Source organism: Populus trichocarpa, chromosome 13 (genome assembly GCF_000002775.5).
Source record: "Populus trichocarpa isolate Nisqually-1 chromosome 13, P.trichocarpa_v4.1, whole genome shotgun sequence".
In the NCBI taxonomy this organism is placed as follows: domain Eukaryota; kingdom Viridiplantae; phylum Streptophyta; class Magnoliopsida; order Malpighiales; family Salicaceae; genus Populus; species Populus trichocarpa.
In genome coordinates, this window is record NC_037297.2 from 6,012,845 (window position 1) to 6,077,261 (window position 64,417).

Sequence of the window (64,417 nt, forward strand, 5' to 3'; positions counted from 1 at the left end):
TTAGGATTTGCTTTTATTTACATTTTAGTGCATGCTCAAGGTGTTCTATAGGTGAATTACACATCGATTTTGAATTGTTGTTTGGAAAAAAGATAAAAAAAAAAAAAAACAAGGACTAAAATTAAGAAAACAAAACTAGGCATTTCAATTTTTACTATTCAAGAGGCGTAGCAAACTTCAGCTTGATCTCTTGACTGTTAATTATTTTTTTTATATTTTTTGTACTTATTTTTTTGAGAGTTTTATGCACAGTTATTAAATCCGGACCGGCCCGGCGGATCGATCCAGTGGCTGGACCGGTCCAAATTTGTTAAAAGACCGGCCGGTGTAACAACCCGGCATAACCCAGTCAACCCATGACTCAGACGAGACCCAGTGTTTTTTTTTTTCAAATGTGGTTTTTCTCCTATATCCCTTTTTTTTCATATTTTTTTAGTTGGTTATTAACATTTTTTAAAGTTCACTATATAAATATTAGAAAAATATTTTATTTTTTCAATGTCGGATTTGAAACCCTTTAATATGTATACTCTATTTTCCCAAGAAAAAAATTATTTTTTCAATATGGAATTTGAAACCTTTTAGTATATATATTCTATGTTCCCAAGAGAAAATTTTTTTTTTCAATGTGAGATTTAAAACCCTTTCGTATATGTACTCTATGTTCACAAGAAAAAAGTTATGTTTTTTCAATGAGGGATAAAAAACTTTTTGGTTTAAATACTTCAACTTAAAAGGATAACATATTATCTTTTCAATGTGGGATTTGAAGCCCTTTAATATATATACTCTATGTTCTCAAGAAAAAAATTATGTTTTTTCAATGTGGAATTTGAAACCTTTTAGTATATATACTCTATGTTTCCAAGAATTTTTTTTTTTTTAATATAGGATTTGAAGCCATTTTATATATGTACTCTATGTTCACAAGAAAAAAGTTATGTTTTTTCAATGTGAGATAAAAAAACTTTTTGATTTAAATACTTAAAGGGATAACATAATATCTTTTCAATATGAGATTTGAAGCTCTTTAATATATATACTCTATGTTCACAAGAAAAAAGTTATGTGTTTTTCATTGTGGGATAAAAAAACTTTTTGGTTTAAATACTTCAACTTAAAAGGATAACATAATATCTTTTCAATATAGAATAAAAAATATTTTAAAATATTCTTTTAAACTTCATTATTTACAACATGTATAGTCTATATTCACATGATTTTTTTCTTAATTTTTTCATATGAAATATTACAATTTTAAATATTTTTTTAATTTTTTCGGGTTGACCCATGAAACCCAGGACCAAGGCCCTTGGCCGGGTCAACTCCTGGACCGGGTTTGATAACTATGATTTTATGTTTAGATCCTAAACCTTATTTTGTTTGTGTTTTGATTTCTTGTGTTAAAGAATGAGAAAGACAGTCACTAGAAAAATAAGATAAAAGAACATTTGGTCGGTCACATTTCAGCTAGAAAAAAAAAAACATATTTTGATATCAATGACTTCATCTTAAAAAGTTTCATGGACTTTTTTTTAGATGTTTTTTATTTAAAGTATTTATACCTTTATATTTTTGAAAATTACAAAAAACATAGTTAACTTTATAAATTCATAATGGTTTACATGACACAAAAAAATAATAAAAAATGTTGAATTATTTGCTATAATATTCAATTTAATAACTAAAAAAAGTCTCTATTGCTTTAAAATAATGAAATTGCCTCTAAAAAACCTCTTTCATCTCTTTTCCAAGCATGATATACTCTAGCCACCAATTTAAATTTTGTCAGATCATTTGTATCATGGCCTTCAGATACGTATCCCGGGCCAATGAACTTTGTTAACCCTAAACTAAGCAGAAATTGCAATTTATTCAGATCTCCTTGCAAACCTAGCAGTTGAACCAGCATCACCGGTAGCTCTTAGCGTCCAAAAAAGCAAAGAGCTAGGTCAGTGAAGCCTCATTGTGAACAAAAAGCAGGTCGAGCCTTGGTGCATCACTAGCTGACACAATATCCATCAGAAACAAAGTCTTTTTTTACTCAAACTTTCATCAAAGGTAGCACCGTCAGCAGCATTATATTTAGTCACCATTGATGTTGCTAATTATATATGATGTCTCTCTTTTCCACCTCCCTTCACACATGACACATGGCTAATCTTCTCCTACAGTGAAAGAGACACTACAACATTTAACAGTATTACCGATGGATTTTTTTCGTCTGCATGAGATTATCATTTCGTTGGTGAAAATTTTACCGACTAATTCACCAATGGAACACGTCCGTCAGACTAACATTCATCGGTAATTTCATCATCTGTCGATATTTTTATCAGTAAAAAAAACAAAAAAAAACATATGGTTTTACAGACGAAAAATGCACGCAAAAAAAATCCCACTTCATTCCATCGGTATTTCCCTCCGGAAAATTGTCATATAACCAAAAAAAATACCATATTCAATTTCGTCGGTGATTATTTAAAACTTTTTTTTAAAAAAATCTATTTAACAAAACTAGAAAATAATTAAATTAATATAAATCAACACTCCATAATACTCAGAATTGAGTTGCTTGGAAAAAAAAAGAAAATCAACTCAAAAATTTTGCAACAAATAAATAACACAATAAAAATAAAACAACAACAACATTGATCTCATATGAAAAAAAAATCCTACAACAACATTCATACAATTATTAAGAACAGAAAAATTTAAAAATATAATAAAAAACAAATATAATAAAAAAACAAAAAAAAAAAACAAATCTTACCTTAATGTAGTTGCGAGTGAAGCTGAGAAGAGAAAAAATAACAAATTCATAAAGTAGGTTAATTAAAAAAATCTAAGAAGAGAAAAGAAAAAAAAAAGACATACCTGAGAATGGAGGAGAGGAAGAGTTGAGGAGAGAAGAGAAGAGAAAGAAAGAAAGGGATGTTGATGTTTTTTACAAAGAGAGAAGAAAAAGAAAAAGGAGAAGAAAACGACGAAGAAGAACAGGCTTGTCTATTGTGAAATGAGGGATTCTATTTATTGGGGCATTTTACCAATGAATAATTAAATATTAATATTTCTACCCATTTCGTCTATAATATTTAATTTAAATTTTCAATTTAATCAAAAAATTTCAGAAACCGTCAAATATCACCGACGACTTTTCAATCCGTCGGTGATTCCGTCTGTAATTTTTAATTTAAATTTTCAATTTACTCGAAAATTTTTAGAAACCCGTCAAATAAAACTGACGACTTTTCAATCCATTGGTGATTTCATCTGGAAAATACAGTAATTAATAGTGCAACATGAGGGTAAATTTGTATTTTCATTTAAATTTTAAAATTTTATTGACTCAGGATGTTTTCTATAATTTTTATTTAAAATAAAGTAAACTATATAATGTTTAGGGTAATTTTTTCTTTATGAAATAAAAGTTATTAAAATAAATATGCATGACCCGAATCGTGAGTTTAATAGGTTAACTTGGATTCACTCGTGTTTTTTTACTTGAATGTTTTTATTTCTAATTTTTCTTTTTATGAGCCACGCGTGTTGGTAGGTCCATGCATCTTGCCTAATTGTTAGTTTTTTTTAATGTTATCTTTACTCAATGAGTCAATGCATTTCATCTCCTTTCATGTTTTTTTTTTTAAAAAAATCATCATTTGTTATTTAAATGCCTTTTTTTTATTTAATTTAAAAAAATCAGTCATTTTTTTTTGTTTTTTCAGTCTCACACACCTATCATGTTTGTTCCTTTTAAAAAAATTGTTTATTTGATACCAAAATAGTCTCACTTGCCTGGTTGTTGTGTATTTAAATAAAAAATAATTTAAGAAATAAAATTTATTAAATCCAATGGGTTGTAGACGTAGATCGCAAGTTTAACAGATTGACCTTGATTTACTCAGGCTTTTTAAAAAAAATTAATTAATTATCTTTTTAATTAAATATTGAATTTCTTTGTGGTTGGAGATCATTATTTGTTTTAATTTTTTTTTATAAGGTTGCCATGGTCGCATAACTCAGGTCGCTAGCTTAGCTAATTAACCTGAATTGACTTAACTCAATCTAATATACTGTCTTAATATTTGAAAATCAAATTCCAAAATGTCACCTTTTTAGTATTGAAAAAAAAGGTCGTCTAATATGCGTCAAATTTTAAGTTTATAATTAATTTTTTTCTCTTAAAAAACACATTATCAATGCCTTGATATTTTCTTGCATTAAAAAAAAATAATACGGCCTTGATATAGGGTGGGCCAATGGACTAATAAAGAAAACTAAGTCTTGAGGTGAAAACATTGTACATGTGTGCATTATTTACTCTTTCACAATTCATTTTGGACTCAAGCAATGAATTTTCTTTTATTTTGACCCTCAAATATTGTTTTCTTGGATTAAGCCCTTCTATTGTAAAATTCAAAACAATTGCTTCTCATTTGTTAACCAAGAGAAAAATTGAAAGAAAGAGGACCAAAATGGAAAAAGTGCAAAAATTAGATGGTAGTTTTAAAATTTTATTGAAAAGTCCAATTTAGTCCTCCAATTTACCAAATGATCACTTTTTGATCCCTTGAGTTGTCTAACATATAATTTGGTATAAAATTTTAATTTCTTTATTTTTCATACCCTAATTTGAGAAAGGAGAGAGACTCGCCAGATAGTCGATTTTGGTGTCACCAAGTTCTAAAAAAATGTGTTGGACATCGACGTTTTAGGCAAAAAAAAAAAAAAATTACCCCAATTCTTCAATGATTGTCTAGTCATCGAATTCTAAGACTACAGTCGATGCGTCATCTATATCCTTTTTATATTTTAAAAAATAAAAGGCCTAACTCATGGGCATGCTTTGTTTTCTTCTTCTTTGTTTTCCTATTTTTTAACCCACATCTTACACTCTAACCTCTTTGTTTATTTTTTTTTCTTTTATGTTATTTAATGTATTTTAAGCCTCTGAAATAAAAAATATATTTTTTTTATTCAATGATATATTTTTTTTAGTTTAACTTAATATAAAAAAATCTTTTTTTTTGTTATTTAGCTTAGAAGAATTATACTGGTTTCATAACCCAACATGCAGGTTTTGTTAATTAATCTAAGTTGATTCAATTCAATTTAATATATTATTATATTAATATTAAAAAAAATTATTATTACAAGTGTCACCATTTCAAATTGTTTTTTAAAATATCATAATATACAATGAATTTTAAATTTATTGTTAAAATATCTTTTCTAAAAAACACGATAGTAATTATTAAATATTTTTTAACTAAAAAAATTATCCGACCCCACGGCCGGAGGTCTAGTTCGTACTAATTTCAGTTGATCACAATCCAAATTAAAGTAAGGTAATTGAAATTGAAGGGCCACGTAGAAAGCTTTTAGGGAAAGAAAGGATAGCAATCCGAATAAAAAATAATTACGGCCTTGTATAAAAAGCTAATCTGACATGGGCCCACAAAATACCCCCAACAGTTTTAAAAAACAAAATTATAACGAAAAAACAAATTTATGCGGGGAAAATAATTATAAATTAAGAAGTATTTTCCTATAGATTGTAATAACAATTTTATTTTTTATTTTTTCTTACTGGGAGATATTATTTTGATTGTTTGTGTTTTTTTTTTACTCTTAACAATTAAAATACATAATTATTTTTTTATTTGTTATTTGTTTTGTTCAGACAAAAGTTGTCAAACCCTGGTTTTGATATATATGCTAGACCCGAGGTTTTTGTTTTTGGATTTGACAGGCGTGCAGGTGTTATAAATATTTTTTTATTAATATAATTATTAATAAATTTTTTTAAAAAATATTATTGAAAAACAACTATAGATTTAATTTGAAAGGTAAAATTAATATTAATATTAATATTATTATTATTATTAAAAAAAACATAAATTTAATTTGAAAGGATTAAAAACTATATTATTTTTATTATTATTAAAGAAATCAGACCGAAGTAACTTCAAACCATCTGTATTCTCATAAAACAATTAATGACTACAAAACCCAACAGTTTGATCCATCACACATGAAAACGTGTGTACTAGAAACAGAGTCAATTCAATTAGGCCTATTATGACTATCAAATTCAAAAAGTTTAAAATATTTTTTATATTTTTAATAATTTTTTTATATTTTACAGAAATAATTTATATTGACGCGCTACAAAACACGAAACACAACCAAGCAGATAAATCCTCTACTGCCTGCAGGCAATGTAACCAGTGACGAATTTACAAGTGCTACCTTATGTCAGAATTTAGTAGAATGTTTTCATAATTTTGCTACTCCTTTCGGTCTTGGAAGTGATAAATTACAAAAATTAGCCTCCCATCTACAGTTGGCTGCTAATCTTCTTTAGAATAGCAAAATTGCCTCAAGTTGAAAGCATTTCTGTAATGCACTTTAAGAAACATAACTATTAAACCATCATGAAAAACTAGAAAAAGAGCAGAATTATACAGGAGTTGTGGTGGGATTATCCATTACAGAAGTAACCTGGAATATGTTTTGGCAACACCAATTAAAGGATTGAAGGGGAGGAAGATAGTGTCTTGTCACACGAACACAGGTCTTCACATGGATTTTCTCTGAGAAAACAATTAATATGCAGATTAGTCTTCTCCGTTCTTTCTTTGGGTGCTTTTGAATGCGTAAATGGAATACAATTCTTGAAAGTTTTTCTTTGTTAGGGAGAGGAAGCAATGATAGCAAATGTTACCCAACTACATGTCAAAGGCTCCCTTAATACCCTCGAGGGACTCTCCCATTGATTTCCTGAAAATAAAAATAAAAAAACGAAGAAGAAAATTAAATAATCGAACTTCTAAATAACAAGTAGGACATTAATTTGATTTTGAGGCTAATATGGATTTTTAAAATATAGGAAATGTAACAGACAAATATGTCTCAAGTTCAATATGAGAGCAAATACAATTTCGAATCAAGAACCAGACAATAACTTGAGGATATGACCTGCAGTCCGTGAGTAAGCAACTAGTTCATAACAAAGTCAAGAAAAGAATCCCAGGAGAAGTAGAAGAAAGAAGATTCAGAAAAGCATACAAATTACGTGCTAGTCATAAGAAACAGGACATTTTAGTATCACAAAAGTGAAGTGACAACTCCACCGTATTACTGAAAAATGTGATCATAGAATCGAAATGAACTTTCAAGACTTTCAGTAGCATAACTTCATTGTTGAAGTTTCTTAGAATCACAATTGCGTGAAAATTTAGTTACTCATCCACATAATGCACCACAAGTTATCAAACAAACAACATGATAAGTCAGCGAGAGGATATTTCAAATAGAGAAGAACAACAATAGAGCAACTATGATTGTGACCTCAAGTTTGTAAGGTAGAGAAACAAAGATGCCTAACTCCACTCTATATGTTGGGTTTGTCTTAAATTGTGGGTTTAAGTGAGAAAAGAAATACCCATGTGCTTACTCCATATAAAAAAAAATTCATCATATTTTAGGGTAAGACTTATTTGTGAGTGATTTTATCATTGTACACTTTAGTTGCTAGAGAAAAGAGAGAGAAAAGTGAGTTTTGAGATACTTTGAGATTTTGGGTGGGAGCATTTTTTATGACATTATGTAATCTTCTACTTTCTTATAGTGAATTTCTTTTATCATCTCGTTCATGGAGCAGGCCTAAGTTACCGAACGACATAAATTTCTTGTGTGATTGATTGTGTTTGTCTTTTATATTTCTCTGCTTAGATTTGAGATTTTAGGGTTGTTTCCACTACACTATAATCAGGGAGCACACTCTTGGTTTCACTTTCACTAAAGGTAAGCATTTCAATTGTTAAACTCACTCTTGTTATTTCCGGAAACAATGAGCAAAACCCTTTTTCACAGAATCAGCTGATTAAGTGTCTAGTAAACTCTTGGCACTCTCTCCCAAGTTTCTATCCTCTCTTTCTAAACAAATGTATGACGGCAGTGTCTCCAAACTCAATGATGGATCTGAAGGAGGTCCATGAATCAGGAAATTATCTAACAGGAATTGAGAGAAGGCAAATCCTCAAGGAACCAGCCAATAACATGATGCCATGACAAACAAAAATGAGGGAAAAGATAGATTACACAAATCAAGGAAGCACGAACAGAGAAAAAAACCGTCAAAATTGAATGAAATTAAAGCACCACCATTGTTCATGATATTTGATGTCGTGAAATTCATTTTGTGAACCAGCACTCTAAAAACAAAAGAGATACAATTTGACCAAACACAAGCAAGAAATTTGAGCACCATATGAAATATTTCAGGTCTCGAAACCCAAATCAGTATATTCAATAACAAAGCCCCACCGTACTGCCTCGTCCTGAAAGTCGATCTACTATTTTTGACAAAACATGTGATACATTTTTTTATGAAGTGTCATCATAAGTAATACATTTTTGTCAATCTATTATTTTTAACAAAATTTGTGATACATTAGCTAAACTATGTTTTTCAATGTTGTGGATTACGCAAGTTGAAAACTTTGATAGGTTTTTGTTTGGCATGTACTTATAATTTAGGATCAGAGTAACTCAAACATAGCACCGAAAGCCAACACAATTAAAGGTCACGAGACAGGTTGTACAATGAGCCAAGAAAAACTTTTAAATAGATGAGAATAATAACCTAATATCTTGCAGTCAAAGGATCTTCTTCAGTATCCTACTTGTATATTTCATTTCAAACAGCTACAAACAAGGACAACAGTCTCTAGTTTGACAAAGTACCTCATAACAACTAAACAAGTATTTGAGCATAAAAGTTTGAACTAGCCAATTTTGCCACAATACTAGCATAAAATTCCTTAAGAGGACAAACAAATAAGAAAATCACCCCACAGTGACTACCATGGCAAAAAAAAAAAAAAAAGCAGATCAGAAATTGAACACGAGATTAAAGTTCCATTGTATATTCCTCTCCAGCCAAAAAATGAAATATGCAGATCATCTGCTTTTCATGCTATGCCTCAATTCCACATACAGCTCGTAAACATGACAACCAACTGTCTTTTGTCCTACCTAGTATCTCAGGAGCACTGGCTTCATGACTATCAATATGGGGAAAGTCATCAAGAACACCTACACTCAGTACCTTCTTTTCAAAAAAAAAATAAATTAAATTATCTTCTTCAACTGGCCTTATCTCCAGAGCAGCAAGTTTCTCCTCAGTTCCCCAAAACCACTTACACAAAGGTGTTATACATCATAGTACTTAACAGAAGACCAAGGTCCAAGAACACATTTCTCACCAAAATTCACTCCATCCTGCTTAGGAAGTGGTCATCACGCTAACTTTAAATTCAACTATAGTACAACAAAGCATATCCCGCCCAATTTTCAATACTATTGACAAAGTCATATGTTAAAGGCAACACTTGCATACACATAACTCTAACCAACTTAAACAGAAACATGTCTCATGATGTTGGTTAATTTTTTAGGAAAAGGGAGAACATGGGCAGAGGTAGAGGAACTTTCATTTAAACCCAAATAGATGAATGGCTAGAAAATTCACTAGATAAAAATGTGGGAATAACATCCACTAAGTACATCAAAAACAACCAGATACCTCCAGATGTTTACATATTGATAATATAATCAACCCAATTAAAGGCCAGACACTTATTCACACCAGAAATCTTGTTGTTATATTACACATAAATCTAATCATAAACACCCAACGCACTCCAAAGAATCTTCATTGAAGATATAATTCAAAAAAACAAATTGCTTCACCACAGCCACTCTTGATCTCCCCAATGAAGTTCATGACATTATAGCATATAACATAGAGATTCAACATCTCTAGACGATAACAAGAAGTAAAATTCCCAGAATGTCAGCATGATTCAGATAAGAAATATCAAAGATCTCAAACCAGCTGCATCACAACTAAAACCATAAAAAGTTTTTAAACTTACTTATACATACAGTACTTGTACTCTTGACTTCTTGTGAAATCTTTCTCTCCTTCTTCAAGCTAAACAGAAAGCAATAAAAAAAAAACTTATAAACCAATCAAACAAAAATCAAACCCAACTAAAGAATCCCACATTCAGACTTAACTCACCGGATCACTCTCATATATAAGCTCATAACAAATTGGAGAAAGACACTTCAAAGCGCAATTCTCCTTTGCTGTCATCGAAGTTTTGCATTGTTGACCCCACAGCCCACTGTTTCCATCAACAAATCACAACCCATCAAAGAAAAGACACCGAGATATGTGTTTGTATCACTAATATCCTAAAAGATTCACAACATGTTGTTTCATATAAATTTTCTCAAGAAACAAACTGGAAGCAAGAGAAAGAAAAGATACGTGCATATAAATAGTTTTTTAATTCACCTCTCTATATCAGCATAGCACTCATTCTTAATTTGCCTGACCTCAACATCCTGTAATCTCAATAAAATAAAATAAAAACAAGAAGAAGAAGATCAAAATAAGAAATAAATAGAGAAATAACTACATCAAAGAAGGCAATGAAAAGAGAGAGAGAGAGAGAGAAAGAAAAATTGGGTTTACAGTAATCGGGCGAGGAGACTTGGAGAGAACTGAAGAAGGGTTGATAAATAGTAATACCAATAGAAAGAAAAAGGTAAGAAAGGAATTTAGTCGAGACTTATCATCAAAGTAATAATAAGCCATATCTATCTCTACTCTGAATCTATCAGTGAATGAATGATTATTGAACTCGCTGTGACAGAGAACACAGGAAGAAGTAGAAGATAGAACTAACTAACTACAATACTTTCTTTCGGGTCATTTATCTAAGTATATGAAATACCATAGTTTAGTTTTGATTCAACCGCAATTACGAACATGCTATTAAAAAATATGGTTTTATTAATAACTATTAAAGATAATAACAGTTATAAAGAACCGCTATTCTTATTATTTATGATTGTTTAGAACCGCTGAGCAATTGCTCATATTAAATTTCAACATAGAACCATAATCAAAATCAAAAGTTAAATAAGATTATAAATTATTAAATTTCAAACTCATAATTCTAATTCCATTTTTATTTGTTAATTATAATTCTTAATTAATGTGTGTGTTTTAAACATTGTTTTTATTTTTATATTTTTTAAGTTGTTAATAAATGATTTGAAATTTTAAACAACTTGTTCATATGATTATTTGTTTTTTGACGATATTAAATCATGCTTATATAAATTGAACATGAAAATGCATAATATGTAAGATAATTTTAAAATTAACATGACAATTAGCAAAAATAATATTACAAAACTAGTAATAATAAAAATAACTCTTAACTAGAAAAATAACACAACATAATAATACATTTAAGTCCTATCTATGTCTTCTGCGATGACGAGTGGATGGACAGCTTCATCAATAGCATGACTACCACCTTCGAGACAACATCATATAGGCTCAATGTCTCTTCTAACAAGTCAAGTGTGGTACGACATGTCTCGAGCCAAGAAGATGCATAATAACGAGCAAGTCCATCATCATCATTGAGATCACAAAGATCAGCCATAACACGTCAACAATCATATAGCAATTGTCCAACCTAATATGAAGCAAATATAAATTATTGATCCATAAATAAAATACAATGATTTTGTCAAATCCTATAAAAAATAACAAATACTTACAATATTTTGAATCTGACGTGCATGTGGCTTATACTCCATCTCCTCGCGTGGAGAAACTTGTGTTGGGTTAGGTCTAATGATTTGACTTGTTATACTTAGGTACCAGCCCATGTATTTCTTCTTAGAAATTACAGGATGCACCTCTCTAAAAATAAAATTTCTCTGTGCATCCCACATCAATATATGCTAGAGATGGTGGATCATCCAATTATAATCAACATACATACCCGAACAACTAATGAAATGCAACTGATCACTCGTATCTATATCAGACGAGATGTGTTGTTTAAAGCCAAACTGTAGCATCACACGGTTCGGTAATGCAACTCAACAAGCACAAAAAATATGAGGGGGGAAACTGATGTTCATAAATTCATGGCCGATATGCATATAACAAGAGCATGTGTCATATCATCTACTGAATAAGGATTCCACACGACTTATTGAAACATTAACTATGCAATTTTTTTATCATTATTTACCAATATTAACCCATGAAAAATTATCTCCCAACATTTATATATATCAAAAAATTTCAACATCAACCTATGCAATAATTTCCTAACATTTACCAATATTCAAAAAATCAAACATCAACGCAAATAATTAATTCTCATCATTTACCACCATTAACACACACAATTACTTTAACCGATATACCAATATCTAAAAAATCAAACATCAATGCAAGTAATTAATTCCCATCATTTACTAACATCAACACACACAATTATTTCACTCTCTTAATTTACCAACATACCTGATTTAACTGTTGTTTATCTAACTCGCTATAATAAAATGACAAAACATAGGTTGGATTATGTTCAAAATATCCCACACTATCTGTTAATAAATAAGCAATGAAATTTATTAAAAAAGGTTTTCAGGAAAAATATTTTTAATCTAAACAACGTAATTTATATGTTCAATAACATATTACCTGTATCCTAATGGAAGTTGTAGATCAACCTCAAAAACCTGGATAAACATAACAGGTATGGACGTCACCCCAAGTGTAAATACCCCCACGATCATAGCTTTATGTACAAGAAACATACAACAATTAGTAACCAACTCAAATATAAAAAAACATAATATAAAAATAACAAACTTATTACATTTATTTTACCTGTAAAAGTAATAAACATCATCCAACTTGCTTTAATTTCTCCAATGTAGCTTGACATAGATGCTTATACAAACATGCAAGGATGTCTGAACCCTAACTATATAGTGGAATGGACTGGAAATCCTCCAGTAGTGGTAGGTAGAACAAGGGCACATACATCCAACTAAGATCCATGAAAAGTATATTGTCAAACATGTAAAGTATGTACGTTCTAGCATACTTGTACAATATAACATCAAATTCAAATCGAATTATAGACAAACGAATATAATAATTGAACTATTAGTAGCATTAACATACTATTATAGGATCTCATCATCATAATTATTGGGTAACTCAGAAAAGACAAATGAATATGATAATTGAACTATTAGATGCATTAACATGGATCTCATCATCATAAGTATTGGGTAACTCAAAAAAGTTTTTCCAAAGCCAAGAGTATTTATATGTAAACCCTAAAACTAATGGGTCAAGCATGCAACCAATTTAAATAATGCCCAAACTAATTAAAATAAGGTTTAAAATAATAAAAATAAAATAAAATAAAATAATATTCTAAGATTATTTTTCACCGTTTGCCACATATGATAGTAAAAATTACCTAAGAGAAATAATTGTTAAAGAATCCTTACTGAACAAATTTGATGCATTGTAAAATAAGAATTAATTTCAAACCAACTAATTCTTCTTATTTGATATAGAATCCTTATAAGATAAGTAAGCCAAAGGATTCGACATAAGTTTCCAATAGCATTAAGGACTCCTTATAGTGATAAAATCCATAACTCTTAAAGAAACAATATTTTTTCTGTTCTTGCATTTTGCTGACAGATTCTAAGCCCAACTTTAAATACATCGTTCTCTTTTGCCTTGATGAATTAGTGAATTTGTCATATATTGTTGGAAAGGTACAGATATGTACTTTCCAACCTAATCATAATCGTGTCCAAAATCCACCTTTGTCTTAAGATATGACTCAAAAGGTAGACAAAGGTACTTTGTCGACAAGTTCTAGGCTCAACTTCAAAGACATCATTATCTCTTGTCTAGATGAATTAGTGAACCTGCCATATATTTTTGGAAAGGTACAAATATCCAGTTTCTCACCCAATCATAATCTCATCCAAAATCCACCTGTATCTTAAGATATCACTCAAAAGGTAGACAAAGATCTAGATTGACAAATTTGAACCTTTTTAACTCAAACTTCTTGACTTAGCTCATTGAACTCCTCTTGAATCCATTTCATTTTAGGCCTTAAAATAAACCCAATGGACACTCCAAATGGATCCTTTGATGTCTTAGCTAGGATCGCATCATCACATCTCTCCTCAAAAGGATTCAACCTTTAATCATCACTTGCATCAAACAAAGAAAGATTAGAAACTTTGAATATAACACTCAAATTATACTCACCTTGTAGATTCATTTTATAAGCATTGACTCCTTCAAGGAATTTAAATGAACCATTTTCTCTAAACATCAACTTTGATTTCCTATGTCTAGGAAACCTCTATTTGCGCATATGCACTGATTCAACCTTTAATCATCACTTGCATCAAACAAAGAAAGATTAGAAAATTTGAATATAACACTAAAATTATACTCACCTTCTAGATTCATTTTATAGGCATTGACTCCTTCAAGGAATTTAAATGAACCATCTTCTCTAAACATCAACTTTGATTTCCTATGTCTAGGAAACCTCTATTTGCGCATATGCACCCAAACACAATCTTTTGGTTCAAAGACACCCTTTTTCATTTTTTGTTTGCTTGGAATGATACTTCCAAGTATTTTTCTCAATTTGTTATTGTGCCTTCTTAAGCAATCCTTCATCACCTGTGCTTTTCTATTGCCATCATGTTTAACCCTTTCATCAGCAAGTAAAAAAATCAAACCTAGTATAGTTAAACCATAAACTATTTTAAATGGTGAATAATGTTTTCAATTTAATAGATTAGCACATAATAATTTTTTTGTAACATATTAAACAAAAATCATAAATGCTCAATATGCTCACCTAGATTTGTAATATAAATATCATCAAAGTAATCAACAACAAAGCTACCTATGAATGCACATAATATATAACTTATCAATCTCATTAAATTACTATGTGCAAAAGTAAGACTAAACAACATGACTAACCATTCAAACAATCCATATTTAGTTTTAAAGTTATTTTTTCCTTCATCCTCTTCTTTCATTTTAATTTGACAATAATCAATTTTCAAATCAATCTTACTAAACATACAAGATCCATACAACTCACTAAGAATATCATCAATTTTAGGGATAAGATGTCTATACTTTACCATACTATTATTGATTGCACCCTTTTATCAATGGCAAACCACTATGGATCTCATCAGAAAATACATAGCAAAATCTGGACAACAACTTTGACTCTTTACCATAAAGCCTTACCAAACACTGATCGACCTAAAATATTAACTCAAGATATATATAAAGATCTCTAAAAACTTCTGGTAAAATTTTAGCTTTATCTAATGGTCAGATAAAAAATTATGCTTGTTAGTGTAAGGCTACATAGTAGGACAAATTAAGCTCAAATCTGAATTTGATTGTTCTATATCATTCTTAAATCTTATAACAAAGATATAGCAATACTAGGAATAAAATAAACAAGATTGTTAGTGTTAAAATATGTCTCTTTATATACAAGTAAAATCATAGGCATGTCAGAAAAATAAGCACTCTTGATCTCGTTCTCTTCTATATAGAAACTCAAGTGTTTACCTATATTTTCTACACTCTCTTCTTTACTCATCCTTATTTTTTCTCTCCACTCTCGGCTTCAATCGAATTTTTTCTCCCTTAGCCAAATATGACTATTTTCTCTTTTTTAAAAAAAAACTCACTTCATTTTCACTCTTTAAACTCATGACCTCATGGTTTATTTGTCTCCTCAGCTTTGCTTTTCTTTTTTAGCTTTAATTGGTCTTGTTTAAGCCATTAAAGCTTTTTTTTTGTCAACTTTTGCCTCCAAAAACACCGTATAAAAATAGTATCTAATAATAATTTTAGATAAGTAAGTCTTACTAACCACTTTCATATATATTTTTGTATGGTAACCACGACCTCACATTGTTGTATTAGCATTTCAGCTTCACTTTTGTTTTTTAATTTTAATTGGTCTTCATAAACCTATATAGGTGACAATGATGCAAATATATATGTCTTTCCATCCTTCTCAAAAGAATACCTATTTTTAAATCCATCATACTTGGCTTTCCTATCAAATTGCCAAGGTCTCCCTAAAAATAAATGATTAACATGCATAGGAACCACATCACACAAAACCTCATCCTTATACTTTCCAATCAAAAAAGAAATCAAAACCTATTTAGTCATCATAACTTCAACACATTCATTCAATCATCGAAACTTATAAGGTCTATCATGTTTAACAGTGTTTAGATTCAATTTCTTAACAAGTATAATACTAGAAATATTAGCACAATTTTCACTATCAATAATCATACTACATATCTTGTTACTAATATGATATCTAATATGAAAAATGTTCTCTCTTTGTTGCTCATTTGCCAATTTCATAGTAAATTTCTGATCACCAACCTTTGAAAACTTTTTTTTATTTATCTTTAGAATTATCGCTCATACTCTAATCATTCATTATAGCCCTAATGGTAGGCATTTCAACTTTTTTTTCCTTATGACTAGGAACTTCATGTCTACTAATCATCTTATCAAACTTGCTCATTAATTCTTCCATCATAGCTTCCATTTTATCCTGTCTTTCCTCCGTAGTTCTCGTATTTTTTTGTTCAACACTTTTTAAAGACATTTTTTATACCCGAAAAAAAGGTTAGTAGCAAATAAAAAATAATATTTTTCCTCACATAAACCTCACATGTTTACTCTCACAATAAAATTCATTTCTCTAGTGTTTCACATAATTTATGAAATTTTTCACTCTAATATACTCGCTACGCCTTTTACCACTCTATTCTCATATTTTAGTTCTTAAAAACAAGTTAACAACTATTCAAACAATTAACCAAACTATGCAATGATTTATGTTATATTTAAAGACTCAACAATCAAGAATTATTCAAACTTTCAAAATGAAACTTAAAGACAAACTTACGAGTAGCAATGTAAATTTGTGTGAATATAATGATGAAAATGAAGACACGAAATAAAAGGCAATAATTATTATTATGAAACAACAAAAACTATAAAATTCAAGAAAATAAAGAAAATGATGCAAGAAATCAAGAAACTAAAGAACTTGATGTAAGATAATTTCTATTCTACCCAAATTTGCAAGAAATCAATCAAGATCACCAAGAATTTACAAGACAAGTTTTGGCTAAACCCCGGTTCATGCACGATCCAAGATTTTTAAATTGCTTCTCCAAGAATTCTTTCAAGATTTGTGATTTTAATTATTACTTTTAATAGGTACCGAATTTCTCATGTCCAAAGATGAACACAATTTATTGCTTGTATGCAATTTTTTTTTCTTTTGGCAACTTCAAGACTTTTTCTTTTTTTTAGGCCCTGTTTGTTTGCTGGAAAGTAGTTTTTTTTTGAAAAGTGAATTCCAGAAAAGTGAATTATTTTCTGATGTTTGGTAGTATAATGAAAAATAAGTTGGAAAACACTTTCCAGTGTTTGGCTATGTCATGGAAAATAAGCTCGAAAATAACTCATTAATGTTTTATTTTTTTCAAGTTTATTAAAATAATGAGGAACAAATCTTACAAATTAAAAGGTTGAATGAGAATGAAATTGAAAAAAAATATAATTTCATAAATAATCTCAAATAAAATAAATAATAATCAAAATAATAGAGATCAAATATAAAAAATAAAAAAGTTGAAAGATGAAGAAATTAAAATAATAATAATTAACAATTCATAAATTATTTCAAATAAAAAAAGTAACAATCAAAAGAATGAGGACCAAATTTGATAGATAAAAAATTTTAATTAAAAAATGATAAGGGAAAAGCAAATAACAATTATAAAAATAAGGACCAAAATTAATATAAAAATTAAATTCTAAGGGATGAAATAGAAAAGCAAATATTCAATATATATATAGCAATCAAAAGTTTGAGGACCAAATCTAATTTTTTCACAACTTCCGGAAAGTGTTTTCCGCCCAAAATAAAAAGAAAACACTTTCCTGGAAACCAAGCCAAATTTTCCTTTGACTGGAAAGTGTTTTTCTTTAACCAACTTTTCTAATGGCAAACAAACACAAGAAAGTTTAGAAAGTGGTTTCCTGGAAACCAGTTTCCGAGAAACAAACACAGCCTTACTATCAAAAATTGATTATATTCTTCCTTTTTTTTTCTAATCGAGATTAAAGATGAACATAATTTGTTGTTTGTATGCAATTTTTTTTCTTTCGGCAACTTTAAGACTTATTCTTTTCTTTTCCTATCAAAAACCGATTCTCTTATTTTTTTTCTTTTTTTTTAATAGCCAAAACCCTAGAGAGAAAAAAACCAAGAAAAGCAAGAAACAAACCCTAGATATAGCAAGATCTAAACCAAACCTTAAATTTACTTATAACAATGAAAATTAAAGAGATATAACTTGAAATTAGTCATGCTCTGATACTAAATTGATACGGAATTATCCTTTAGAATGCTAATTTAAGGTTTGAAGAAAAGTTTGCAACTTGACCCAACAATAATCTTGCCTTAAAGAATCAAAGTTACATGTAATTGATCACCCCCACCCTATGCCTATAACAAGACGCAAACAAGAAATATAAATTACAACAAAGTTGATCAATCCTTCGAAGAGTTTGCAAGTTCAATCAAGAACTTAGTATGGAAATCACTCAACCACATAAAGAGAAATAAACACACAACATGCAGCAACTTATAGATAAAATTCATCAACTAAACAAAAATTCTCACATAAAAGTATTTATATGTAAACCCTAAAACTAATGGGTCAGACATGCACCCAATTTAAATAATGCTCAAGCTAATTAAAATAAGGTTTAAAATAGTAAAAATAAATAAAATAATAGTCTAAGATTATTTTTTACCATTTGCCACATATCATAGTGAAAAATACCCAAGAAAAATAATTATTGAAGAATCTTTACTGAACAAAAGCTTGATACCTTGCAAAATAAGAATTAATTTCTGACCAATTAATTCTTCTTGTTTGATATGGAATCCTTGTAAAATAAGTAATCGAAAGGCTACCACATAAGTTTCCAATATCATTAAAGACTCCTTGTAGTTAATGAAATCCATAATTCTTAAGAAAACAATTAATGTCTTTTATGTTTTTGCATTTTGCTGGCAAATTCTAGGCCCAACTTCAAACATGTTGTTTTCTCTTGTCCAGATGAACTAGCAAACCTACTATATAATGTTGGAAAGGTACCCTGTCTAGTTTTCAACCCAAATAGGATCGCATCCAAAATCCAGTTGTAGCTTTAAATATGACCTGAAAAGTATACAAAAGTCCATAATGGAAAATTAGACCTTTTTAACCCAAGCTTCTTGACTTAACCCATTAAACTCCTCTTGGATCCACTTCATTTTAGACCTTAGAATATACCCAATGGACACTCTTAATAGATCTTTTGATGTCATAGTCAGGATCACATCACTTTATATAGAGAATAATGAACCTCCTAACATAAGCATTGAAAGTGCCCATGATATTGAATATGTATCATCAAGCTCCCTCGCGGAATGTGATGAAAAATCAATAATCAACAATCAAATACAGAAGATTGATAGCTCTAATTACATAAAAATAAAGGTGAATATAGTGGACTTTTTGTGTTTATTCATTTGTTAGGTGCCTATATATACTCATGTCATAACCTAAATTTGGTTGCCCCCAAAATTATCTTATTCTTTTATACAAAATATAAAACATAGTGATCTACATGCGTAAATAAAAGATGGAGTGACCAAACTAGATCTTTGACTTTTTTTAGAAACTCAATTGCACCCTTAAAAGACCTAATATGAAAGGAGATGTAAATTTAAAATTGACTTAAATGAGTATTGGATGAATTTGCATAAAAATTAAGTGTGAGAACATAATTTGATTTTTAATAGGCCGATTTTATTTAATCATAGGTCTAATTAAAGGTTTAATTAAGTTTTATAAGTTAATTTAGACCAAAATTAAAAGAATTAATTAAGTTCAAGGACTTAATTAGATTTTTAATTGGTCAAAATTAACTTTATTAAGGAATTAATTGATGAAAAATTAAGTTTGGAAGCATAATTTGGATATAATTGAGAAGAATGGAATTTTGGAGGACTAGACTTAATTCTTACAATCTTAATTGGATGAAATCATCAAGGGTGAAATTGCAAGAAAATCAAAGTTTAAGGGTCAATTAAGGGCCAAAATGAAGAAATTTAAAACCAATGGCCTGTTCGTAAAAGACGCACAACATTAGGGTTTGTACTAAACTTTTCTAAGGACCAGATTGAAGAGAATCAAAGTTTAAGGTTTAATTATGAGGTAAATTGAACTAATTAGAAATCAAGGGATACCTTGAAAAAGGCGTCAGATCTAAGGGGTTTCAATTTATTTTTGGAAATGGCCTAATTGCATAAAATTAATCAATTTTATCCAAATTAAGGATGTTTGAGCTTAAATTAAAACAACAGGATTGATGTTTGTGCCCCCACCTGCCACATGGAAGCCCTCAACTTCTTGTCCCAATACAGCTTTTTTTGATTTAGTAAATTTGGCAATGTTGCACCTAACTTTGAATCAATGATGGGAAAGCTACAGGCTACCAAATCAAGCATGGTTTGATCCTAGTTGAAGAGTAACACCCCCTTTACAAGGTCTATGATTTTTTGGGCTTCAATAATCTCCTATTTTCCATAATTAATTCAGGGAAAATGCATCCCCATTCAACCATTTTCGGTCTAGTTTTTTGTTATGAGGTTCCCCGCACTTTCTAGAAGTTTTAAGATTTTATTAGACATTTAGGAAGAAGGAAAACTAAAGAAGAAGGGAGAAGAATGGTCTTCTAACATATCATAGGCAAAAAATGGGAAAGAATTCTCAATGACTTAGTTTTGAAAAAATCACCTTCAAACCCATAAGTGGTTTCACAGCCACTTGTCATTTTAGGGTTATAAAAGGAGAATAAATCACATAGAAAAAGGGAGGAATCTAAGAGAAAATCATAGAGAGAAGAGAAAAGAAATACATAGAAATTAATAGGATACCTAGAATAGAATTGAAGGGAAAATTATAAAGATTGATTTGTTGAGAAAAAAAAGGGTGGAATATAGATTGGAAAGAATCAAAGAATATAGAGGAGAAAACCACATTCTCTTTATAAGGTAAACTTTCAAACTTTAATGAAAGGGTGGAGCTCAATGAACACACACCCTTCCCTTTTTATTTTGTCTATTAAAATATTGCTCATAATGTTTGTTTTACATCCTTTAAAGTCTTTTGGTAGTTTAAAAGCTGTAATTTTTGTTTTGAAATCTTTAAGCATGCTTTGAATATAGCTTGTATATGCTCAAATATTGTTTAATTGCTTTGATTTGAAGTGTTAAAATATGCTAATGGAATGACAAATGTTAGTATAGAATGTTGTTTTGCATGTTTTGATGTTTAGTTAATCAATTTTTGAAGTTATTGTAAGATGTGCTAAGTATTGAAGTTCTTGTGTTTTAGGTTAGCTTGTTGGATTTGTTGAAGTTATAAGCATCTTGTTTGACCTTCGAGACAATAAGTTTAATCAAAAGAACAATGTTTATGCATAGAGAAATACCTTTTTTTTGCTTGCTATCATCATGGACTTTGCTTACTATTTTTTTTTTTTTTTGTTTCTTGTTGTTTCAATGATTTAAACAAGTTTTTTCAAGCATGCTTAAAGTTTGTTTGCGATGTTTAGTTTTGTATTTTTGAGCTTTATTGTATTTTTCTAGGTTCAAGCTTTGTTGTTGGGTATCTAGGTTTGCTAACATTTTTTTAATTGATGTTCTTACGTTAAATTTGGCCTTAGGTCTTTGATTTAGGTGTCGTTTTGATCATTTGTTGACTCTTACATATGCACACAATCTCTTTTTTTTTTCAATAATCTAAGATTCTAATGACCTAAAAACACTAAAATCATAGCATATAATTTCTGATTTTTTTCACTTTTATCTTTTGTATAAAATCAAATAATCATGAATTTTATTTGATTATTGTGAAGATCGAGCCTCAAAATCTTGTTTGAATGTTGATTTCACATATGTTTGTGTCTTTATTTTGACGCAATATGGTTTGCTTTTGGAATTATGTTTTTGGGTTCATCTATTTTGTTCTTCATCAAATTCAAGCCAAAAAAATGTATTTGATTTTAAAATCTTTATTTTTTTGTTTTCGAACTTTATTTGTAGGCTTAAACATTTGGGTGACCTCATTTTCAATAAGAAAATGTTTGGCATGTTTGATTTTCATTAAAAGAAAAATGCAATATTTTGTCCTTAAGATATGTTTGCCAAACACGGCCTTAAAACCATTTCTAAGCCTCTGATTTTTAGTTAAAGGCGTGTTTTGCAAACACACCCTACCGTTTTTCAACAATATTTATTTTTTTATTTTTTTGTGTTTTTGCCAAACAAACCCTCAAATAATTTTAAAAAAATTCTGAAAAGAATTCAGGGACCATTTTAAAATTATTTATGAGTCCCTCATGTTTTTCAACCATTACATTTAGTATTTGGGTTATAGACTTATACTGTAAGATACCGACGCGATATTAAAAATACTCGCTTTTCTTTAATTTTTCAAAAAAAATACAAAAAAATAAAAAATTTCTTATCTTGAGAAAATACAAAAAAAATATATGTTTTTATTTGTGTCCATATGGCCAAGTTTCTCAAAAATTGCATAATTCGACAATTGATGATTGTGTTTGCATGCATGAATATGGGTGGGTGAAAATGGAATGTTTGATTATTGTGGTTTTTTTTTTCCTAGCTGTTTTATTTAATTATCCAAAAAGTAGTAAGGTTTAGCTAAAATTATTTTTCTTTTGTTTTGCTAAATGAATTGTTATACTGTCCAAGTTCTTAAAACTGCTAAATTCTTAGTTGTTGTTTGCTTCTTCCCAGTTGCCGTATAAGCAGCATTTTATTACTATTATCTATTAGTGCTTCCTCACAGCTCTGGAATTGATTGTGTGTGCTCTCTGTCTCATTCTCCTCAGCCTTCTTAACCTCCTTTACACAGTTGCATTCTAAGGCATTTTCTGAACTTTCCATAACGCATGACTCGAGCGATTTTTTTGTTATTTGTATTTACTATTAATTTGTTGGTTCATCATCATGCTTCAATTCAATGGTATTTCTGCTGAGTCTTAATGTAGACATAAAGTACAAATATATGATTTTATTAAATATATAATTGGGTATCATTTCTATCTAAAATATTCTTTAAAAGATTTTAATTCCTTTTATCTTTCTTCTCTTGATATGCATGCACTCAAATCCGTGTACCTGTTTCAAATGAGGAAATGAATTGCCTCTTTTCTTCTTTTTCTTTTTTTCTTTTTTTTTTTGCCGACTTTGCTCCCATAGAATAAGAAAGATTTCTTGTTTTAGACCCCATTTGTTTGCTGAAAAATAATTTTTTTTTTAAGTGAATTTCGAGAAAGTGAATTATTTTCCGATATTTGGTAATGTAATGGAAAATAAGTTGGAAAACACTTTCCAGTGTTTGGTTATGTCATGGAAAATAAGCTGGAAAATAACTTATTAATGTTTTATTTTTTTCAAGTTTATTAAAATAATGAGGAACAAATCTTATAAATTAAAAAGTTGAATGAGAATGAAATTGAAAAAAAATATAATTTAATAAATTATCTCAAATAAAATAAATAATAATTAAAATAATAGAGATCAAATCTAAAAAAAAAATTGAAAGATGAAAAAATTAAAAAAAAAATAATTAACATTTCAACAATTTTTTCAAATAAAATAATTAAAAGATGAAGAAATTAAAATAATAATAATTAACATTTCAACAATTATTTCAAATAAAATAATTAACAATCAAAAGAATGAGAACCAAATTTGATAGATAAAAAATTTCAATTAAAAAATGATAAGGGAAAAGCAAATAACAATTATAAAAATAAGGACCAAAGTTATATAAAAATTAAATTATAAAGGATGAAATTAAAAAACAAATATTCAAAACAAAATATATATAGCAATCAAAAATTTAAGGACCAAATTTGATATAATCAGCAAATAATATGATATTTCTAAATTTTTCACAACTTCCGGAAAGTGTTTTCCGTCCATAATAAAAGGAAAACACTTTCCTGAAAACCAAGCCAAATTTTCATTTGACTGGAAAATGTTTTTCGTTGACCGGAAAGTATATTCCATTAATTAATTTTTTTAATAACAAACAAATATAAAAAAATTTAAAAAATAATTTTTCAAAAATCATTTTCTGAAAACAAACACATCCTTGTAAAAAAAGGATTACTGAGATGGCTCTAAAAGAGCATTACATTGTCCTTTTCTTGTTACCAACCACGCAGCCCTTCCTGCTGTTCTTTTATTAAATGTGCAGCCTCGACCTAGAAATCCAGGTGTGCACGTCTCCATTCATCTTTTTGTTTTATTACAACTGTAGTTTTTTTTATTAAAAAAAACAAGATTTTAAACGAGAAGGAAGGTGCCCACCCTATTCTTGCTATCTCTGTATCTCCAATTATGCTCTCATGGTTGGCTTTTCCATTAAGGGATCTTCTCTGCTGGAAACCAAACCATCACTTGCAGTTATTTCAATGTCTTTTCCATCACCAACTTCGTGCCTGTTTGGGAGTGCTTTTTAAAAGCGCTTCCAACAAAATTTGAAATTTTTTTTTTCTTTGAAGTAATATATTTTTGATATTTTCAAATCATTTTGATGTGTTAATCTAAAAAATAATTTTTAAAAAATAAAAAAATATTATTGACATACTTTTCTGAGTGAAAAACACTTTAAAAAACAACCATAACCACACTCCCAAACACCCCCGAAAAGTCTTTGTCAATGTTAACAGCGTCAGATTTATGGCCATCAATGTCAACTGGAGCAGAGTCGTGACCCTTAATGACAATTGTCCCATGTGGCCCCAGCATTCCAATCTCCCAAATTCAGCTTTGATTGGCAGGAACTCGAGAGGCAATGCGACTTGCAGTTACCTGTTACTGTGTTTTTCTTTTTCCTGCTGCTCGGTGCCATTGATAAACTAGAACGCATTTGATTAGGTTTTCCTACCTTGTAAGAGTTGGAGAGTCTCTCTCCGTGAACAAATTTCAAATTTCTATACCCTGTTTTCACTTTCTGAGATCCTCTTCTCCCTCCCTTAAATAGGCAACCGAGGATCCTGAGGCCCTTGAAGATGCTACAATAGAGATGACGGACCGGTTCAGAAATACGCTCCATTGAAGGCCATTGATTGCCTCAAGACTAGGGGTTCATGAAGGTTATATTACTTCAAGAGAACCTATTCATGGCGATGACTGTCACCGGAAAGCTACAATGTACATAAATTGTGGATTACAGCAATCATTTCTTGGGTATCTGTCTAGCTTTTCTATAAATTGCTTTTCTATATAGAAAAATCTCATGCATGGGGAATAAATGTAGAGCAGTAGACATGGCTTTCATGACAATGACTGACCCACTTGCATTATAAAAGGCATTGTGAACCTTGGCTATATACCATCATCTATTCATTTGCTGAAGACAGGCGAGAATAGTGTCGGTGCTACTTTCTACAGATGTTCTAGTGGATTAGGAATAAGCTCCATGATGAAAAACAGCAGCAGCATTCGTAATGACAAATCCAAAACCCTGTATCCAATCAAACAGATAAAGATGCATAAGAATTACATTTGTCAAATCCCCATTTCTGAAACATGAACATGTTTTTACGAGGACGATGCCATCTCTACATCACTGTGTGCGGGAAGTACAATGCCTTCTAAGAAAATGAATTTCTTTGTTGCGCCAAAAATGTTGGCCATCTGCAGAACCACGGTTTGACATGCGGAGGCATTAGGCTGGAGAGATGTCGGAAGAGATGGCATGCACTCAGGATGAAATTCCTTCTTCCCAGAGGATGGTGCAAATAGTGTCAACACTGCCCGGCAAAATAAGAATCTGCAAACGGAAACAGAAACTTAATCGCATAATATCAACTGTCAGGTAATTCGAGTTTCTCCTGGTATCTGACACATCCATAATAGGAAATCTTTGAAGGGCAAGCTCAATTTCCATGCAGTAAACTAGAGGGACCATCAAAGGGGAATGAATTTTGTCAGCTCCAAACCCCTGGAAATACAGTTGATTCCCTCTCTAATGGACTTGTCAAATCATTGTTGCCAGTTAATAATGAAGGGAAACAAAATCTATAAATCACTCGAGTCATAAGGAAATACTAGATTTAGAGTCAAACACTTTTAGGTTGGATATGATAACTCAAGCAACAAGCTATTGATTTTTGTTGTGGATGTAGTTATAACAGTGAATCTGGCTATGGTGGTGACTGGTGACCTTGGAGAGGGTTTGGTAGCATGTGCTATTAAAATATCTTTTCAAAATCTTGGACTGAATATTTCTCAATAATTGAGAAAGCTTGAGAATATTCCTCCATCTACTCACAGGGACCAGCAGCTGAAGTGCCTTTATTTTTCCTGTCAGTACATGTGATGTCATCGCTTGGACAAGCTTGTCAGTGCCTATCAAATATGCAACTGTACAAGGACCAAAAGTTTTAACCTAGCAGGACCCATAGGAACAATTGAATGGTACCTCAAAAGAAGACGCCTGAGAAATGGGTCGCCTAAAATCTGTGCCCAAACAGGATCGAGCATGTCTGATGTTGCCAGAGTCAAACCCCAGGCATTCAATGATGAAGAAAGCAGCTTCTCAGCCTTGTTATATGTATCCTGAAACCCATTTAATCAATTAGTAAACAACAGAAATTAAATCACCGCGATTGAATTAGAATGGGGTTAAATCTTACCATTTCGACATCAGGTCCTGACAAACCAATTAACAGACAAAAAGCCTGCAGAGGAGTTGTCAGAAACATGGTGAGCAGACTACCACTGTGATGACGAGAAGAATCAGCTGTGGTAAGAGGAATTGAACAGCTTGGTGATAGGATGATCGCAGCTGGCTCTCCTTTCTCAGCTCCACTTATTGCCTACAAAAGTAAAGATCGTGACATGACCCAAGTTAAGGTAGTTGGCATTCTCAAATTGATGGCTATATCCTCTCAAGTAAAGAAGATGATCCGGGTCAAAACTCGTTATGCTTAATTTGAAGGATAAATTAAAATGCATCTCCCCTTTCCTTTTAAAATAACAATAATAAAGAAAGCAATTAAAGCTTTTAGCCAAGTTTACAGAACAATGTTCGGGCACCTTGCTAGTTAGCTTCTCCATGTTATTCAAAGTATTAAAGAATTTTCTCCACTGTCTACCACAAATGTACTATTCAGTTGTCACTTTTTCAAATCCACTGACATGAATAGATAAGACTTTTGAAATGATCAATTTTAGATTATCCATTTTAGATTATCATTACACGTGAAGACCTTTACATGTAAAACCATGAGCCTTATAACAAAGTCAAGGAAATACATCTACAAGTTTTACAGAACTTAAGAAAAGACATACTTGCCTTGAATGCTTCGCTGCTATCACTGTCAATGACTATAAAAAGTGGCCTTCTCGTAAATGGGATTAAGTCAGTGGGATAAATGCTGTTTAATCCTGGAAAAGGATTAGTTTAATGTCAGAATAGCTCTCCAGAAATATTATCCAGTAGTGTAATGGCCAGGTTTAGTTCATCGATTGATGAGATTTAGATCATACACTTTTTTCTGTTAACATAAGTGACCATTATGCATTATTTACCGGTCTCATTGTACAAACAAATATGAAAACTTCTCTTAAGTCCCAAGCAGTGCCCTTTAATGGTGAGAGGAGCTGCAATATAAGTCCTTTGAAAAAAACTTTGCACAGTAGTTGAGCCTCTTTAATCATCTTATGTTCCTTTTCCCAGTCTGACATGAGATGCTTTTTCAATATTCATTCCATTCAGTTATGCCTAGAGTAGTGTTCAAGCTGATGATGTGCTGTGAGGGGTGATATCATTGTAGGAGATTAGGTGTGAAGACTAAGGTTTTGAAGAGTTTGTTCACTTTAGTTTTCAATTTTAATGGAAGCTATTTCTTGTGATCCTTTCTAAAGTTCTTGAAAGTTTTCTTTTTCTTTTTCTTCTATTGTATTTTGCCTCTGGTGCTGTCTTGTAAAGAATATTTCTCTTGTATCATGTTAAATCCTTTTTTCAATAAAATTAATTTTCAGAAATGCATTAACAATTTAAGCAAATCAGAAAGAATCATTAAAAAAACACATTTGGGTAGTCATGCATAAAGATTTGGCTTGTAGATAGTTCTTTTTACTCCGTCATGCTAAGCTAACATCCAGCTTGGTAAAAGAAGTATATTTGTCGAGAAAATATCACATGCAAGGAATGACCAATAAAGTTCTAAGAATATGAGGGGGGAAATGCAGTATATAAATGGGAATAGCAGGGTAGAAAAACAATGGACAGGTAGAATTACTAATTTATTTCCTTAACTTTGCACCAAATAATTGATCAAGCTATCACATGGGGAGCAAAACAGAAAACTGGTTATTTTTGCATCAAAATAGGTGCATTAAGCTGGCAAAGTTCATGATATTGTAAATAGTACCTCCATTCCCACGTGTACCAAAATGCAAGCAGTCCGATTTACTTTGCCTTGAAGAAGGATTTGGAATATTACTTGATGAGCTAAATGGAGAAATGGTGACTGCATCCAAGTACATGGCATGAGACTGAAAGTTTCTCACTGTGTTCTCTGTAGTGTTGATAGAAGTTCCAGCACCTGAGGGAGGTGAAATAGTGTGTCCAACTCTTCCTGAAACAATTTAAATGATGTAAGAGGCAAGCCAACCTTGCATTTCCTTAAATAGAGGAAAAGGGCGGGCTTTGAGCTCTGAGATAAAGCAAAAGTACACGGCAAAGGTCTGAGATAAAGCAAAAGTACACAACCTGAAGCAGACAAATATATCAAGATAACTCCATCAGGGGCTAGCTCCTCACAAATTGTGCCCAGAACCTGCCCAGAGAAAGCACAAGTCCATCATGAAATTTTGCAACACAACAGTCCCACAATTTGGCAATTAATGACATCAATTATCTGCTTCATGAAAGTTTCGAGGCATGAGACCCTTAATTCCCCTAGTGTTGCACATCACAGTTTTTACATTTCAACCAATCGCTTTAATCCTGAACTCATAAATTTAACAATGGACCATCCAAAAGCAGACATTTCAGTCAGTTATTTGACTAGGATGACAACATGAAACAATCTTCATTTGAATGACACATGTCTTGACTTGGATATTGCATGACAACACAAGTCAACAGAGAAAGGACAGATTATTGGAGCTCAAGCAATGATGGAAGGAGCTGATATATTACACCATACTCACTGCTAAAAAATGAGTTACAGAGGGTCGATACAGGACAGCTTTCCTTGAGTTTAGTGGCAACGTAGGATCAGCTATATCCTGGGCATGGTTAGTGCGACTGGACCCTGAACCCCCATTCTGACCAATTTTAGCGCTGCTGGACTGATAAAATGAACCACTTGGTTCCCACTCCAGGCACTGAAGCATCCTGAATGTGTCTACTGTCAGCTCTGAAAACTTGACCTGATAAAGAAGCAAAACAGTAACAGTTTATGCATGCCATATAACACCATTTGGATAATACAAGTCAACAAAACATCTCAGTTCAAATCATACACACAAGATCCTTCTGTCGATATGGACAGAAAGGGAGAAAGAACCTTAATACCTAACCTCATTATGATGGTAGCTGCTCAATATTGCATCTCGTAATTTTAAGCTTCTTCTAGTTGCAACACGTGGTAGTGAATCTGGATGAAGATCCAGTACAAGACTGTATCTTAAAGGCCTGATATTCATAAAAGCGGTGTCAGCTTTCAAAAATCTGCTTATTTCCTGAACCACCAGCTTCCATTCTTTAAAATCAGTTTCCTGGAAACAAGATCGAAAGAAGGTCATCATTCACCACTCAATCCAAGTAAAGGCAAAAGCAGGATAGTGATATTTTGTTGTCATTCATGAATTGGTAATGTTTTGTACGCTATTACGGCAAGCATCCATCATGTAGGATGAGTATTTGCATTAAAAGTCACATGAGTTAACAATTTACACAACTGAGATTATATCATTATCTTAATCTTGAAAGGAAAAAACACAACTATTTCATGACAATGTACAAGATGAGAAGCAGTGCTAGTTACACGCTTAAAGCATATCATCTGTTTAAGATAGCACAACACTGACACCACTTCACTATTGAGCCTTAGCTAATTTGAAACATGTTGATTAATGATTTTCATCTCCATGACAAATTCATAAACATCAAGATCAAGACATGATATTTCAAAACTTAAGTATCCAGACATCTGATCAAAATCAGAACGTAGAAATTAAACAACATAAGCTATAAAACACACAAAATCTCCCTATCAAGCTCCAATTCTCAAATGTACATAAACTCAATGAAACAAAAAAAAAAAAGTGAAGCAAAGAGCATTCATAATTCATTGAAACCAAGACAACAGACAAGAAAAAAAGAATGACCTGGAATGCCTTCCTACATTCATCAACCAAGATTTTGAGTAGATTAACCAACTGGTGAACCATTTCGCGGCGGTTCCAAACCAAAGAAACCATCAGAAAACGAGCAAAAAACCTGAGTTGTTTATTGGCCAGATTAAGATCCTGAAACAATCCATCTTTGAAATACTCCCTACTCAAAATTGCTTCATAAAAAACATAGGATTCAGACAGATAGCTGGAATCACTCGTCCTCATATACTGCCCATAATAAAGCTGAGCAATCCGCGATGCAATCTCCCCTATCTCCCATCGTTTTAACCCCGCTTCTACCAGTTTCTGCCGATTTTCCTGTTGAAATTTCCACAATTGCGTGTATACCTTGAATACCTTGTAAAAATACGTATCATACCTAACAGCACCACCACCACCACCACCATCCAAAATAAAACCATAATTAATTAATTAAAAGAAAAAAAAAAGTTAAAGAAGAAGAAGAAGCGAGGAAGAACCTGTTGCGTTCATAGTAAGGCAGGTCTCTTATTTTGGAGAACTTTTTATCGGCTTTATCGACGAGAGACCAATACACTTCGCTCACCGGAATATTACTGTTGGTATTGTTGTTCATAATTTGTTGTTCCGTCATTTGTTTTTTCTAGGGTTTCTAATTGACTCACATAATCATAATCGATTTTCAGATGATCTGATCGGATAAAAAAAGGTGGTGGTGGAGAGGATTGACCTGTTACAGGGAAATTCCGGTGGAGAAAGGAGGAGGAGAGTTAAGAGGGCCATCCACTTCAGCATTAGCGAGCTCGAAAGTGGAGATGGATCTCTGTTCAAACTTTAACTACACAATACGTCCCTCAGTTTTTTGTTTTCTTACGTTTTAGCCCTAAATGTTAAACTAATTTTGAGAGAATGAGCTCAACCTGTCCTTATATTGAATGACTAGTCTCCAATCTGTCCTTGCAATTCTAATTGCTCCCAGTATATCCTTATATTTTATGTTGTTCTCTAATTTAACCTTCAAACAAAAATAAGGACACTTTAACTTAATTCTCCTCATTTTTTAATGAGTTTTATATGCTTTAAGACTGTTTGGTATTATGTTTTTTATTTGTATTTTAAAAATGTTTAGAATGAAATAAATATTAAATTGATGTTTTATTTAGTATTTCAATGTGCTAATATAAAAATAAAAATATAAAAAATATTATTTTAATTTATTTTTAAATTAAAAAACACTTTACACCATATATCACGTATCGAATAGCCCCATAATAAAAGAGGTTTATTTCTTTTCTTGATTTTCACTTAAAAAAAAAAGTTATTTGCTGACTTTATTCTAACAACAAAGAAAAATTTTTCTTTGTATTAATAGATTATATTTGATAAGATGAGTTACATTAATGGATTTTATTACCTTGTTCTCTAGCTAAAAATAGTAGACTAGAATTGATAATTTTTTGTTTTCGGTTTAAATTTTTATTTTTAATAAATATAGAGGTGTTTTTAGATGATAAATAAGTTGATCCATACATTAATAATATCTACCAGGCATAGTTTTTAAACCCGACCTGGTGGCCGGCCCGGTCCAAGGCACGGGTTCCGGGTTTTGACCGGGTCACCGGGTCAATCTCTATTTTAAAAAAAATTCAAAACGGTGTTGTTTTAGTAAAAAAAACAAAAGTCAACGGGTTGCAACCGGGTTTTTGACCGGGTTTTGCCGGGTCGTCGGGTCGGCTGGGTCACACCAGGTCATGACTTATTCTATTTTTTCATCAACCCGGCCCGGTTCCAGTCCTGGATCGACCCGCCGGGCCAAACCGGATTTCAAAACTATGCTAGTGGGTGTTATTAAATAAAAAAATAAAAAATAAATTTTTTAAGTCTAAATAACCCCACTTTCATTGATGATGGGAATCTAGGCACGTAGATGATGTGACATCTACTCTCTTGTTTTGTCAGAAAAAAGGGTGGACAACTCTTAAAAAGGAAAACAAAATAATGCCAACTGCGTAGACCCGCTCTATGTGGGGTCCAGGCTTCCTTTGTATATACTATATATACTTGGTTTAGATTTAGATGAACTATAAAAAATTATCACGAGAGCTGCTGACTGGTTGCTAGATGTCCACCTACTTTTGTTATGCTAGGAATTTATAATATACATACGATGATACAATAGCATCTTCAAAGTGAGATATTATATTAAAAAGCTAAGTTGGTAAAATAGTTTTTTAAAAAATATAAATATATTTTTTTTATTTATATTCATTTCAATGATAAAAAGTCATTTTAAAAAAACTCAATTATATTTAGTTATTTTTTATATAATATAATCATGAAGTTATTAATTATATAATTAATATGAGTAATTTATAGTATAGTAATTAAGTTGAGGCACAAGACTTTAAGATTTGCATGTCTAATTTTATTATTTTAAAGAGGGAAATAAAAAAAGGAGACATTGGTTACCAAACATACGTATTTTATCTTGCTTTTTGGTTGTTCTAAATAAAAGTATAAAAATATCATTTTATAGCAAGAAAAGATATTTTAGCTATTCATATAATTATTTTGTTGCAATTATTAAAATTAAAAATAATAGATAAATGTATAATTTTTTAGTTTTGGCTATCCTACTAGCTCCTGTGGTGGAGTTATTTTAATGATAGTGATTGGAATCAAGTCAAATTATAAAAAAAAATTAAAACGAAATAAATTATATTGTCTATTACCTATTAATAAAAATTATCTAGTGATGAAATTAAAATAAAAAACAAAAAAAAAGGCAATTTATTTTGCATTTAGTCATACAACATTGAAAATCTTCAGACAACTCACACGGCATTGCAAAGTCTGATTTTTTTGTTTTACATATCAAACACATATAAATAGAGAGATTATCTCACACTCTCAAAAAAAAAAAAAAAAAAAACGCTAGCATCATGATTATCCTTTTTTTTTTAATTTGGTGTCCGGTAGACTTTTGGGGATAACCTTGGCCTAGGGTGCACCATTAAGGGGTCGGCACGTTGTAAAGTCAGACCATAGGCCTCGTCCATGTTCAATTTCTCCGGTACCAACCCATCGGCCAAATCCCAGTCAAAGGCGTGGATCAAAGTTGCAGTCAATAGCTGAACCATACGCAGCCCGAGACTCATCCCTGCACAAATCCTACGCCCAGCACCGAATGGTATAAGCTCAAAATCATTTCCCTTAACGTCAACATCAGCCTTGTCCCCACCGGGAAGAAACCTTTCGGGACGAAACTCAAGCGGCTTAGTCCATACATCGGGGTCACGAGCTATGGCCCATACATTCACCAAAACAGTCGAGCCCTTCGGAATGTGGTAGCCACCAATCTCGCAGCTTTCCGCGGCAATGCGTGGAAGAGACAACGGTGTTGAAGGGTGGAGCCGGAAGGTTTCCTTGACCACGGCTTGGAGGTAGGTGAGTTGCGCCAAGTCCAATTCAGTTACCAGACGGTCTCGACCGACGACGGAGTCGAGCTCTTTTTTGACCTGGGCCAGGATGTCTGGGTGCCGTATAAGCTCTGCAATAGCCCATTCCACTGTGCTCGACGATGTGTCGGTGCCAGCAGTGAACATATTCTGCAACCGCAAGTCAGCTCTGTTATGGAGGTTGACAAGGTGCTTTTCTATAGTTGATTTATTATTTTTATTATTAATTTTTAACGATTTAGCTGATATCAACAATTAATTACTTTATTTTAACAGTACAAGGCAATAGACTTGTTTTTTTTTACTCGATAGTAAGATATATTTTCCAAAATAAATTACGCATTGATTGAAATTAAATGTTTTGTTTTAATGATTTTAAGATCATATTCTACTAAATTAATACTAAGAAGGCATCAGAAATAAATACCAAGAGCAATGCTTTGATTTCAGTGTCAGTCAGCTTCCCTTCCTCACCATCAACATCCTGCTGCTCCTTCAGAGCAATCAACGTACTCAACAGATCAGTGTGCTTCTCTGATCTAACAGAAGCAGTGCTGCTGCTGGTTTTATGCTCCTCTACAATGTTAGTCAAGAAAGCATCAAATCTCTTATGAAGCTTCTTCATTTTAGCTGCTACACCCTGCAAGTCAAGCCACTCCAAAGCAGGAACAAAGTCACCGATGTTAAACACACCAGCCAACACCATTACCTCCACCACCATTGACTTGAATTCATCTGCCTTCGGGTCACCATCACCACTGCCGTCGCCGAACACGCGCCTCCCTAGCATCACCCTCCCAAGAGCGTTAGCTGTGCAAACATTGAGCAATTGACCCAAGTTCACTGGTGTAGTTGGACCTGATCTTGTCAGTGCCCCTGTAAGCACTGCCACTTCTTCCTGCATGTGCAGTGTGTATATACAAGGTAAATAAACACATCAAATAAAAAACCCAAGTCAATGACCAACAACTTGCAATCGATTACAGAGATAACTTTAATCAATGTTGGGTTAGGAATTTATTAGAAATCTGATGAAGCTAGTACCTCCTACCTCCATTGGCGAGAAGCAAAGAATATTAGTCCAAAGCCAAACGCTAGCAAGTGATATTATTCAAACAAACAAAAAAACCATTCAAGTGTACAAATTAACCAATCTAAACAAAATAAAAAATAAATAAAAAAAAAACATTACATACATACATACGTGTATGGTTTGTTTGGTTAATTTTTTATTAGGAAACCAAACAGGCTTATTACTGGACCAAGGCTCTGCCAAGGGGCAAATGCAATTATAGAAGTCAGTCCCGATTTGTTACAGTATCTGCCCTTACCAAAGCAGAATAATTAATAAGTCACGCAGGCGCAGGCGCAGTGCTGTACAGATCAAGATATATCACAAGCGTTAATTAAGAAATATGGAATGAAATGAACTTAACCTGTCTAATATGTCTAAAATCATCCAAGGACTTAGCCGAGAAGAGATGGACGGAGCTGATCTTCCGAAGCATGCGCCACCGTGGCCCATAGGGTGCAAACACAAGGTCTTGGTAATTATATGCAATATGTTTGGCACCGGAGTTTGGTGGCCTGCTAGAGAAGTTGGAATCATGTACTTTCAAAAACTGAGCAGCCACGGAAGCCGATGCCGCCACCACCACGTCGACGAAGCCGAACCGGAGGTGCATGAGAGGTCCATAAGTCTTTGCCAGGGCTGCCATGGAGTGGTGAGGCATAGGCCCCAAATGGGGTAGGTTTCCAACTAGGGGCCATGGTTTTGGGCCTGGTGGAAGGGGTTTGCCGTGACGGTCACGAAGGCTTCGCAGCTGAAGAAGGCAATAGACGAAGATGGCCAATAGTGCCGAGTAAAGTATTAGAGGAGACATGATTATCTCTTGTTTCCTGTATTAACTTGAAATGCTTAGAAATGTGAGATTTCTAATTATTATATAGTATATACATATAGGAGGGGAAGACGGAGACTGAGAGATGGTTGTGGACCTGTGGTAGGTTGGCAACGTGTGGAGAGTAGAGGCGCACGTGAAAGGTTATTTCTTATGGTAGCTACGTGTTGTTTAACTTTAGTGAGAACATGTTTTGTACAATAAATAGAATAATAACGAGATGACATGCTTGCTGCAAACTTATAAAACAAATATAATTAATAGTCTTATAATTATAAATCAGTGCTAAATAAATAATATAAATTAAAAGTAAAATGGAGCAAACATTTCATAACAGAAAAAAAAGTTGTGTTGGTGATTAAAAACTTAGAGACTGAACAAAATAATTTGTAACAATCTACAGTATTTTGTAAGGAAAGATACAGTGCTTTCGCCACATGATTTAGCTTTTCAGTTAATAAAAAGCAAAAAAAATTATAAAGCTAAATTCTCTACCAACTTAATATTAAAAAAAGAACCAACAAAGATAATTTTGGAATGAAAAAAACCCATGAGGAAAAACGTTGTAGCAATTGACAATATTTTGTGAGGAAAACTATTGCGCTTTTCCCAATAAAATAAAATAAAAAACCATTTAGAGAAATATTGTAGCAATTCACAGTGTTTTGTGAGAAAAACAACAACACTTTCCTCATATGATTTAGCTTTATTGTAATTATAATTCTTAACCAACTCAATATTAAAAAAAAATCAATAAAGATAATTTTGGAAAAAATTATAAAACAATCATATGAGAAAACACTGCAACAATTCACAGTGTTTTAAAGAAAAAAAATTACAAAGTTAAATTCTTAATCAGCTCAATATTAAAAAAAAATCGACAGAGACAATTTTAGAAAAAAAAACAAAACAAACACCAAAAAAAAGAAAAAAAAATCATGTTGGAAACACTGTAGCAATTCACAGTGTTTTGTGATGAAAACTATAGTGCTTCCCCACATGATTTAGCCTTATTTGTAATGACTTGTAATTGTAATTCACAAACAACTCTATTAAAAAAAATTGAAAAAGATAATTTGAAAAAAATTATAACAAAAAAAAATCATGCAGAGAGACATTATAACAATCCACAATGTTTTATGAGGAAAGCTACAATGCTTTCCCCACATAATTAAGCTTTATTACAAAGTTAAATTCTAACCAACTCAATATTAAAAAAAATCGAAGAAGATAATTTTAGAAAAAAATATTACAAAAAAAGAAAACACAAAAGAAACTGGAAAAAAACCATGTGAGGAAAGACTGTATCAATCCATAGTGTTTTGTAAGAAAAACTTGTATTTACTTGTAATTGCAATTCTTAACCAGCTTAATATTTAAAAAATAAAATTGACAAAGATAATTTTATGGAAAAACATAACAAAAACAGAAAAAAAAAAACCATTTGGGAAAAAACACTGTAGCAATCAACAGTAATTTTTGAGGAAAGTTACAGTGCTTTCCTCACAAATTGTAACTGTAATTTTTAACCAGCTCAATATTAAAAAATAAAATAAAAAAAGATAATTTCGGATAAAATCATTAAAAAAAAACCATGCGGAGAAACACTGTAGCAATCAACAATGTTTTAAAGAAAAAATATTACAAAACTAAATTTTCAATCAGCTCAATATTAAAAAAAAATCGACAAATATAATTTTGAAAAATAAAAAAATAAAATAGAAAAACTATGTGGAAAAACATCGCAGCAATCCACAGTATTTTAAAGAAAAAAATTACAAAGCGAAAATTTTAACCAGGTCAATATTTAAAAAGTAAAATCAACAAAAATAAATTTGGAAACAAAAATAAAAAAAATAGAAAAAATAGAAAAGTTGAAAAAAAAGTAATTTTGAAAAAAAAAACGAAATAAAAAGAAAAAAAAAGTTAGCAAAAAAAAAAAAAATGCACTGTGGATTACTGTTGTAATCCACAGTGCTTTGTGTGTGGGGGAACAGTGATTCCCCCACACCATTTAGATATTGTTAATGGGTTAATAATAATTTTTTTTAATATAAAAAATATATTAATTATTTTGAGTCTAACAACAACCTAATTTTATTGGGTCCTACCGGCAACAGGGCTCAACACTATTGAATTAATAAACTAGAATTATGTGCATTAAAAAATCAATAAAAAATTATTAATGATACTTCAAAACAAAACTTAAAAAATCGAGAGACAAATGTAGATTAAAATATTGAATCTTGAAAAGTAGGATATTAAATTGATTGAATAAAAGAAAAAAAAATAACATGTAAGGCTACACATATTAAGAATATTATCTAAAATAAATATTTTTTATTTTCAAAAACACAGATTATCCATATAAGGATATAAACAAAACCATAGATGAATCACAAAAAGCATCTGAAAATTAAACACATAACAAAAAAATCAATATCTTATAAAAGAGGCCCCTAAACAAAATAAAAGAGAGAAATTTTGTCTATTTTTTTCATATAGTTTTTTAATCGGTCATGTCACTTTATTTCTTCTCAATTGTATTCTTTAAAGTTATATTTTCATGCCAACCATAGTTATCAAACCCGACCTAGGGGTTGACCCAGCAAAGGGGCCGGGTCTCGGGTTAGTCAACCCGAAAAATTGAAAAAAATATTTGAGGTTTTAATATTTTATATGAAAAAATTAAAAAATAATCCATGTAAATATAGGATATACATGTTGTAAACAATTAAGTTTAAAAGATTATTTCAAAAGGTTTTTTATTTCACATTGGAAAAATACTATCTTAATCTTTTAAGTTGAAGTATTTAAACCAAAAGGATTTTTTATCCCACATTGAAAAAATATAATTTTTTTTCTTATGAATATAGAGTATATTTACTAAAAGGCTTCAAATCTCACATTGAAAAAATAAAACATTGTTCAAGTATTTATATAGTGAACTTTGAAATGAGTTAGTAACCAAATGAAAAATATGAAAAATACCTCTAGGCAGGAGAAAAAATATATATGAAAAAAAAGAATCTCTACGGGGTTTTTGTCAGATCACCCGAGTTTCGGGTTGACCCAACAGGTCAACCAGTTTACTTCAGGCCAATTGCATAGCTGAATTTTGAATAAAATAGACCCGGCCAAGGCCGATCACCTGGAAAAATTGAAAAAATATATTTTATGTTTTATTATTTTATATGAAAAAAATTAAGAAACAATTCATGTGCATATAAGCTATACATGTTGTAAACAATTAAGTTTAAAAGATTATTTCAAAAAGTTTTTTATCCCACATTAGAAAGATATTATTTTATTCTTCTAAGTTGAAGTATTTAAACCAAAAAAGTTTATTATCCCACATTGAAAAAATATAATTTTTTTTCTTGTGAATATAGAGTATATAAACTAAAGGGTTTCAATCCCACATTGAAAAAATAAAACATTCTTCTAGTATTTATATAGTGAACTTTGAAATGAGTTAGTAACCAATTGAAAAATATGAAAAAAAAATCTCTGGGTAGGAGAAAAAACACATCTGGAAAAAAAAAAGTCTCTACAAGGTTTTTGTCGAGTCACCCGAGTTCTGAGTTGACCCAACAAGTCAACTGGTTTACTCTGAACCAATTACAGGGCCAGATTTTAAATGAAACAGACTCGGCCAAGGCTCCAGGTTACCCAAAAAAATGAAAAAAAAAATATTTGATGTTTTATTATTTTATATGAAAAAATTAAGAAACAATCCATATGCATATAAACTATACATGTTATAAACAATCAAGTTTAAAAGATTGTTTCAAAAGGTTTTTTTATCCCATATTGAAAAAAAAACACAACTTTTTTCTTGTGAACATAGAGTGTATATATGACACGACCAAAAGATTGATGTCTCATCCCAAGTGCAGGAGTGTAGAAGTAATAAATAACCCAGCAAGACCGGTGTCGAACCACAAGGCGATCAACTATATAAAATTACAAATAATAAATGAAAAGGCGTTGAAGAGAACTTTTGAGATGTGATATTGATGTAAGGATTAAACAAGGATAAAATAAATGTCAAGGTTAGAGGATCCACTAATGGTATTTCAAATAAGTATAATATAAACTCTTTTTATAACTTCAGGGTATTAGGTGTTAAAACACCCCTTCGAGCTTAATTGCTTATGTTAGGGAGGCTACGAAACCAAACTTATCTATGTTTTTATTATCATCAATATTATATTTGTTTTATTTTATGAATTATATCTTATCCATTTCCTTTAGTTGTTACCTTTAACAAAAGAACATAATTTATGTAGCAATCCAATGTGCAACCCACAATCATATGTTAAAGTGTGTGTGTGAAAATGAATGTTTAAAAATACTTGTTAAATAAGTATAGGAGCAGAATCAAGTGATAACAATGCGAGAGTTTGTAAACCTGAATATTTCAAGAAGTGTTATGATAGACCTTGATAAGAATGTTTACTAAGATGCGTCTCAAGAGTCAATAAAATTCCTCCTTATTCTGTCATCCTAACAATAACAGTTTTGTCAAATGGTTTTAATAATAACAAAAAGTTAGTTTTTTTTTAACTTACGACTACTACCCTCTCCCCCCAACCAAAATGAGACATTGTCCTCAATGTTCTAAGGTAGAAAGGTAGAGTATAGAAGACATCACCTGAAACAGCGACTACTGACAAGCCTGAAACACACTTAAACAAATATAAGAGATAACAAAACATAAAAATATTATGTTATTAATAAAACCAAAAGACACAAGTTTTTACAAACTTAGGCTCAAATCCAATCTCAGCTTTTTACGGCTTTCTTTTTTTGACCAGTCTATTCGACTCATGGAGGAATCAATTATAGGGATGAAAGCAATTAATCAATCAGTTGTTCAGCAGTAGCAGCAGAGATTATGATTTGTAGTGCCGAAAATGTTAGAAAATTATGTTCCACAACATGATCAATAAAAGACAACAAATTATCATAAAAACCATTAACATTAAGCAAACCTATAGGTTTTTGGTGAATGTTCAAGTGGGCCCAAGAGGAAATATGAAATATCTCTTCTAATGTGCCCAGACCACCTAGTAAGGCAATAAAGGCGTCAGCATGATCAAACATTGCATTCATTCGATCAGACATTGTGGAGACCTGTAGTTCTTCTCCAATTATTTTTCCAATGATGTCCCCTTTTGCTAAAGCTTTGGGGACGACCCCCAAAACTTGACTGCCTCCTAAAAATGCAGCTATTGACACACACCCCATTAACCCAGGGCTGCCTCCCCCATACACTAAATGAATCTTTCTCTCAGCTAGTACCTGACCAAGATGATTTGCTGATTCTAAAAACTCTTTTTCTTTCCCATGACTGGATCCACCAAAAACACAAATATTTCTTATTTGATGACTTGAGGAACCTGTCATTTCTACACACTTCTATATCTGTTGAATGTATGGGTTGAGTAGAAATGAAGAGAAGGAAGAGAAGATTTTATAGATGAGAAATTAAAAATGCAATCATACAACCTATATGTAGGCCAGCTAGAGTCCCACACACTCTCTCTTTTTATTTTTGGTCAAAACATGTGTATGTACATGTAGTTGTGATTATGGCTCACATCTTCCCTTGGTTTTACATCCAAGAACGGCTTAAACGCCCTCTATGGGTCGAGGATAAGCTTTCCATCCAGTTTTCTTAAAAATTGACAAACAGGGTCTTTTTTAGTCAAATTCCCAAGACTAAGTCGATCATGTTCTTTATGAAAATGGGGTCATAAATCATGAATTGCACGATGCACATCTCCACTAGGATGCGTCTTAAAAGTTAATAGAACGACATTGTGCATTACAAGTCCATCTGGCACATCTCCACTAGGATGCGTCTAAAGACTCCTTACTCAGGCCATCCTTAATGAATTATATTTTATCTTCACGGTTTATAGATATCATTCCTAAAGAACGAGATTGTGCATTACAAGTCCATCTGGCACATCGGTGACAGACTTTCAGTCGTTTTGCACGACGTTTCTTTGCAAAAGTGCTTTTACTTGTCCAGACATGTATGAAATAAAAGAATTGGAAGACTCACCTTATAATCGAACCTTTGCTTCAATCATCCAATGACTATCTTCAGGAATTCCATGGTTCATTAACAACCTTAATCTTTCACACCTAGTACGGTAAATTTTTGCAATCGCATTTGGAGGCAAAACAGGAAAATACTTTTTAAATTTTTTAAGAGTGGTGTCCATTTTTTAGATGAGAGAAAAAAAGATGTAAAGAAAAGAGAAGGAATAAGGAATTGAAAAATTATATACACAGACATCAGTTATCATGGGAAACTGAAAAAACCGACATAAGAGTCACGGAGTACCGTTATCCGCCATTTAACCGGGGTTGGAGAAAGACTAGCAAAACAAGAGTCACACCAAAAAGAACACAACAATAATGTGAGAAAAACAAAATAATCAACATTTATATACAGGGTCATTCAAACCAATGGATTCATTTTCACTAGGAAAATTATCAAAGTAAGCTTTCAAACGATGTCCATTTACCTTAAAAACATTGTCATTCTTTGGATTCTCAATATCAAAGGCCGCATAAGGATACACATGTTTCACAATAAATGGACCACTCCATCTTTATTTTAGCTTTCCAGGAAATAAATGGAGTCGAGAATTATAAAGTAAAACTTTTTTACTAACATCAAATGTTTTTCTCAAGATTCTCTTGTCATAAAACTCTTTGATTCTTGCTTTATGAATTTTTGAATTCTCATATGCATCATTTCTTATTTCCTCAAGCTCATTTATTTGTAACTTACGCAGTTGGCTAACATCATCAAGGTTTGAATTGAAAGCTTTGATAGCCCAATAAGCTTCAAATTCCACAGGCAAGTGACAAGATTTTCCATAAACCAGCTTATAAGGTGACATACCTAATGATATTTTAAAAGAAGTTTGATAAGCCAAAAGTGCATCATTAAGTCTTAAAGACCAATCCTTTCGATTATGGTTCACTATTTTTTCCAAGATTTGTTTGATCTCCCTATTAGCAAGTTCTACTTGTCCACTTGTCCGAGTGTGATAAGGGGTGGCAATTTTGTGTGTGATTCCATATTTCTTCATTAAAGACTCAAATGGCTTGTTACAAAAATGTGTTCCACCATCACTTATCATGGCTCGAGGGATTCCAAACCGACTCAAAATATTTTCTTTCAAAAACTTGATCATAGTTTTTTGATCATTGTTTCGACTTGGAATTGCCTCTATCCATTTTGAAACATAATTCATTACGACTAATATGTACACAAAACCAAATAATAGAGGAAATAGACCCATGAAATCTATACCCCAAGAGTCAAAGATTTCAATGACAAGAATAGGATTTAAAGGCATCATGTGACGTTTTGAAATAGATCATAACTTTTGATAATTTTCACAAGTTTTGCAGAATGCATAAGTGTCCTTAAACATGGTGGGCCAATAAAATTCACATTGTAAGATTTTTACAGTAGTCTTCTTTTATGAGAAATGACCCCCACATGCCTCAGAATGACAAAAGTTAAGGACATTACTTACCTCATTGTCGGGGATGCATCTTTGAAATATTTGATCAGGATAATATTTGAATAAGTAAGGGTCATCCCAATAAAAGTTCTTCACTTTGTTCAAAAACTTTCTTTTGTCTTGGGTACTCCAATGAGCTGGCAAATCTCTTGTTACAAGAAAATTAACAATGTTAGCAAACCAAGGCATTGTAGAAATATAAAGTAAAGATTCATTAGGAAAGTAATCATTGATTTGTGTGATGTCAGATGTGAAATCTATTGTCAATTTTGACAAATGATCCGCGACAACATTTTTGGTTCCTTTCTTGTCCTTGATTGTGATATCAAATTCTTGAAGTAACAAAATCCACCGCACCAATCTAGCCTTAGAATCCTTCTTAGAAAGAAGATATTTCAATGATGCATGATCACTAAAAACAACAACAGGTGAGCTAACAAGATAAGACCTGGATTTTTCACATGCAAATACTACTACAAGTAATTCTTTTTCAGTGGTAGTGTAATTCATTTGAGCACTATTTAAAGTTTTACTTGCATAGTAAATCAGATAAGGTTTCTTATCTTTTCTTTGTCCCAAGACAGCACTCACGACATAATCACTAGTGTCACACATTGTTTCAAAAGGTAATGACCAATTAGGAGGTTGAATGACAAAAGCAGAAGTAAGCAAGTTTTTAAGTTTAACAAAGACTTCTTCACAATGCTCAGTCCATTCAAAAATATTATCCTTTGTTAGAAGGTTACTCAATGGATTAGATATTACACTAAAATCTTTGATGAACCTTTTATAAAAACCAGCATGTCCTAAAAATGATCTAACATCTTTAACAGATTTTGGTGTCGGTAAGTTGGCAATTAACTCGATTTTAGATTTTTCAACCTTAATTCCTGTTGATGAAACAATGTGACCATGTACAATGTTGTTTGTTACCATAAAATGACATTTTTCCCAATTCAGCACAAGATTCTTCTCTTCATACCTACTCAAAACGTTTTCCAAATTAGTTAAACAATCATCAAATAAATCACCAAAAACAGAAAAATCATCCATAAAAATCTCAAGAAAATGTTCAACCATATCACTGAATATGCAAAGCATGCATCTTTGAAACGTGACTGGTGCATTACATAATCCAAAAGGCATCCTTCGATATGCAAAAGTACCAAATGGACATGTGAAGGTAGTCTTCTCTTGATCTTCCAATGCAATTTCAATTTGGTTGTAACCTGAATAGCCATCTAGGAAACAATAAAATTCATGACCTGCAACTCTTTCTAGGATTTGATCCATGAAAGGTAAAGGAAAATGATCATTTGTAGTCATTGAATTAAGTTTCCTATAGTCAAAGCACATGCGCCAACCAGTAATAGTCCTAGTTGAAATTAACTCATTTTTCTCATTTGTTATTACAGTGACTCCAGACTTTTTAGGTACAACTTGGGTAGGACTTACCCATTTGCTGTCAGAAATAGGATAAATGATTCCATTATCTAGAAGTTTAGTGACTTCATTCTTCGCTACTTCTTTCATCTTAGGATTAAGCCTTCGTTGTATTTCTCTAGAGGGTTTAGCATTTTCCTCCAAATAAATCTTGTGTGTGCAAATCAAAGGACTAATTCCTTTTATGTCAGCTATGGTCCATCCTAATGCATTTTTGTGCATTTTCAGAGTTTGTAATAACTTACTTTCTTGATGTGCATTAAGTTTGGAAGAGATTATTACCGAAAAAGTTTCATATTCTCCCCAAAATGAGTATTTGAGATTGAATGATAACGGCTTCAAATCAGGTTTTGGTGGTTGAACACTTGAAGGTATGGACTCAATTGATCGTAGTGGCAATTCCTCAATTTTTAGTCTCCAACTATTTGCCTTTGATTCTTCCTGAAAATAAAAATTTGCAAATCTTCAGATTCATTAAACTCAATTTCACTGGAAGTAGTTTCAAATTAATCATAAACTAATTTTTGAATAAAGTCTACTTCCTGTAAAGCATTATCATTTTTAGGTTTCTTGCAAATGTTAAAAACATTCATCTTCAATGTCATGTTTCCAAAATATAACTTCATCACTCCATTACTATAGTTAATCAATGCATTAGAAGTTGCAAGAAATGGACGTCCTAAAATAACAGAAATTAAATTACATGGTTCAACAGATTGTGTAACTTGTACTAACACATCTTCAACTATTTCTCTAGACACTTTTACAGATCTATCGGCAAGTAAAAGAGTTACAGAAGTTGGTTTTGACTTAACTAGATTGAGACTTTGAAAAACCGAATATGGAAGTACGTTTACACTAGCTCCAAGATCAAGTAAAGCTTTTTCAATTTTATGTTCTCCAATAAAGCATGAAATTGTAAGACAACCAGAGTCTTTATATTTCAAAGCATTATTGTTTTGAAAAATAACACTTACTTGTTCGGCTAAAAAGGCTTTCTTTTTCACATTCACTTTTCTCTTCACGGTGCACAAGTCTTTCAAAAATTTTGCATAAGAAGTACATGTTTAATAACATCCAACAAAGGTATATTGATCTTTACCTACTTGAAAGTTTTAAAGATTTCAAAATTATGATTAACTTTTCTTTGTTTGGTCATGGCATGAGGAAATGGAAGTACTGATGGGGAATCAGTCTTTTCTTTGCAATGTTCAGGTTCAACCCTTTGGTTACCCTTAGAGATTAACTCATCATCTTTCTCACAAGGTTCAAGAATAGGTTTTTCAATAACCTTACCACTGCGGAGAGTTGTGACTGATTTGACTTGATCATGTGTTGGCTTCTGAGCTACTCGCACTTGAATTGTATTACCTTTTAGGATTTTGCTGAGGTTGAGATAAAAACTTACCTTTCTCTTGAAAACTGAGAGCATATGTGAACTTTGCAAGAGTATCTTTCAAATCTGTCATAGTTTGAGCATTTTGAGTGTTGATTGTCTCTTGTTTTTCAATGAATGCATGCAATGTTTCCTCAAGATTTCTTCTAGGAGGGGGAGCATAAGGAGGTACAAATCCATGAGAATTTTGAAAATTATGGTGTGCTTGAAATGGTGGCTGTGAAGTTTGTGCATTATTGTTACCACTCTTCCAACTAAAATTTGGGTGATTTCTCTAACCAGGGTTATACGTTTGTGAGTATGGATTCTGATTTGGCTTTTGAAAACTGTTTAAAGCATTTTCTTATTCATGGAGACATTCCTTGAAAGAAGGCAAAGTTGGAAAATCATTGGTTGAGTGTTTATTAGTTTCACAGATTTGACATATAATTTCTTGAACATATTTCAATTGACCACTCCTTTTCAATTCTAGTGCCTCGACTTTTCAAGCTAAAGATGCAAATTTAGCTTGGAGGTCATTATCTTCCCTAAGGTTGTACATACCTCCACTAGATGTATGAGGTTGAGTTTTACCTGGTGCTTTACAAGTACCTGTAATGTCCTAATTTTGAGCATTTTCAGCTAACAAGTCTAGGTACTCAATTTCTTCATCATGGTATTTATCTTCAAAAGTTTCATTGCACATCAATTTCACCATTTGCCTATCTTTAGGTGTTAACCCTTCATAAAAGTGTGAAACCAATCTCCATGTTTCAAAACCATGATGAGAACATGTATTAAGCGAGTCTTTATACCTATACAACATTAGTAAAATGTTTCTCCTGGTTTTTGAGTGAAAGTGGTGATTTGTCTTTTGAAAGAGTTTGTTCTATGAGAAAAAAAAAACATCTTCAAAAATTGTTGTTGCATTTCATTTCAAGCACGAATGAATCCTGACCTCAGATTTTATAGCCATGTTTTAGCTTTATCTTTTAATGAAAAATAAAAAAGCTTTAATCTAATGATGTTCATGCTACAATTTAAGTTATTATAAGTGTTACAGACCTCTTCAAATTCCTTTAAATGCAAATATGGATTTTCTATATCTAAGCCATGAAAAGTAGATAAAAGTTGAATAATGTCTGGCTTAAAATTAAAGTGAGATGCATCAGGAGGAAAAACTATGCATGATGGTGCACTTGTTCTTGTTGGATTCATGTGGTCTCTAAGTGTTCTAACATGATTATTCTCATTATTCTCATTATGAAGTGACTGGTTATCCTTTTCGGGCATATTTTCTGAAGAAGATGAGGATACCCTACAAAGTCTACTACTTAATGTACGTGACCAAACTCTCACGCACGTGTAGGAAGAGAATAAAAGGAAGAAGAAAACAAAAGAAAAGGAAACAAAAGAAAAGAAACAAAAGATAGATATAAGAAAAGTGAAAAGAAAAAATAAAATAAATATTATAATTTATACAGGAATTTACCTCCCCGGCAACGGCGCCAAAAACTTGACACGACCAAAAGATTGATGTCTTCTCCCAGGTGCAGGAGTGTCGAAGTAATAAATAACCCCGCAAGACCGGGGTCGAACCATAGACAGGTGAACTATATAAAATTACAAATAATAAATGAAAAGGCGTTGACGAAAACTTTTGAGATGTGATATTGATGTAAGGATTAAATAAGGATAAAACAAATGTAAATGTTAGAGTATCCACTAATGGTATTTCAAATAAGTATAATCTAAACTCCTTTTATTACTTAACTGGAAACCACACATAAATAAGGTTCCAATAAGATTATAAATTATTAACATGATTATATTAATTATCTTATTTGAGTAATGCCAACACTTGTAAATGTGGTCAGGTATTCATGGTGATAACTTATGTTAACAACAAATCAAGTTCCTTTCATAACACAGGTGTCGGTCATACCATACAGCTGGTTATGAAAGGATCAAGTATTTGTTGTACCAAGGGTTGTACAACACAAATCTAGATTAACCATTTAACAAGCAAGGTATTAAGAGTAAGATAACAAATACAAAACATGTTAGTATCAAACATTAAAGTCCATGTTGAGTTTATACTATACTTATTCTTACACCATTAGTGTGCCCTTTTCACCTTGACAAAATAAACTTAGCTAAACATAATGAAGAAAAGAAACATAAATAAACAAAATAAAAACATAATAATGATATACATTAACTAAGAAAATGAAAGGAAATGAAAAGCATAAACAAGAGATTAATATAACATGAAATAAAACTTGAACATTACAAAATACAAAGAAAGAGAGCAAGAGCAAGAGCAAGATCTTGATCTAAACACCAAGATGTCTAAATGTATGGCAAATGCCTCCTTTTATAGGCTAAAATTCGGAACTATTGATTTGATGACTAATTATTAAGTGGGTGGTCACCTCTTGACTTGGTGACAATTATTATCTTCTTGTCTGAACAAAACGTCATTGCCAACGTTAGAATTTGAACAAATAGTCTTCATGAAAGTTCTGGTCATTTGTCCCAGCTTTCCGACAAAATAAGAATGAGCTCATTTGGACTTCTAGAACTCGAGATATGGTCTGAACACTGAACAGTGTCTGGGCTAAATGACAAATTTCGACATCTCTTTTGTTGCTATAATTTGTGCTTGAAAACGGATGTTTTGAATCTTGGACTCTTCATAAAAGTTTTAGGCATGTGTCTTAGCTTTCCATCCATATAACCCAGACCTAAATCCAAGTTCTACAACTCCAGTTATGATCCAATAACTGAATGGTGTTCCAGTTTGAATTGAACCAGCATCTCTTCTCCAAGCTTAGCCCTCTCTTTGTCTTCTCAATTTCAATAGTTAAACAAATCATTCAATCCTTTGAATTATGAAACATGCTTGCATTTGAAATGAGCATTTACCGTAAATTAAAGATATATTATATTATCAGACTTGTTATTATAAAACATGCTTAAGTTAAGGAATTTAATAATACTTTAAGTGCAATATGATGATATAAAACCTTGATAAAAATGCACTTTTAAGTACTAATCATTATACTAAAGGGATTCAAATCTCACATTAAAGAAATAAAACATTCTTCTAGTATTGATATAGTGAACTTTGAAATGAGTTAGTAACCAATTGAAAAATATGAAAAAAAAGGGTCTTTTGGTTGGAGAAAAAACACATTTGAAAAAAAAAGGGTTTTTACCAGGTTTTTGCCAAGTCACTCGAGTTCCAGGTCGACCGATTTACTCCGGGCTAATTGCATACCCGAATTTTGAATGAAACAGACCCAGATAAAGCCCCGGGTCACTTGAAAAACTTAAAAAAAAATATTTGATGTTTTGATATTTTATATGAAAAAAATTAAGAAACAATCCATATGGATATAGGTTATACATGTTGTAAATAATTAAGTTTAAAAGATTATTTTAAAAGGTTTTTTATCTGACATTGGAAAGATATTATCTTATTCTTCTAAGTTGAAGTATTTAAACAAAAAAGGTTTATTATCTCATATTGAAAAAACATACTTTTTTTTGTCGACATAAAGTATATATACTAAAGGGCTTCAAATCCCACATTGAAAAAATAAAACATTCTTCTAGTATTTATATAGTGAACTTTGAAATGAGTTAGTAACTAATTGAAAAATATGAAAAAAAGGGTCTTTAGGTAGGAGAAAAAACACATTTGAAAAAAAAGGGTCTCCACGGGGTTTTGCCTGGTCACCTGAGTTCCGAGTTGACCTAGCGGGTCGAGCGGTTTACTCCGAGCCAATTGCAAGCTCGAATTTTGAATGAAATAGACTCGGCCAACGCAATTGGGTTCTGCTGGGCAGTAGGGCCTAACATTATTGGGTCTTGGTGGGCAGTTGAGCCGAGCGTGCTATTAGGTACCGGTGGCTGCTGGGTCCAACGTGCTAGTAGGCCTAGATGGATAAAATGGTCCATCGTGTTATTAAACTCGACCGGGTAGCAGGGTCTAATGCTATTGGTCCTGCTGGGCAACAGGTCCAGCGCTATTGGGTTAGGCGGTCAAGCCAGACCCAATGCTCTGGGTTCGGCTGTCCAGCCAGACCAGTAGTATTTGGTCTGGCTGCCCAGCCTGACTCAACAATAATTTTTGACTAAACACAGAAAAAACAACCCCTCCCATAGCTCTACAGTACTGTTCACAATGCAAACACTCTATGTCAAAAAAATATACTAAGATAATATTTTTATAGTTTTTTAAAATTTATTTTTTATATCATCACATCAAAATAATACAAAAAAAATTAAAAAATATATTAATTTGATGTAAAGAAAAAAATAAAAAATTTCAAATTTTTTTAATGTCATTTTTTAAACGTAAAAACAAACTTGCTTTAATAAGAAAATTCAACCCAACCTGAAATAAAAAAAATTATCATCACTCAACTTTTGTATAATATAAAAAAAATCACATCAATTTATTTTCACTTTATAGTATGAAAAAAAAATTCAATAAGAGAAAAGAAAAAAAATTAAAGAGGAAAAACAATAAAATTAGAAATATCTTAAAAAGAAAAATAATTAAAGGGAAATAAATTTGTTGTCGGTATATTGGATGTTGCTTTGCTATGCGCTATTCATGGTGCTACAGTAGAAAATACTTTATTTGATGATGGTGATGGTGCAAATACATTTCGTGCTTTTAACCCAATTCAAGCATTTTTACATTTGAAAAAAAATTGTTATTAACCCAATCTCCTTGCAAAGCGCGGACCCATATGCTAGTTATTATTATATTATTATGTAATCATTATTTTTTAAAATAATATTTTTAAAAAATATATTGAGATAATATTTTTTTTATTTTTTAAAATTGATTTTTTATATCATCACATCAAAATAATATAAAAACATCAAAACATATTAATTGATTTTTTAATTTTTTTATTGACCCAATCTCCTTGGGTCTAGTTGCCCAATGCTTTTAGGTCTGGCGGTCAAGCAAGACCCAATGCTATTGGGTTCGACTGCCTAGCCAAACTTAGTAGCATTGGGTCGGGCTGTACAACCAAACCTATCAACAATTTTTTACTAAAACAGGAAAGATAACGCCTCCCATTGTGCTACAATGTCATCCACAGTGTAAATACTTTATATCTACAGTGTGGTCCACAGTGCAATGAGTCTATATCCACAGTAATACAAAGTGTTTTTCCCATGCCTTTTAAAGTATTTTTTATTTACTCAATCTCCTTGGATCTGGCTGCTATTGGGTCCGGCTGCCTAACCAGACCCAACAACAATTTTTGACTAAAAATAGAAAGACAACACCCCCATAGCGTTACAGTGTCGTATACAGTGCAAACACTTTATGTCTACAGTGTGGTATACAGTGCAATAAGTCTATGTCCACAGTAAATGCACAGTATTTTTCCCACACATTTAAAAATATAGTATATAATAATAATAATAATAATAATAATAATAATAATGCCTTTTCTTTTTAACCTTATATTTAAAAAAGTAGTAGTCCTCGGTTCAAAATCAATAATCAATAGCATATTTGTAAACTCAATTGAATGTTGAGCACAAAATTATTAATTTATAATCTTCAAAAGGGTATTGATTTTATTTTCATTTCTTCATCTAAAGCCTAATGAAGCCTTATCTATGTAACAAGAGTAGCTTTACATTATATTTAAATCTCACATTTAGGATTTGAACTTAAAACTTTCCTTCTGAAAATTTCAAAACAAGAATTTTTTATGTTGTCTTTTAGCTAGGTTGTGACGACCATTTGTTTTTAAAAAAGAAAATCAATTAAGGAGCATGACCGGTCGATAAGACATCTATTTCATTAGCTAAGCTAATTTGAAAAAACAACAACAAAATAAAATGTATAATCCGTAAATTAATTAATTAATTATAAAAATAAATTAATTGTATTTCTCTACAAATGATATTAATAGGGCACCATTTATATTGGTCTAGTGCATTCAAAAATATTTAAAGGTTAATTACACCGAATATTTTATAGTTTAATTATTTTCTTATTTTGCCCTTATTTAAAAAAAAACAATAACACTTTACACCCTGAAATTTATGTATTCATAACACTTTACATCCTCTCACTTACGCATAAAAAAATATTGATTTATGTACAAAATTATCATTATATTCTATTAAATTGCTAGAGAGTCACTGCAATGTTTAAATTACAAAATTTATCACACATTTAAGAATTACCCTTTTATTATTTTATATTCAAATTACAAATTTGCCATAATTATAGGATAGTTTTTTTGCTTTGAACTTTTATCAAACATGTGGTGGGATTTTTTCACAACACCCCAATCACCATCTCCCTCATCTCTGATGAATATCCCATGCCTAATGGGATCGCAGCCAATCGAATGAGATGTCTGCCCTCTTCCAAGATCATAATCTGTTAGTGCTTTATTTGATATGCTAGACGAAGGTATACCCTATTTTTATAAGTAGTTTTTAAGATGCAAAGCTAGTCAAGTAAATGTAAGAACACCCACCTTTAATACTGTCTACTCATTGCAGGTAGTGGACAAGAATAGAAGGCTTCTCCAAGTTAACCCCACATATAAAGAATGCTAGTTGCCTATGACTAGGAAGAACAAAATATTTGTTTTCAAAAAAGGTTGTGCCCCCTACTACACTAAAATAAAAGTATATAAGTTAATAAGACCTTTCTTTATTCCCTACATCAATGAAAGGAAAATGACTCTTTAGTCCTAATGGATTAACATGTTTTATTTTTACCTGGGTCCTCATTTAAAGGAACCAGAGGCAAGGTGATAACCCAACATCCTTGGGCTCATCCAATGTTGAGCCCAAACATCCTTGGGGGTCTGGCGAGCTTCCAGACCCAACATCTTCAGGCTTAGTCAATCGTTGAGCCCAAGTATACGAGTCTGGCGAGCTGTCGAACCCAGTATCCTTGAGCTCAGTCAAGCACTGAGCCCAAGTACAAATGGCTCTAGCAATCTTACCAAACACCATATTAGACCACGAGATTCTGATAAGTCATAGATATTTTTCTGTTTGACATATAAGAGATGTTTTAATGCCATCATGAAAAAGATGACTTTCTAGCCCCTCATCTTTATAATGCAAGACATATGGGCTATATAATTCCTTATAAATCCTTCAAGAGAGAGGTTCTCAATCTCTATTCTAAACTATAATTATTTTCATGTTTATTTTTTCTCTAAAAAAAAAAATACTTTGGAGGTATCATGCACCAGCCACATTGGTTAGGAAGAATGAATCATATTACAAGAATTAAGAGATTAGCTGATTATCCAGCATATAAGCCTTATTCTCAAACTACTTGGATTTTTTGGGATATCATCAATTAACACATCTATAGGAATTTGATATAAAAAAAAATCCATCGATTGTTTCTTCAGAACTGGTTTATCAACATCCCTAATCATTATCAAATGCAGATAATCAAAACACTCCTAGAATGGAATGTGTCATGGGCCTTCCTATAGTTGTTGGCACATCCACTCCATCATAACTTCAACAACTCTTCAATAAGGAGTAAGAAAGATTATACAATAATTTGATTGCTCTAAGTTAGAGTATGATTTATTTTACTTACCCATTGGCTTAATGAGACGAGCAAATTTGGGCTAGGCGTTTGCCAACTTTACAAATGTAGTTTAAAAGCCTCGAGATTTTAGAAAACGTTCAACCAATATATGTGGAATATCAGTTCAAACCAGAAAACATGTGAAGCATATTTGCCAACCACCCATAAGAGAAACTCTATTCTCTCCTACCTTAGAACTGAGACCATGATCTTAACAGAAATGTTATCAAGTTTATTATACCTTAAAAGACAATAAAAATATACCATGGTCAATGACTAAGAACATAAGTTTCTTATATATGAACTAGATTATTCACAATAACGATGTTTTATTTTCTCCAAGTGATATCCAGGGCAATAACCCTATACTTTTTTAAGGATTGGATGGACACATTCTTCTTAATGTGATTGCACAACTTATCTTGGAAGGGATTAACATGGTCTCCCTAGTGCGATTGCATATTTCTCTAAGGATGGGATTGACACGACATCTCTTAAAGGCAATGGCCCTATAACCTTCTAAGGATGGGATGAACTCAGTTTTCTTAGTGTAATTGCACAATTTACCCAAGAATGGATCAACTTAGTCTCTCCAGTGTGATTGCACAACTTATCTTGAAAGGGATTAACATAGTTTTCCCAATGTTATTGCACATTTCTCTAAGGGATGACATAGACATAACCTCAGCAATGGTGTTTCGCCTAAGAGCAATAGCCCCAAACTCTCTAGCGAGTTTGACTTGGACCCCTCAAAGCAACAACACCACTCTACATCTACTACCTAGAGGTTTCATAACAATCCACTGAAGATTCATCTAGACTAACAAGAATATACCTAAAACTAAGATTTCCTCTCGCTTCCAAGCAGGGGGTAAATCCCTTTTAAATCTTGTTTAGGGTAGACAAAGTTCAAAGTTTAGATTTGATAAATATTTTCCTAAGTATGGGTGCTGGCTATATAAATTCTCAACAATTTTCTAATGGTTTTTGGACCCTGCATTAAATTCTTAATATGGGTGTGGACCTACACCGATTATCTCAGGAATTCCCTTGGCGTTTTTCCAAGTATAGGCATAGGACCTATATAAAGATTTAAAGCTTTTTCTAAGGGTCTTGAGTCTCGTATGGAATTTTTACTATGGGCGTTAGATTCATACACACGAATAAAACAAAGAAACAAAAAGAATTAAAATTTTATAAAATAAAAGATATATTACACGGATAAACCCCAAAGGACAACAGTTGTGTACTTGAATAACTAGAGAGGGAGAAAAGAAGCTGAAATATCTAGCCCATGCTCCTCAATTAAATATACCCTACGTTGGACAGCAACAACCCTGACTGGAAACGCATCCGTAAAATCAAGCATCAAGACTAGTTGAAAGGTAGCACTGAAGTCCACCTATATTCCTCTTGATTGATTGAGGAAATACAGGTTGGATACGACATGAAAGATCTTGTCCCTAACTGTCTCAGTCAAAGCTGCATGCCCCTTAAATAATTTTTAAAACTCCCCAAAAGAATTCCTCAAAGCCTCTAGCTGAGGCCGAGAACTTTGAGCTTCTTTCCTGGTAGCAAGAAGCTCAGCCCTCAAACTGTCTTAGGTGGTCTTTGCCTCAAGGATCTCCTATTTTAAGGTAGCCATTTGGTTATAGGCAACATGAAGTAGTTTATCATCGAAGCCCAACTGAAGAACATCGCTTGTATTTTTTCCTGTAGCGATGAATGAGCCACCTTGAGGCTCCTTAGTTTGGCCTCCACAATAGCCTTGTCCTTTTTTAGCGGCTTGAAGACAGCCTAATAAGCCTTATTCTGGGAAATGGCCTCCCTTACATGGTTTCTCTCGGTCATCCAACGCCTTTTGAAATGGGCCCATATAATGAAAATCTGTTAAGAGCAAGTGTTAGGAATTATAGTCATAAAACCAAACAAAAAGGTGAAACAAGAAATTTCCTTACATTAAAAGCCATTTGACCATTTAAATCCAAATAATGGTCATAGCTCTTATCAGACATCATTGTGATGTCTGACGGGATAGTGAATGTCCTCTTTAATAGTTTCACCACCTCAAGGCTAGCTTCCTCATTTCTTGACCTTTCACCAATAATAGCCTTCATAAGCTGTCTATCCTCCTCAGTTAGGGTAGGGAAACTATAAGGAGATCGACCAAGAGTGAGGTTAGGAAAAGCATCCCTGAACTAAATGTTTTAGGAACAACCGAGTAAAGGGCCCAACTACTGCATCCTCTATCGACAAAGTTGGAAGTTGAGGTAGAGGAAATGCCATCATGGGAGCCTTCACGATCAAGACTAGAACATCAAACTCCACAGTGGAGGAGACCCTTCTCCTCTTGAAGCAGGTCGCAATGCTCGCAATCACTTCAGGATTAGTCAAATTTGTTTCACCCCCGGTTATAGAAGTGTGACTGCCCCTAACTTTTTTTTTTTACTCCTACTATTATTTCCTTAGAATCAGAGCCCTCATGAATAGAAAGTTCATAAAAAATGATGGGGTAATCCTTCATCACTTCTTCAACCTTACCTCCACCCACCATAAAAGATGAAAACTTCCTTTATGAACTCTCTTTTACTGACCTCGTTGAAATTTCTTCTTCTTCTTTAACAATTAGTCATGCATAAAAAAAAATCAGCAATAAACTTAGCTATGAAGAAAACAAAGTATAAGGAAGCTACATACTTTTTAGTATGACTTGATAATATCCTTTGGCTATCTTATTGACTTTATACTCAATTGAAGTCGAGGCTAGCGTAACACGCGTTTTCTCCTCGTCTGAGCTTAGACAAGGCTTGATGTTTACATCATGGAAAGAAACCCTATAGTAATGGGAACAACCCTAAATTTGTTGCATTGCACCTTTAGGATTAACTGGCCCAATATACCTTACTATCAGCTATATCCCCCTCAATTTCTTAACATTCACAGGCTTCCAACACAGAGTTTCCTTTATAGCTCTTATGGGTCTGTTCGTAAATGTGAAAAACCAACACACATCATTGTCACTATCAATGCCAACAACTAGTGGCAACAATTTTTAAAAATATTAATTGTAGGCTTGATCTCAACAAGCCCACAAAACTTATCAAAAGTGAATAAAATGATCCACTTATTAGGATACAACTAGTCTGAACCTAGCTGGTAGTATCTAAACATTTCCCTCATGAATGTTTAGAAAGGGAAGAGATACCCCATTGTATACATTCAAAAAGGGGTCATTGCCTATGTGATCATTCCCTAATGAGTTAGAAATAGATGATGGAGCTAGAGAATCAAAAGATGGTAACAGTCTCTCTCTACAACACCCCACATTCTCATGTGGTTTTACTTAATTTTAATGACTTAGTATGTAAAAATTCTAGTATATGTATACATAAAAAAAGTCCCAACAACCTTTCAACAATTTTATAAATGTACATAATTTATTACAACTCTTGTTAAAACTATATCCATATTAACTATTTATAATATTTTTTTTTTAAAATACAAATATTCTTTATATATAATACTTGGTAGCTCAGTGACCCTAAAAAATGGATGTGCTCAAAGGGATTTACCTGTGACATACAAAAAATTACAATATAAATCATATTAAACATTTGCATCATCTTATTTACTAATGTTTAACAATTATATGACCAAAACCAATTTCATAAATTTTTCTTTGAGAACATTGATCTTATATCAATTTTCAATATTTTTCATTTTTCATTATTCCCCAATAAATGTTTTTCCCATTATTTTATTCATCACATTATCATACTTTCATTATAATAACTATTTTATTCATAATCTAATTTAACTCATCACTATACAATTTATTCCTTACAATTTTAAAATTAATTGGTCTTATTCAAACACTTTCATACATTGTTTCTTTTCACATCGATGTTGTTTCATAACTTTTTTCACTTTATGAATATATTCAATTTATATTAATGTTATTATTTCACAACTCATGGAATTTTCCCCATAATTTATTTCCTCAACATATATAAATCATATGATCTTTTCCTCTCTCAATCACCTTTAATACATATCATAACTCATTGTGTAATCATATTTAATTTACATCGTTATTTAATTCACAACATATTTAATTCATGACGACTTTTTACTTCCCTAGCATTTATTACATCTATGATACATCTTACTTCAATCCATATAACACCCTTGATATTTTAAGAAATTTCCTTAATTCATTATTCATTCCACTTATTTCATATCTATTTCTATTATTTATAATTTATAGCATAACCTTCCATTGCTTTTATACTTGCAAGACATGCTCAAATCATTTTTTTTCCTTTAAACTTTGTTGGTATAGTTAATTTAATACTCAATCATTAATCTGTCAACACATTCAAACTCATATACACCTTACTCCATTACATGTTATTATTGTTGTTAATTGGTAAGCCAAATAACTTATTCATCACTTTATATGACAACCTCAACCATTTGGATAGAATTTCACGTAATTACATTTAAAAATAATTTAATATATATTCTATCAAAATTCCAACAGAGTTTTTCTTATACTTAGACTATACCAAGTTATCGGCATCTTCATCAATATCTCATTTCAATACTACAATCATGATCCAATCATCTTGGACTTTGTTCTATGTCAACACAACTCAAGAATGGTATACAAATTAGATTAACATCAACAAGTTGTAATATTTATCTTTATATCTATATCATAAGATAAATAATATAGATATCAGCTCGTGGACTTTAGTGTGAGTGGAATTTGAAAAATAAATCATTTTTCTATATTAGAATATAGTACAACCCTGTGAGAATTAAAACTTATTCATGAGCGTTCAACTCATTAGATCGATTTTGATAACAATTATAATATCATAATTTCCAACCCATGTATAATTCATGCGTATACTTTACTTTATAAGATAGATTCAATATTCTTGGTAGTTAGACAAACTGATGCCACTAGCCCATTACCGAAAAACTAGTACCACACATACAATATTTGAAGTATTTGTCATTACTTGGTATAATGAATTTGTTGAATAAGGTATCAATGTGTCAAGCACCTTTTCCACGACAATATCCATTCTCCTGTCGGTTATCTCACGCGTTAGTTATTTTAAAGTTCTCATCACACACACGCAAACACAACTATATATATAATTTCATCAATATATTTTCCTAATAATAAATCACACAACTCATTCTTATAGTTTCAAATGTTAAAACCTTCAATTAACAACAATTCCAAGCAAGCATTAGAATTTTACAAATCCAAGTTGGTTTAGTCTAACCAACCTAGAACACTGTTCAATATTTTAATCATAACTAGAGTTTTAAAACTCAATTTTTCATATGGTTTATCTTGATGGAAAGCGAAGACACAAAGATATAAATTTTATGAAGAAAGAAACACTCAATCCTATCGTTTTCAACCCCAAAATTAACCATCACAATGGCACCTGAAATCTGCCCATGGTTAGTTAAGTCTAGACCTTTCTATGGTTTCTAGTTAATATCTGGTGTTTTAAAAACTAGAATTAAGCAAGAATAGTTTCTTTTGAAAGCTAACATTCATATCTACAACTTTAATAAAGAACTTATTCCAGATTGCATCATTTTCAAGTTCTGATTTTTGTTTAAAGTCAGGTGATAAATCTTTCTGAAATTATAACTTCATGGAGAACATAAATTTGACAAGCAACTAGATGTTCTCATGCATCATGTAATCATTTAAATTAGTCTTCTTATATGTATTTTAACACAATCCTAATGTTATTTTTAATGCAACATAACAACATGTCCTAAAATAACATAAATATCACATCAATTTAAAGTAATTGTTTCATTCTTAACTTGACATGTTTTCAACCAACACTCCATTGTACCCTTTGTTCCTCATAAATTCATAGAAGTGAATTCAAACATATCTTAATCAAATAAATTTCAAAATAACTTTACTTGTTTATTTTATTCAAATCATTGTAACCATGTTGAGAAACATCAATCCTCAATTTACATGAAAATATTTATTCTTGAAGAACCCTCTCTCAAATTCTTTTCTTTAGCTGAATATAGCATACCCAATTCTATAGATTTTCCTTTTAAAGTTCTTCACCTAAACAATCTAAATAATTTACATCAAGTATTTTATAGTTATATTAACATAAAAGTCCATTCTTCCATCTCTTCTCTATTTGGCTGAAACTTATGGCCACCAATTTATCAAGTTCCTCTCTTCAAGAACAAGTGATTTTTCATAATTGTTACAATACTCTAGCTCTAATACATGATTTTAAAAATAATTTATATTTTTTTTGCTAATAGTAATCAACAACCAATCATTAAAAGTTTAATACCAACCACTTAAAAATTTATCAATAACCACTTCTCATTAGTGTTACTACTCAATAACCAACTTTTCCATGCTAACACTATATATTAATTATAATGTTATTTTCATCACTCATCTCATCCTACTTATTCACAACATTTAGTTTTATTTTAAATACATAATCATATTAAAATGTATCAATTATATACATTTTAAGCACAAATTCCACTTAACTTAAACCTCTCATTTATATCAAAATCACAACAGATCAAGAAATCTATAACAATTAACATATGATTTCATTATATCATTTCATCATCACCATCATGTAACTCTTACTAATCATCTACAATTAGACAACAATTATATAATTTCATAAGTTTTCATTTCTTTCTTTTTATAGTCGGTTCTATCAATTTTAAAACAATATCCCTTTCTTTTCATAACCTTATTTTAACTCATTCAAAATATACATTATTAGCATATATCTTTCATATGCGTGTCTAAGAGTAAGACAATTAAGTAATTCTCCTATTCTTTTTACCTTATCTATTTCATCATATACTCTATTTCATTTAAACCTCAAACACGTGAATCTTATTCAATATCCATCACTTCCAACTCTTCAACACATGTGAATTACAAGTAATAACTAAGAATTTAAAGTAGTTCTACCTCTCCTCACTCTTTCCTTCCTTTGGCTGAAACTCCCCCACAAACACCTAAATGTATTTTTTATAAATTCATAAACTAGGTCATTCATACTCTACCTAATATTCCCTCTTATTCCATATTTTCCCTTATCTTTTCTCACTTTCTACTAATTTCTACACATTTCTCCTTTATTATTTTCTTTTTCTTTTTATTTATTATTATTTTAAAAAAATTTTAATTGACTAGGAAAGGGGTTTGCATCATATGATTATTTTCTCCTTATTCCATATTAACTCTCCTATTTTTTAGTTCTCCTCTAGCAAGTGATACCCACAAAGGTAGACATCTCCATCACTTTATCTTTCAATCCCATTTAGGTAGTTTTAACCAAAAAAATCTTGGTATGAGGTGACATCTAAAGTGATATGAGCTTTTAAAAATGATGAATATAGCTCTTACTAAGTCAGAGGTTTTCCACTTTACAAACGAATGTTTGACACTCAACTTTCTAAGGATTTGGAGTCTACAAATATGAACTGAGATAACTATGATGAACTTATAGTCTTGATAAAATACGTATAAAATACATGAAGCAACCTAGAGCTTGTAATATAAAATAGTGATGTTATGTGCAAAATCCTTTCGACGATGCTCCTTAAGTTTGCTTAGGCTAGTACCATAACTTGAAGTCTAACTCCATCATTAACTTTAGTGATCTCTATACTAGACTCATTGCCTGATTTAGCATAAATATACTAGCTAAAAAAAGCTAAAATAAGCTCTTCGCTATTACACAATAAAAAGATAAAAGTATTAGAGCGTATCTGAAAATGTTTACCAAAACAATATTTAGGTTATGATGTTTGCTTGAAAATGTCACCATAAAAGCCTTGGTAAATGGGATCTATAACTATATTTTATAGGAATGACTATAGGTTATCCTAGATCAAAATCTCCTTAAATTTACACATAAAATGGAAAACCACACTCTTGTGGAAGAAGTAAGCGTGGCCAAACACAGATATCCCCAGTTCCAAAAAAAAAAAGAAAAATCTCCTAAATATTATTGATCTCTCATCCCTAGTTGTCTAAGAGCATCCAAAAAAAAACCCAAAGGGAGTTTATTTATTGTAGATTAGTGTTATATTAGCTTATAACCACACCTTTGTACATCACCTAAAATTAGATATTCACCACCATTATAGGAAGACAATTTGTGCAATATCCTTCTCTAATGAAGAGCAATGCAATTGCAAGCAACCCTAACCAATTCTTTCTCTTTTATAAAGATAGTAGGCATAATACCAAGGACTATTATACTTTAAAAAGGAGATAAAAAGATTAATTACCAAATGTTACCTCTAGTAGTTTACATGAAAGAAAAAAAAAAAGGGATTAACATGCCTTTTAATTTCCCCCCCTAAAATTAACGTGATTCTGGGTAGAATTTTAACAAGCGATGACTCTATTTAATCTAAGAAAAATTATGTAAAGTAGATTTTGGTTTCCTCATAACTCACGAACCCATGACTTAACACCATCATGTTTACCCTTAAAGACGGAGAGGGGATAACATTTCCCCATTAGGATATTATAATGGTCACCATTATCGTCTCCAACCGTAAGATGCATAAGGAGTTCATAAATGACGGGAGTGATGTAAACATCCTCTCCAAAAAAGTGATGATACAACTAGACATACACCCTTCCAAACTGATTTTAGTAAAAACTCTTTTAATGGTGATAAAAGGAAAATGAAATGACATGCTAGTTGGAATTGTTATAGACATACTAATAACTATTGGTAACTATCTTGGATGCCAAATACTATAATATACCTTTATGATAATTAAGATGGGATTGACTTACAATACCATCATTGAGAAACCTTTTCTCCATTAAATAAATGTTGTGATTAATACCAAGTACTTAGCCATAAAATTACCCACTAACAAGAGAGTTGTCATAGTGAGAGGGAATCAGATAATGTATAGGGAATGCACCTTCATTTACCTTAGAGGACATAAATCATTATGAATTGATTAATTAGTGCTAACAAAAGTTGTAAAGGGTTTTAAATGACTCTTTATAAAAAAAAAAATACACCTCACTAGGAGCACCGGGACTATGTTTGACCCAAGCAAGAGAAAAATCTCATAGAGCATTTTAATGCCTAGAAGGACTTCATCTTCAAACCATCAAACATTCCATAAAGTGGTATTGGATCATTTAAATGTCAATCCTTCTTTTCCTTTTGGCATTTAGATTTCTTAAAATGTGTTTTGAACTTTTACTTCATATAGTTTATGTTATGTTTTACCTTAAAAGATTACTTATCTCTATATCTTTATAAGATCTTCAAATCTTTATATCTCTATGAAAAAGCCTCTAGATATCTGTATAAAATTTTCATATATATTTTCATATGATTTATGAGTAACTAGAAAGTCTTTATACAAATTCTTCATATTTTTCTATGATCTCCATATGATTTTTCATTTGAGCATGAACGACCATTTCAGCTATACTTTCCATCTTGGACACACACTTCATTCGGACAACTCTCACCTTAAAAAACTTATTCTATCATGCATCATTTCAAATACTAGAAGGGGATATTAAAGAGGAGAAAAATCAAGTAGCTCAACCAAGCCTAATAAATAAGAATAGGAGGAAAGGGAAAAAAAAGAAAAAGAAAACGAAAGAATGAGAGCCTAACTAGATAACCTTAGACTAATTGAAGAGGATGAAAAAAGAAGAAGAAAAAAAGAAACAGAAAAGAAAAAAAGGAGAAGATGAAGGGAAAGGCCTCACTAGCCAACAATTTGGCCACTGGCCCAACCAGAGAAAAAAAAAGGAGAAGAGAAAAAAAAGAGCCAACCAGATAATTTATTGGGCCAAATGGACTAATCAGATAGTTTATTAGGCCATATAGCCCAACCAAACAAGAAATAGGATAGTAATTAGATAAGCACTGGTTTAAAAGATTGCTTGCGTCGAGATAAAGTTGATGACACCAAATAAGATAGTAATTAGATTACATGAGAAGGCTCACACACTACTTAAAGATGGTGGGGGCTAAACACATGCTAGATATAGTTTTTGGTTTCTTCTAATTAGCTCTAGATTTCTATATTAATCCCTTATTTAGTCCGTGAAGAGAGCCTAATTAAGCCAAAATGAGAGCCCAACAAGTAGAGAATAAAAAAAAGGAGAAAAAAAGGCAAAGAAAAAAAGTATTGACAACCTAAACACTATTTAAACATGCTCATGTCGCCATGATTGCCTATCTAAATTCTTTGTTTTAAAAGTTATCGATATAATTTCTACTTAAATTTTCATCTTATAAGTTATTAATACATCATCCATCTAAATTCTCCAAGTTGTCAGTATGACGCCTACTTAAAAGCCTTGTCTTACAAGTTAATAAAATGGACACATACATGAATAATTCGTTATAACTAGCTAATTGTGTGATTATTCATACTGAATTAGGCATTCTTCAAGATTACTTCTATAAGTAGGTCTATGATCTTATGACC

At 31.6% G+C, this 64,417-nt stretch overlaps 3 protein-coding genes and 1 long non-coding RNA gene across 5 annotated transcripts; 1 reads left to right on the plus strand and 3 right to left on the minus strand.

Annotated features, from left to right (window-relative positions):
• Positions 1 to 6,256: 6,256 nt before the first annotated feature.
• Positions 6,257 to 10,813, minus strand: LOC7493862 (uncharacterized). The gene is made up of 6 exons (XM_002319178.4): positions 10,556 to 10,813; positions 10,376 to 10,425; positions 10,097 to 10,202; positions 9,948 to 10,006; positions 6,731 to 6,786; positions 6,257 to 6,599 (listed from the first exon to the last, which is right to left on the minus strand). Exons 1-5 carry the CDS (start codon positions 10,676 to 10,678, stop codon positions 6,735 to 6,737), a joined length of 390 nt encoding a protein of 129 aa, XP_002319214.3. The 5' UTR covers positions 10,679 to 10,813; the 3' UTR covers positions 6,257 to 6,599; positions 6,731 to 6,734.
• Positions 10,814 to 25,461: 14,648 nt separating this feature from the next.
• Positions 25,462 to 31,369, minus strand: LOC7482417 (uncharacterized). Of its 2 annotated transcripts, none has more exons than XM_052446595.1 (10): positions 31,025 to 31,369; positions 30,537 to 30,924; positions 29,727 to 29,924; positions 29,355 to 29,576; positions 28,912 to 28,978; positions 28,571 to 28,777; positions 27,482 to 27,581; positions 26,828 to 27,002; positions 26,614 to 26,750; positions 25,462 to 25,962 (listed from the first exon to the last, which is right to left on the minus strand). In XM_052446595.1, exons 1-10 carry the CDS (start codon positions 31,156 to 31,158, stop codon positions 25,731 to 25,733), a joined length of 1,860 nt encoding a protein of 619 aa, XP_052302555.1. In that variant the 5' UTR covers positions 31,159 to 31,369; the 3' UTR covers positions 25,462 to 25,730. The 2 variants fall into 2 exon arrangements, with proteins under 2 accessions (XP_052302555.1, XP_002319760.2); XM_002319724.4 differs by having other exon boundaries at positions 26,828 to 27,010; positions 27,490 to 27,581; positions 31,025 to 31,368.
• A 1,922-nt stretch (positions 31,370 to 33,291) lies between these two features.
• LOC7482418 (flavonoid 3'-monooxygenase) lies at positions 33,292 to 35,924 on the minus strand. Its single transcript, XM_002319725.4, has 3 exons — positions 35,419 to 35,924; positions 34,410 to 34,880; positions 33,292 to 34,132 (listed from the first exon to the last, which is right to left on the minus strand). Exons 1-3 carry the CDS (start codon positions 35,863 to 35,865, stop codon positions 33,485 to 33,487), a joined length of 1,566 nt encoding a protein of 521 aa, XP_002319761.2. The 5' UTR covers positions 35,866 to 35,924; the 3' UTR covers positions 33,292 to 33,484.
• On the plus strand, positions 34,880 to 35,897 carry LOC127904199 (uncharacterized). Its single transcript, XR_008057113.1, has 2 exons — positions 34,880 to 35,279; positions 35,335 to 35,897. It is a non-coding gene; the product is annotated as an uncharacterized LOC127904199 (long non-coding RNA).
• Positions 35,925 to 64,417: the final 28,493 nt, after the last annotated feature.

Excerpts from the sequence above, each read along its gene's own strand:
- LOC7482418 (XM_002319725.4), bottom strand. The coding sequence starts at position 35,865 with ATGTCTCCTCTAATACTTTACTCGGCACTATTGGCCATCTTCGTCTAT. Across the intron at positions 34,881-35,418 it reads ATTTTAGACATATTAGACAG|GAAGAAGTGGCAGTGCTTAC; the intron begins GTTAAGTTCATT and ends CTGCACATGCAG. Across the intron at positions 34,133-34,409 it reads AAATCAAAGCATTGCTCTTG|AATATGTTCACTGCTGGCAC; the intron begins GTATTTATTTCT and ends TTGCGGTTGCAG.
- LOC7493862 (XM_002319178.4), bottom strand. The coding sequence starts at position 10,678 with ATGGCTTATTATTACTTTGATGATAAGTCTCGACTAAATTCCTTTCTT. Across the intron at positions 10,426-10,555 it reads AGTCTCCTCGCCCGATTACT|GATGTTGAGGTCAGGCAAAT; the intron begins GTAAACCCAATT and ends TTGAGATTACAG. Across the intron at positions 10,203-10,375 it reads TGCTATGCTGATATAGAGAG|TGGGCTGTGGGGTCAACAAT; the intron begins GTGAATTAAAAA and ends TGATGGAAACAG.
- LOC7482417 (XM_052446595.1), bottom strand. The coding sequence starts at position 31,158 with ATGACGGAACAACAAATTATGAACAACAATACCAACAGTAATATTCCG. Across the intron at positions 30,925-31,024 it reads CCTTACTATGAACGCAACAG|GTATGATACGTATTTTTACA; the intron begins GTTCTTCCTCGC and ends TGGTGCTGTTAG. Across the intron at positions 27,003-27,481 it reads GAAGCATTCAAGGCAAGTAT|TGGAGCTGAGAAAGGAGAGC; the intron begins GTCTTTTCTTAA and ends GTAGGCAATAAG.